The following is a 69,125-nucleotide window of genomic DNA, read 5'->3' as shown; positions in this document are numbered from 1 at the left end:
AACATATTTCCCACTAAAGGAAACCAACTTCCTTGGAGAAATGGTTGAGGAGGGAGGCAGGGAGAAAGGGAACTGAAACCCAGACCTATTGTCTAGAGACTTCTTTAAAGGTTTAAAATTAACCTGTTCAAAATTAACAACCAGGCTCAGGAAACACTTTTGCTTAAGTAATGGAAAAAGCTATCCTAAAGGAACAGAAAGCCCTGACCTGATCTAATCTGTATGACCACAATGTTTGAGGGTCCAGGTTGCTTAATCTTGCTTTTTTCAAACTGTTTGTTTCACAGAGCAGAACTAACTGGAGGAATAAGCACAAAAAGGGGCAGTCAATGAGAAGGAGACAAGAAACCACAAGAAGATGAATAAAAGGACCCAGTTGAGACCCCAAAAGTGGGATTTCTTATGTTAAGCTACTTGGCTTATGGCTGCCTCACTCAAGTGCCTTCTCTCCCTCTGAGCAATAAAGCAGCTTTTCACTTTGTCCTTCTGCTCTGCTGGGAAATCTTTCAAAGTCCACAGCAAGAATCCACTCTTTTGTGGGCTTCCCCTATTCTGGAAAGGGGGAGGTCTTTCTATCCACTAACAGTTGATTCCAGGTCTATGTAAGGAGTTAACTAGATAAGCCTGGACTGAACTCTCACACTAGAAAGCATGTCAAAGACTCATAAGCCAACTAAAATAGGCTCCACTGGCCAAAGATAGAACAATTTGAGTGTCAAATAAAATAATGAGTGCAATGAATTAAAACATCAAATGTAGGAAAAGCTGGAGTTCATGATGATATTCTAAAAGAAAAAACAAAACCCAACAAATCCAACTCTTAATCACCTTTGGAAGGAAGCAATTAATTATTTTGAAATGTGGAAATATTACCAAAGACTTGTCAGGGAAGAAGTGTTGGCTGAAAAAAAAATGTACAACCTAAAAGTTGAGAATTATGTTTAATTTGGCAGACTTTCTGAGGACTTCCAGCCCAGGAGGCAGCCTCTCAGATAGTGCTGAGGGACTGCTCCGAAGAGGTAAGGGAGCAGCCAGGATATATAGAGTTTTGCAAGAAAAAATGGGTAGTTGGAACATCAAAAGATGACTTAATTACAGAAAACCAGACATCTCAAGTTAATAAATTTAACACTTTTCTGTGTGGGGGAAGATGCAAGAGTCTGGGCTTACCTAAATCCTTCTTTTGATATGCACTTAGCTATCTAGGGCCAGTATCCTGTTCTTTCCCATCCTGAGTCCTCTCAGGGTGCATATTAGGGGTGGCTTCAGTGGCTGGGGCCTGGCAGTGGGCAGCCCCTTTGTCTCCATACTGAGTTCCCTCGGGCTCACCATCAGGCGCTGCAGTAGTGGATAGCAGGCAATACTTTTCATTCATAGAAAAAAATTTCCTTTACCCTTCCAGGTTCCTCTGACTGGTCTAAGAATTAAATTGACATGAGACAGATTAACAGAAGAAAATCAAACAAAATTTTATAACATGTACACAAGGAAGAAACCCAGGAAAACTGAGTAAATGAGTAAATGAGTAAACTCACCAAAATGGCTGAAAGCCTCATCTTAAACACATCTTCAGCTAAAGACTAAAGAGGATTTTGGGGGTAGTGGTTTGGGATTTCAAAGAGAAAGAAGGCAATTCACATGGAGATGGAAAAGCGAATGTTTGGTAAAGAAATGTTTTCTGGGCTATGCAGAGACCATGAGACACAGAGAGGACTCTGATCTCTAGGGCCTGCGTAGACTTTCCCCCACCACATCTAGCCCATCCTCTTTCCAGACATCTCGGGTGATAGCTCTATTTTGGAAACAGGCACTTTATCTAAATTCTTTGGCAGCTAAGGGGGACATAAAAAGTAAGACTTCCCAAGCCTTCTGTTTCCTAAAAATAATCAGCCTCAAATAATCCTCAAGCCAAAGAGGCACATTTTGGGGGGGGCAACTTTTGCTCCCCTAAAGAAATAAACATTCATCCTATCCTTCCTGTGCAAACCATACCTCAGTGGAACTTAATAGCTGATATGGAGAAGTTCCTTTAATAGAAGAATTCCAGGAAATAAATGCAGAAGAAAATGTACAGTTTTAACATCATCCCTTTGAAACTTTTAACTGAAAAAAAACGTACAATGTAAGAGTTGTGAGTTGAATTTTATTCAGTTTATTCAGAGTCTTACTGAGGACGATAACCTGGGAGATAGACTCTCCTCAGCTCTGAGGAACTGCTCTGAAAAGGTAGGGAGAGAGGCCAGTATATGTATGATTTTGGCTAAGGAATACATGTAGTCCTGTACAAATCTCGGTAGAAGGTCACTGCTAGTCACAAGGAACAGGTATCTCAGTTGATGATTTCAGTGCTTTTCTATTGATGAAGTAAAATTTATATTTTAAGGCTGGGCAAGGAAACTTAAGCATAACATTCTCTTTGTGTGCCTGTTTGGACCTCCTGCCTCCCCCTTTAGTGTGCAAGGTGCATGTGCATTACATATTAACCAGGCCTCCTCAAATGTGGAAATGCCTGTTTGACTGTAAAGATTCTTCTGACATTAACAGTGTAATTTCTTTAAAAATTAGCCTTCTTTCCCAACTCTGTAAGGGGTCATGGTGACTTGCTGCTCTATTTGTACATGCTTATCTGGATTATGTACCTTTGGTAAACTCTACATAAAAATGTCAATATGTCATTTTGATGTACAATCCTTTGTCTCAAAAATGTTTAACTGTGCCTTTGACTTTGAGCAAGCAGAACAGCTCTCAGAGCTTGAGAGTCTGTCACCAGGGTTATAATCCTCAGTTTAGCATGAATAAAATTCTCTTTTTTTTCTTGATTGTTAATTGAATTTTTGTCAACACCATGTATGGGAATATGCAAGAATCCCAAGATCATAAAAGTTTTTTCCTGAAATATACCTAACTTTCTAAAGGGCCTGTTTCCAAAGCACAGAGTGCCTCATCCTGTTCTTAGTCCTGAATTCCTTTCAGGGATATACTGTAGATCTGCAACTGTAGTAGCTAATGACTTAGTTTTTGTAGAACTGGATGGTGAGCAACATTCCCTGATTTACACAAACTCTAATGAAATGAAGATCTAGGCAATCATCTGCAGAGGCTGCAAAAAACATGAGGTGAAAAGCATAGGTGAAATTTTATAAAGGATGGATCAGGCTGACAACACCTGAACCTGTGAAAGAAAAAAACAAATTGGTATCAGTATTGCCAAGAGAGCTCTCTAAAATGGAGCCGGGAGGACACTGAGGAAGTGTGATGTATGCACATCTCAGCCTGAATGGAATCTGACCTTTTGACCATTTGTTGGGCTGCACCCCACAAACCTTGTAGTTGCCCAGCTGTAAGACAAGAAAGAGCCCAGAGTCAGTGACAGAGACAGCAATGGTTTTTTTGAATACGGAACCTTACATGTCTGAAGCAAGGTCCTAGAGCAACACCCCACTGCAGGTGGCAGATGGCAGGCAGGACATGGCAGTAGTCTTCACTACGGGGAAGTGGTGGGGACATTACTGTGGAGTTTGAGGACAAGAAAGAGGCCCCATAGGGAGCCAAAGTGGGCGCCAGTCACAAGACGTCTGCCTGCACCCCACTCACATCATGAAGACATAAACCAGAAAACACAAAGAACATTCCTGTCCCAACATGTAAAGTAATAGCTTGGGAACTAGCTTCTGTGGGGTCCATAGACATCTGTCAGATCCCTGCTCCAAGGCCCCTCAGGTGCCCAGCTGCTGGCCTTTAAAGATAATAAAGACTTAGCAGAGAGAATGATCATCTATACAATGCCTGGAAGCCTGGAAGCCTGACCTCCAGAACTGGTCTAAATGCTCTACCAAAATCCCTAGCCCTACCCTTTCACAACATCCTCCTTGCCTGTTACCACAAAATCAATCAATCAGAGAATTGTGCACAACTGATCACATACCCTGCGACTCCCTTTGAGCCTGATGTCACATAAGCACAAGGAGTTAAAGTGTAATAGAAAAGACCAAATCTAACTCCATATTAGATCTGTTTCTTTGGCTTTAACCCTGTGCTCTGTTTCCTAGGCTTAGTCTTGCTGGTTCTGCATCTTTTGTAAAAGAATGTTGCCTATAGCCGGAAATATACAAGATAGTCTATTCTTAAGGCCCTAACCTTTAAGGATATTAACACTTTTCCATTCATATAAAGATAGCAAGATGCAGAATAGAAAATAATGCTTGTTCTGTTGGTTTACAGGGACACCATGATCTGACGCACATGGACAGCTGCAAGAACAAAGGATTCCAAGAACAAAGAATTTCTATACCAAGAAGTTTGCAGCAACCAAGCATACCCCCTCCTCCCCTTTTTAGTATAAAAGGAGCCTGAATTCCAGGATATTAGTCTGCCATCTTCTTGGTCTGCCAGCTTTCCGAATAAAGTCATTATTCCTTGCCCCAACACCTTGTCTCCCGGTTTATTGGCCTGTTGTGTGGTGAGCAGAACAAGTTTGGACTTGGTAACAAAAGTTTACCCTCCCTTACAAAAGACTTCAGCAATCAACCCTCGATGCACAGACACCTCTCGTCTGTCTGCCCGCTGTTGCCTGTAGCAGCATATCTAACCTTTTCTTTTCTTTTAAACTTTTCTTTCAGTTTTCCTTGTTTCTGTTAAATTCTTTTACTGCCCGCAGTACCAGCCTGCCTTGTCCCATGACAGTTACCAGTTTTAGAGGTAACTGACATCAGGTTGTCTCATTGCTTACCAGGGAAACCAGCAGAGAGGCAAGTTCATCATAGCCCCTTGGGCTAACAACCTTCATAGGGTAGATATATTCCCTTTGATAAACTATCTTAGTGGAGTAGTTCTGATCTAAAGATTAGAACAATCACTAGCTGGGGCCAGGGGCAAGTAGTAGGCATTTACTGATTAGGCTCTACGATTAACAGGGAAGGTCAGTCTTGTGAGTGGGGTGAGGGGGAGCAGGCGATGTACAGAGAGCAAGACAACAGCTTTCTTGGGTGGTCTGATTATGTACCAATTATTGTCCTAGGGAAGGCATCCAGAATATCTGCCAGAAACTAAAGATACTTATCAGACCTGTACCCTAAAACAACTTGTGACGGCCATCCCTTGAGGACAAATATTTCCTTTCTTGTGTCAGAGTACAGCCTCACGGCTTTTGCCTTTATAAGTCCCTGACTTTTTCTCTTCCCTGGAAGACTATTTCAGTTTTACCCCAGTCTTTATATCCCAAATTACAATTCTTAAGATCCCAAATAAATTATTTTCTTATTTGCAGACTTCTGCATTTTTTTTTGGTTGACAAACCCAGTGATCAATCTTACTGTCACAAGAGGAGAGACAATCGAATATAATGAGCCTCCTGGTGTAAGGCTTTAAAGAGTAAACAACATCACATCTGAGGTACTCTTGCCAAAAATCTGAATTGGATCTAAATCTAATCATCAGTGTAATAGAAATGGGGAGAGGGGGAACAGAAGAACATTAACAACACAATAAGGATACAATCAGCAGATTTTGGTACCAAAAGTGTTTCTAAAGGAAGAGAAATTTAAGGATGAGTATTCTGAATTGATTCTGGGGTTTCTGGAATTGGCTGTCTAATCTGCTAAGATTTAAAGGTACTATGGACTGTATTTCCAGGAGTTTAAGAAAGCTCTGATAGTCCATGGTGTGATCTGGGAATAGATATGACACAAATGTCACTACTGGGTACTCCTAATCAACCACTTATAAGAAGAAAGGATGTGAATGACTGTGTATATGATACTTTAGAACATTTTTGCAAAATAACAAATATAGTGAAATTGGCTGATTGCTCCTATTATCTCAAGATGAAATGGAGAAAGAAAAGGATGAGCTCAGGGAATGGAATTCCCAGCTCAAACACCTCACAAGTGATCTGTAAGCTTCTATTTGTGCCCAGAAGAAGATCATTATTTCCTGTAGCCACAGGGCAGAGACTGCTAAAACTCAAATGCAAAACCTCATCCTGCGAAAAGACAAGCCACTGACCGGAAGAAAATATTTACAAATCACATGTTTGATAAAGGCCTTATATACAGACTCTCTCAAAAGTCAATAAGAAGAAAGCAGACACTCTCATAGATAAATTGACAAAGATTTCAAGAATACTTCATAAGCCAGAAAGAGAAAGAAAAATACCATGTGATATCACTCATATGTGGAATCCTAAGGGAAAAAAGACACAAATGAACTTATTTACAAAACAGAAACAGACTCATAGACATAGAAAACAAACTTATGGTTACCATGGAGGAAAGGGGGTGGGAAGGGGTAAGTTAAGAGTTTGAGATTTCCAGATACTACTGTATATAAAATAGATAAACAGCAAGTTTCTTCTGTACAGCACAAGGAACTGTAGTCAATATCTTGTAGTAACCTATAATGAAAAATAATGTGAAAAGGAATATATGTATGTATATGTGTGACTGAAGTATCGTGCTGTACACCAGAAATTGACACAACATTGTAAGCTGACCATACTTCAAAAAAAAAGAATACTTCATAAAAAACATAGAAATGGCAAAGAAGCACAGGAAAATCTGCTCATTATTATCGTCAGTAAGGAAATGTAACTGAAAACTACAATGAGGTACAACAACACCTTAGGGAAAATGATCACAATGAAAAAGGAATGACCAAAACAAGTTTCGGCAAGGCTGTAGTGGATGGAACTCTCACACACTAATGGTAGCAAATGAAAACGGTGCAACCACCTTACAAAATATTTTGTGCGTTTCTTACAATATTAACCTTACATCCACCATATGATCCTGCTGTTGCACTGGTAAGGATGTATTCTAGAGAAAGGGGGCATATGTTCATTCCAAGTCTTATACACCAATGTTCATAGCAGCTTTATTTAGGAGAAATGCAACTCAGAAACAACCCAAATGTCCCTCAAGAGGTGAATGAATAAAGCAAATTGGTACACCCATATACCGGATTACTACTCAGCAATTTTAAAAAAAGAACTATTGACACATGCAACAAAACAGATAAATCCAAAAATAAATAGGTGTTCAGTTTCTGGTCTGGCATGTAAGGAGCTTAGAAGTCAGTACTGCATCCTACCTACAAGTAAAAAGCCAAACAAACTGAAAAAAACAACTCATCTTAGATCTAGCAGAGAAGTGAGGACACAAGGCAAATTGCTGCCCCCCAAATTGGAGAGATAGTCAGGCAAATGCACAGAATCACAACTTTTCAGAGCAGAAACCCATCAGCAGGAGCCAGTATCAGGGTAGGAAAACCCGAAATGTAAGTGATCTGTTTTTGGAGGCTCAGTGTGGACAGGCCTGAGAGCTAAAAACTCCTGAGAAATAGTCATCAGGGGTCCCTTTTGTGAGTTTTACCTCCTGGATTTCTACTAGGTTCTCACAGTGAATATTGGAGAAAATCCTCTTGTGCCTCCAGCGGGAGGCAAAAAGGAACCATTCTGAAATATGCCAGATTGTTCTTTTCTTAACAAGCAAGGTCGGCCATCTGGAGAAACTATTTCACCTTAGCCTGTAAGCTGAGGTTTTATCAGATCCTAACTGATTTGGGGAAAGGGAAATACCCAACTCCAATTGGTTCAAGCTATCCTGTTTCACCAAAGGGGAAGATAAAAATCTGAGAAGTAATACATGTGTAGTACACAGTCCAGAGACCCAGACTCACCATAAGACTCAAACCTAACCATGGGACTAGAAAATGCTTACCCTCCCCCCATACCTTACCTCTACAGGACTAATTACCTATTTACACTAGTTTCATTTATCCAGTATATCATGTACAAAAGCATACTAAAAGGTTAAAAAAAACACAGTTGAAAGAGACATAGGAAGCATGAGAATCGGACTCAGATATGGCAGGGATGTTCAAATTATCAGACTGGGAATTTAAAGCAACTACGATTACTATGCGAAGGGCATCACTGGGTAAAGTAGACAGCAAGCAGAAACAGATGGGCAATGTAAGCAGAGAGATGGACATTTGAAGACAGACCCAAAAAGAAATGCTAGAGATCAAAAACATTGTAACAGAAATGAAGATGCTTCTGAAGGACTTTATTAGTAGAGCCAAATCTTTGGTGAAAAAAAAAATCTCTGGGATTGAAGATATCACAATGGAAACTTCCAAAACTGAAAAGAAAAGAGATAAAAGACTAAAAAAAAAAAACCCAGAGCAGAATATGTAAAAACTACATAACTACAAAAACTACCCAACTACAAAAGGGGTAACATACACATATGGGTGCACCACAGGAAGAAAGAAACAGATAAATATTTGAAACAATGACTAAGAATTTCCCCAACTTCATGAAAAACAGCTAACCACAGATCTAGAAAGCTCAGTGAACACCAAACTGGATATAAACCCCCAGCCCTACCCCCAAAATTACACCTTGGCACATAATTTTCAAACTAAAAAAAATCAGAGACAAAGAAAAAATCCTGAAAGAAGCAAGAGGGAAAAAACACGTTACCTATAAAGGAGTAAAGGTAACAATTACATCCAACTCTCCTCAGACCGTGCAAGCAAGAAGAGAGTGGAGTGAAATGGTTGAAATGTTGAGAGAAAAAACCCTACCAACCTAGAAATCTGCACCCTGCAAAATTATCCATCAAAAGTGAAGGAGAGATAAAGATTTTCTCAGAAAAACAAAAATTAAGGGAATATATTGCCAGTGGACTTGCCTTGCAGGAAATGTTAGTAGAAGTTCTTTAGAGAGAAGGAAAATGATCTGGTTAGAAATTCAGATCTAAAGACAGGAAGAGCACTGAAAAAGGAATAAATGAAAGTAAAATAAATTTTTTAAAATTCTTAATTGAGCTAACAGATAATAGCTTGTCAAAATTATAATAGCAACAAGGTATTTAATTGTATATGCTTTTACATAAATATATATGCTTATATATACTTATGTATATGCGAAGTGAATGACAGTAATGATATGGAATGGAATAGAAGGAAGGAAATAGATTTTTTTTGATATTATAAGGTACTTGCACTGCCTGTGAAGCAGGCATAGCATTATTTGAAGGTGGACTTGGTTTAGTAAGTGTATATTGCAGTCTATAGGGCAGTCATTAAAAAGAAAAAAAGTATAATTAATAGTTAAGAAAGAAGGAAAACCAGAATCATATAAAATGTTCAATTAAATTATAAATAGCAGAGAAAGAGTAGAGGACAAAATAAAAATAGAGAATGAGGACAATAAATAGAAAACAATTTAAAATAAGAAATATTATAAATATTAATCCCACTATATCAATAATCACTTTAACATCTATGGTCTAAATACACTAGAGTCAGAGATGTCAGAGTGGATCAAAAAATAAGACCCAACTATATGTTGTCTACAAGAAACATATATGAAGAAATATCTAGATTAAAAGTAAATGTATGGAGAAAGATATACTATGCTAACACTAATCAAAGGAAAGTGGGAGTAGGTATATTAATTTCAAATAGAGCAGACTTTAAAATAAGGAAAGTTATCCGGGAGAAAGATGGGCATTACATAATGATAAAGGAGTCAATTCTCCAAGAAGACATAAAACCCTGAATGTGTATGCACCTAACAGAGGACCATCAAAATACATGAGGCAAAATCTGATAGAACTGCAAAGAGAAATAGATGAAACCACTAAGCCATAGATTGATGTTTGTGGTCCTCCAAAATTCACATGTTGAAATGAATCCACAATGTGATGGCAGAACCTTTGGGAGGTGATTAGGTTATAAGAATGGAACTCTCATAAATGGGATTAAAAACCCCTATAAAAGAAGCCCTTATATGTGTGGGTGGGGAGGGCTATGTGGGAACTCTGCATTTTCTGCTCAATTCTGCTATAAACCTGAGACTGCTCTAAAAAATAAAGCCTATTAAAAAACAAAAAAAATAAAATAAAATAAAATAAGCCCTTACATCATCAGTCTCACCTGTATATGTAGGAAGGCAGGGTCTATCAATTAGCAACCGCTGAACTCTGATCTCTGTCCTAGAAATTAACCTATTGGAGATGAAACCCATTAGTGGGCTGTAACATCAATTCAGTAGGCATTACCAGCATTTTTTAAAACGTGAACTAAATGAGAGTTTAAAGATAAATAGAATAAAATATATACTGTGACACAGGTATTTTTATTGCTTTTGGCTAAAAAATATATGTATATTTGTACTTCATCAGTATATAAAATATATTTTTGTAAATTCTGATCCAAAAAAGAAGACTGACAAAAACTAATCTATAAGAGGTAGTAAGAGTCTCTTCTACAGCTGATTGACATTACACAGGTATACAACAATTGTGATGTAGCATAAATGTTTTAACATTTATTAGCCCACATACATGCAAGAAATTATATCTATAGATAGGTGTTATATGAAATGACTATAAAATAAATTTCTGAAATTAATAACATTCATCTGATTATTATGTTCCTACTATTCTATTTTGAGTGTTAAATGTGTAAGTAGGAAATAAAAACAATGCATTTCTGTGCTTTGGTTTTTATCATCATTAAAGCTCAAAATTTTTAATTATAGCTGGAAAAAATACTAATATTTTTATTGTCCCTTCTTGGGACCATTTAATAACTCTAATTTTTTATACTAATTTATTAATTATTTACCATAACCCTAAATCTGAAGATAAAACTCTGGAGATTTTTCTACTTCAGTGTATATGAAATGGATAATCTGAAGATCACAAAAGAACTGGTAATCTATATGTTTCCCAAATACAACTAATCTTCTGGGAGATATTAGATATTAAATATTCAAGAAAGTATCTTCCAGTGTTCATAAATATATTTCATATATTCATGTCAAAGAAAAGATAAGTTTAAAACTATGGATAAACAATAAAAAACTGACTGAATGAAATAAGCCAGATGAAAATAAAATGCAACCTGTATGATTCCATTTACATAAATTTTAGGAAATTAAAACTGTTCCATTGACAGATGATCACTGGTTTCTTGGGGACAGGGTCTGGTGAGGGAGAGGATGGTCTGTGATTAGAGAAGTGAAAAGGTGATGTCCTGACATTATAATCATAATATATTTAAGAATATCTGGTTATTATAAAGGGACATTACTAGGTGTCATTATAATAGGGCAAACACATAGGTAATTATTAACTTATAAAATTCTACATTCTTACAACTGAATTTTTATTTAATACTTGGACATTTTCAGGTCTTAAAAATTCATTACAGAAATGATAAAAACATGGTTAGTAGGCAAGAATCCATGCTATAATTTCAAATCGCTAGAAAGACCTAACGAACTGTATTTTCACATCCAACTGAGAGAAACAAGATTCACCAATTATTATCTATACAGTCAGAAACATATATGTGTGTTTATTCCAAATGCATGTTAAAGGCCAAGTTCCTTGTCAAGCTACACAATTCATTGCTTTCAGCAAAAAGAGGACATCTCTAATATGGGCTTCAGGGCTACTATAAAACACATAGCTGCTGATGGAATGACATTCCACCTGCTAAACCTCGTTCCCATGATGAGATCAAGGTAGCTTCTCTACTTCTAGGCTAGTTTGTGAGCCTCACAGGAGCTATTCCACAACATAGTTTTGTTCAGATCTATGAACTCACTTAAGTCCGGAGTCATGCCACCAAAGATGTGAAGTGTTGGGGTCTCCTGGAAGCCACTGCCCTTGAACCTGGAGTAGGAGCTTCAGGAGCCATCAGGACACAGATCCTCAGAACCTGTCTCCTTCAGACACCTGATATGAGCTGAGCCACTGGCATGAGGAGCTGCACAGGGAGAGACATATCCAGCAATCACTATGCTTTACTGCTGTAACTGTGTGCCTGGCACCATGCTAGGCACTGGGTTAGTGACAATGACACTGATTGGTTAGTGATCCTAACAACCAGATATTACAACGGGCTTCTCATCAGAGCCTTTTTTTTCTCGTTTCCTTGTCCATCCCCTAACAACACAGTTGAAAATGAATAAGCAATGGCCTGAATTCATATAAACATTCATGATCCTGCAATAACCACAGGGCCATGGACTTACTCCTGTGTTATCACTGAATGTTCACAGTGATCCTGTGGGTAAAGCATTCTTAGCCCCATTTTACAGAGGGGTAAGCTGAGGCTCAGAAAGACTTGTCACCGGTCTCACCTCCTGCTCCCCTGCCTTTAGAAGGAAAGTGGCTCCAGGACACCCCTGAGGCAGGACACCACACTCAGGGGGCCGGAAGGCACCCCAGATTTTACCTATGAGACAGCCGGGGCACCGAGCCCCACAGCGGGAAAAGAGGTGACTTGGATATGGATCCCTTTGTCTCCCCACACCCCAGGGCGGCCCAGCCCTCACCGCAGGAACCCATACCCTCGGCTCAGCCCCAAACACCTGAAGGCGGGTCCTTCTCTTTCCCTAGGGTTATGTTAGTCTGTATTAAAAAGTCCTCACTGTCGCCCCAATGACGTCAGGTTTCTATGGCAACCGCGATGCTCAGGCAAGGCCTTCACACCGGAAATGCCTCCTACCTGATATCATTTGCTGCCTCCTCTCAGCCTCCCAACAGCACAGGTTCTGTCATCTGCATAAAGAGCTCTGCACTGGGACATACAAATCCGTGAATAGTCAGCACAAGTTTGACATCCATCTATCCATTCTTCCAGTTAACAGGCATTAAAACCAAACTCTACCCCATCCCTTTTGTTAAGTTTCAGGCTTCTCCAGAATGGAAATAAGGAATTAACATGTGGAAAGTCTGGTGTCCTAAATTCAGATATTAAATCTAAGAAGAAATGGCTCCTTCCCATTAAGATTCCAACCTGCTCAAGTTTTCTTATAATAAATGATTTTAAAATATGCTTTGCTTTAAGCTCTAAGCCTCTCTTCTCATCTCTAGTTACTGTCCTCTGTATATATTGTCTCCCCTTTCACCAAAGTTCTACAAAGAATTCTCCACACTCAGTTCACATCTCCCTGCACCTCCTCTCCAGCTCTGTCTCTATCCCTCATTAATGGGGCTGGGTTCCCCCAACACTTCCACTGAAATTACACTTGCCAACTCAACAACCACCTCTTTGTCACTTCTACTATACATCAAGAATGTTGAAATGATTGTTTAAATACAGGCAAACAGGTATTTCCCCAAGAGGAAAGGATTATCTTCCCCCCAAGAATTCGATTGTTTGGATATAGACAAGATCATACTAGAGTGTGATCAGTCACTGAAAAGCTCAGGTTGTGAAATACCTTCCATGGAGACAGAGCCAGATAATGTGAAGGCAGTGCTCTGAATAATGGGCTTTCAAATGAAGCACACTTTTTCTCTGACATAGCTCATACTTTTGCTTTACTGAAACGGATTTTGTAAATATTTTTAGTGCAAGTTAGCAATAATTATTTGTGGTCACTTCAATAAGAAAACCAACTTATCTGGTCTTCATTTCTTTCTCAAGGGATTGCCATGTATGAAATAAAATAGCCTTAAATTATATTGCTGTTCCAACTCTGCCATGATTAAATATATTTTCTAAAAGCATTATCTATTATGTCATATTCAGACAATATAATTGTGGTAATAAGGAACTCTTCTGCAGTTTCCTGACTGTTAAGTCAAAACTCTTTTATCACAGCACAGAAATCATGATGCTGGACTTTCTTCTGTATGCATTAAGTGAAATAAAAGAACAAACCCACAACATAAGTATACATGAATCCATACTGATTAAATAAAATTTTGAATTAACAAAAGAAATTGGTGACAGCAAACTGTGTTTATCAAATAATTCCAAAAAATCTATATATATACCTTCCTTCCATGAGGTGAACCTTCCCCCTCCTACTGCTGAGGTCAGGGCAGACTTAGTTACTCATTTCTAAAGAACAGAGGAAGCAAATGGAAAACAGTTACTGTACACTGGAGAAACTCAACAAACACCACATTAACCCAGTGATGAAGGTCAACATCTCCAGTGACCCAGTGATTTCACCAGAGTGTCATGACCTCCCATATATGATGTGACGAGGACACTTACTCTGTGGTATCCTTTCTCAAAGCCAATAACCACAGTCTAATCACGAGTAAACTAATTGCGTATACTCCTCAAGGCTGTCAGGGTCATGAAAACAGTGTGGCAGTTCCTCAGTTTAACAGAGTTATCAGATGATTCAGCAATTCCACACCTAGGTACACAGCCAAGAGAAATGACAACATACAGTTACATAAAAACTTGTACACAAATGTACGTAGCATCATTCACAATAGCCAAAAGCAAAAACCACCCAAATATCCACCAACTACCGAATGGATAATGAAAATGTGGTAAGCTATTTGGCAATAGGAAGGAATGAATTACTGATGCATACTACAACACAGATGAACATTGAAAACAATATGCCAATGGAAAGAAGCCGAATATGCAAAATACCACGAATTGTATGATTCCATTTATATGAAATGTCCAGAAAGAGGCCATCAGTATAGCTGTACCCAAGGAATTCCACCCTTTACACCCAGACTTTCAAAAAGCTCTGTGGTGTTGGGTTTTTGTCACAGCCCCTCCCTCCCACTCTCCTTTTCTGCAATGTTCAAGCTGCAGTTCAGGTTTCGGTCACGAGGTGGCGCGAACATATCGCCATTTTAAAATTTCTTCGGGGAGGGGTATAGCTCAGTGGAAGAGCGCCTGCTTAGCATGCACAAGGTCCTGCGTTCTATCCCCAGTACCTTCATTAAAAATAAATAAATAAATCTAATTCCCCACCCCAAGAAATAAAAAATAAAAAATAAAATTTCTTACGAACAATTTAATTCAACAAAACTACGGTACCCTCCCTTAAAATCCAGCCTATGGATCTATGTACAGAATGATTCTAATTCTATCTGAAAAAATCTGACAGGTGTAAAAGAAGACTGTAAACACATATACTCCACAGCTTGATGAAATGCCAAGTGGCAGCAGCGCACCTTGGCAGTCAGTGGGCAGGTGAAGGGCAGGAAGGAGGCGACTGAGAGAGTGTGAGGTCTGGGATCGTGGTGTGGGCAGCCTGTACAGTAGTGTTTTGTGTCTTGACAGGTGATGACACCGTGTGTGAGAGGAAGGCTCGGCAGCCTATACAAAAGCAGGGTATTCCATCACTTTTCTAGGATATAAAGAAACACATTTTCTAGGATATCTAAACATGAGGCTGGAAGTCCATCTTAGGTATTAACTAAGGGTAAAGCTTCAACTGCGGGCATGTATTTGAGGTGGTAGAGCCAGAAGGGACATAGAAACACACACACACACACACACACAGTCAATTCAATTTTTTTATCTACTTCATTTCCCCATGAAATACAATACAATGAATACAAATTACTTTGGCCAATCTGTTTGCAATTATTTTGTTTTCAAAGTTTTACCAAAGTACTGTTTTTCCTGAGTACAGTATTTCTAAACATTGTATGCAAGTATACTTACAAATTGAAATTGTCCTGCGTCTCTCAAGTCTTACTCCTATTCCCTGACCCAAAGGGGCCTGTTGTCATAGAACAGTGCCTCTTATCCAGACATGTCCCTGTAGGTGAGGGCACACAAACATAGACACCTGCACAGGCTCCTGGCCTTTTCCAAGAGATTTCACATTTTCTTCCTTCTTTCATATCTTGTCTTGTCTTGACTTAATATTAATTCTCAGGATCTTTGAAATATTTTCATGATATTAGCTCTTGTGATTTTTGGCATATTTTAACATGTTGATTGTTCCTGTATATTTTAATGTGAATTCTTAGTTTAAATTACTTGTCAATTTCTCTGTTTGATAGTAAGGATGCTACACAAATTGTGGATATGAACCCAGTATCTGAGGGGTCATTTATCTAGAGAGGTGACTGAGGCTCTGACTTGGGCATCTATGATGTGGGACTCATGATACCTGTGTCACAGTGTCCTGAGGGGTGAATGAGAAAGCCTGCCCAGAGTATATGACACCTGGTGGGATTTCAAGGGCCCTTTAAATGTTGAGGTACAGCTGTACAAGTTGGCTGAGCCATGGGTGCTAAGACAGGCACTGTGAAAAGTCATTTCTCATAGTTTCTCCTAATGAGACAGATATCTTTATGAAGGAAGCAAATATCGTTTTGATAAGCCTTTAGTTCAAAGTTTTAAAGACAGAAGGAGCTCTAGGTTCTTGGGGGATTCAGAAGCTAATAAGAGCTGCCAACATCATGCCTGTGTGCTGATCCTAATCCAGTTCCCCACGCTGGGAAGACAGGCTTGCCTTTGACTCACCTGGTGAGCTCAGTGAGAGATGGCACCAGGGCAGCAAGCTGTGGTGTTTACCTAACTGCTGCTCCTGGACTGCTCCATATGTTAACATATTTATAGGAAAATTCTAGACCCATCTCAGTCACCTGTGCAGGGGTCCTCAGATCATGCATCATCTAGCCACATCACACCAGGATTTGAGCCATTTGCTGCCTCCCTGAGAAGCAAAATTCCACTAGCATTTCTTTGACACACAATTATTCATTCTTCTATTCACTCATGGCTAAATATATATTGAGCTCAAAGACTCATACTGTTCATTGGAGGCATCTCATTAACTCTAAAGTGGAAATAAGAGGGAAGTATGGGAAAATTCAAAGGTTAAACCTGAGATGACATGGCTCCTGCACATCAACTTTTATACTTTTAAGGAACTGAAGATGTTAAAAAAAATTCGTCTTTCCACCCTTTTTCCCCATTTGGTCACAGGCCTTCTCTCTCTCTCTCTCTCTCTCTCTCTCTCCTTTTCTCTCCCTTTCTCCCCCATCCAACAAAATCAAAGTTCCAGAAAGCATTTGCAGCATTCCCTGTTAACATTCTTCACTTCCCACTGACCTCTTATCTCAATGCACTATTTGAACCTGTCCCTGTGATTGCAAGGAACGTGCTCTCACCAAGGTCACTAGGTCCAGCTATTTGTATAAATATGTAATATATGAATATTGCTTCATGACCTCCTAAATTATGCATGCCTTTGCCAGCTGCTTCTGTCACTACACAACAAATCTTTGACAGTTTCTCAGGCTCTGGAACATGAGGTGCTGGGTACAAACCTAAACTGTCCCGTTCCCTGACTGTGCACTCCTGGGCCAAGTTCTGTGTGTCCCTCAGCTTTTTGTCTACAAAATGGGGATGAACAACAGTATCTATCTTATGGAGTGCTGGGAACATTAAATGAATCAATACAGGAAAATCACTAGGACTTAAGAATTTAGCCTATTTATTTTTCTTAGATATCTTTTTTTTTTAATTGAAGTATAGTCGATTTACAATACTGTGTTACTTTCTGGTGTACAGCATAGTGATTCAGCTGCATATATATATATACACACACACACATACACATATATATGTATACATACATATATGTGTATATATATATATACATATGCTGTACACATATATATTCTTTTCACTATAGGCTATGGCAAGGTATTGAATATAGCTCCCTGTGCTATACAGAAAGACCTTCTTGTTTATCTGGTTTTGTGAAGATTTTCCTTTAGATCCACTTGTACAAGATCTTCTGTCCGAGTTCAGTAGGTACTGTGACAGCTGTTCCACATGTAGATGTATTTTTGATGTATTTGTGGGGGAGGGTGAGCTCCACGCCCTTCGATTCTGCCATCTTGAAGCCCCTATTTCTCTTATATAGTTTTATTGGTATTCCTATCTTCACAGGCATTAAAAAATAGGATACAGAGTGATGTTTATTCACAATCAGTGACATTTGAGGTGTATGGTTAGTGAGTACGTTAGTTTCCTAGGGCTGTCTTTATTAATTAACAAGAACTTTGTGGCTCAGAACAACAGAAATTCATTATATTATAGGTTTGGAGCTCAGAAATTTGAAATCAAGGCGTTGGTAGGGCCAAGCTTCCTCTGAAGCTTCTAGAGGAGACTCCTTCCTTTCCTCTTCCAACTACTGGTAGCTCTTGGCTTTCTTGGCTTTTGGCAACGTAACTCCAGTCTCTGCCTCTATTTTCAAATGACCTACTTCCCTGTGTGTGTGAAAGCTCCATCTCCTTTCTATTATAAGGACACTGGTCACTGGGTTTAGGGACCATCCTAAATTCAAGATGATCTCCTCTCAAGATCTTTAACTTAATTGTATCTACAAAGACACTGTTTCCAAATAAGACATGGGAGTGTCATGATTTGGAAACAATTCAACCCACAACAGTGAGATAAGCAAGTTACAAAATTAAATGTAAAATGAGATCCTATGTTTTGTGTGTAAACATATAAATGTATGCATCCCTGTATAAATATATGATATCTGCATAAGAATCACTCTGGAGGAATATAATCCAGATGAAAACATTAGAAGGGCTTTTCTTTGGGTGGTGGGCATTGAGGTATTCTTTATTTCTCTTTGTATGTCATCTATTTTTAACTAAATAAATTCCTATTGTACTTGCAATTATACAAAATATTAAAAAGGCTGGAGAAACATAGGCATTTTCTGACCCAAGCACAGGAAAGCTATCCACTTTAGAATGGCAATATCCCAGAGGCACAGGAAGTGGGACAGAATGTTGGAGGAGCCCCTTTTACAATGTAATAGGACATAGGTTCCCAAATTCCAAACCACACTGATTAAGATCAGTTGTTTAAACTTTTACCTAGTTAACTGAGAAAGGAAAACATGGGATCTCAGTTTGGTTTGTTTGCTGTGCCCTGATGAACAGTAAGGTTGAGGGTCTTACCAGATGAGAAGCACTAGCAGACACTAGTTATACGTGGGGCTCAGTAGCCACCCAGAATCTGTTCATCTCTTAGTCTTGTGACTTGCCTGCCCTGCCCTCACTGTGCCCCAGTTCCCTGATGCTTAAAGTCAGGCAACCATAGCTCCTCCTCATTGGATGTGGTGAGGATTAAATAAGCAAGTATAGGTTTAGCACTTACAACACTGTAGGGACAGAGGAAGTCAAAAAATAACCATTCTTATCATTATCATACCTAAATTGACCATGAGTGTTTATAAGGCCATTTTATTATTATGTGGGATTATACTGATTTGCTTGTTCTGACCTCCATAATATTTTGTTTGTAGAAAAAAAAAGCAGTTTACAAAACTGTATGTTGGGTATCATCTCATTGTTCATCTTAAATATGCAGGTTGTATTTGCATAACAAAATTTCTGAAAACAAATATACACTCAACTCTAAGAGTACTTAACCATAAATAGTAGACTTTTAAGGGTTTCTAATGATTTTTTTCTATCTTGAATTTTGATCTTTTAAGGATTCCAAAATAACACGAGGTTACAGATAATTTAAAAGGACATTTGACTAAATAGGATCACAGATCATTATGGAACAATATCTAATTATCTATTGAACCTAAGTGACAATGAAAGATTTTAAAGGCAAATATAAAAGTTTACATAGTTGTGAGCAAAATTTAGCTCTTTTAATTAAAAATTGAAAAGACTCAATTTTCTTATGTAATCAATGACCTGATAAAAACAAGGAAGCACAGGAAATTATTTTAGAAAGACAAAAAATATCACCTTTCTAGGCAAATACTTTAAAAGGCACAGAAAAATTTTTCCCAATCTCTTCTCAAGAACAGACCAACAGTGAAACTTTGACCTTTCAGCTGATAAAAGAAAATTAAGTTTTAGTTTAACATAAACATACTATTTATATTAAAGCATATTATTTAAACCTTTATAATAAATTCATTCCATTTTAGTCAGTTAGACCATACAAGGTAAAATCCTCTCTCTCTCCCCTCTGCTTTTTATAACTATTTAGAGTGTCCTGTATTCTCTTCTTTCTCATTCTGAAAAAGTCATTCTACTTTAGGGCAAAATTACCTTTTTCCTCTACCAAAAATACATCTCCATATCTCATACCTTTTCTTACCTACAGAGATGAAATAATTTCCCATAGTATATTTAGTAGTTTAAATTATATGTATTAATTAGAATTCTTAATGCTTACAAACCATAGTCTACAGTGAAAACTAGGAGGTAAGCAATTGTGAACTGTCTGTTCTATCCCTACATTCTGTAAATTGGTGGATTTATGAATCCATTTGATAATTTCTAAAAGTATATCCTTCCTTATAGTACAATCTTTCAGTGTGGCACAAAACATTTTTACTAACAAACCCAAATATCTTCTGTTCCTTTTTAACAAGAGGATAAAAGTAGGTAAACCTAGACTTGTGTTTAACAATTAATGTTTCAGTACCTTAACTTATTTTGAAATGATATCAATATTCCAAGAGTATCCAACATTTAAATTAACTTTGCAAAATTCTAAGGTTGGAAGTTACTAAAAATATTTGGGAAACTATTTTTAAGATGACATTATAAAACATAATTATGGTTTGAAAGTTATTTTATAAACTTTTGTCTTATGTACATTTTTTTAATTCACTTGCTTTTAACAATTATATTTAGATCACTCATGAAGTTTTAACAGACATTAAACAGCTATCCATAATCTTCTTACTTTTCTTGCTAACAAATATTTTAAGAGGTAATATGAACTTATGACTAGTACATTTAGACAGAATGAAAGTTGTATCTGCATTATATTTAATGTTGATAACTCTGAAGCCATATGTATGTCTTAATTAATCCAACAAACTTAAACTAGCTTTTACATACTGAAGATTATCTCAGATCATGTGAAATTGAAAAACATTTCGGTTAGTTTCTATCTTATTTCTGAGAGTTTAGGAACACAATTTATTTAAGCACTTATTTTTCTTTAAGCCAATTAAATAGAGATCTTTTACAAATCTCTTACCATCTGGAGGTAGAGAAATATCACACATCTCTAACATATGCATTAGACATACAGACAAATAGAGAAATTATAACGTTCATTTTAAAGTATTAGCAATGATATAGGTAAAATAGTTTTAAAAACTCACTAATTTATAAAAGAATGGTTGGATCCAAATTTTGTTTCTGGCAGATGGAAAAAGTTAAGGTTATCTGCTCAGATGGCTAAAGCTTTTTACTAATATTTGTAGAGAAGACTTTTAAGATTTTTTTATTTGTCTAGTTTCCAAATAGTTCTTTTTTTATTTATTTAACTTCTGACAAGAACCATATCCTTGAAGTCTGCATTTAAAAGAGATGGCTCTCAGGCCCTAGAAAAGACAGGGTTGAAAGTTTATATCTCAAAGGCACTGATAAATGATGTAAACTTTCTCCAAGAATGAGTTTTGGAGCATATTTGCTTATTATTAAAGTCCTAGGATAATTACTTCTTAAATTTTCCTTTTTTCCCTTAAATGCAGGACAGTTCTGACTCTAATGTTCCAATCTTTTACGATATTTGTAAGTGTTTTAAGATGACTAGCAGAGGTCTGAATATCAGTAAGGATATGTGGGCTTTGAATTACTTCTAGATTTCTGTTCTTGTAAAGATTCAATTTGCAGGAAAGGGATAGTTGTCTTTTAATTTCTCAAAGAACTGGGTTGAAAGTGATCAAGGGGCTGACCTGCCCATCCAACTACATTATCTTCAATTTGCTTCTTTACATCAGGGAGATTTCCAACCAAGATGGAAATCAAAAGATTCCCATGTTCTAGATTTAGGGCTGTGTGTGTGGAATGTTTTAGCAAATCACTCCACAAAGGTTTCAGCATATTTCTTTTTCTCTGGGTACACAGCTCTATTTCAGCTTAGGAGAGATGTCCATAAAAAGTTCCTATTAGGTATTTAACATCAGTGTCCAATTTGGCCAACTTCTGACCATAGAGCTCCTTTTAAAAAGAAATCCTTTCAAATATCTTATTACCAGGTTTCAGTCAAGACAAACATTTGTATGCATAAGTGTGTCTCAGTTTGGGTTTCTGTGGCTGAAACTTGATAATTAATCTGTGTGCTTTTGTGTCTCAAGTTCTATCCCCCTAAATATTTATGAGCTCTGGAGCCATGCTATTTAGGTTTAAATCCATGATGTGTCATTTTCTAAGTGTACAAGCTTAAGCAAAGTATCTAACCTCCCAGTTCTTTATTACCTTTATATGTAAAATAAGGATGAAAAATGTCACAGTGCAATTCTGAAAATAAATGTTACTTGACCCAAAACAAATGTTAACTAATTTTAAAACTTTCCTATTTTTATGGGTCATTAGTATTCTTGTAAGCATGGAAATTATGATGCAGATGGCTGTTTATTGATATTGAATGACATTCAATTTGTGTTGCTAGTGAAGAAAGGCAGGGTATAACATTGTGAGGAAGATGACATTTTATTTTTAGACAGAAATATGACTGTACTTGCAGAGGAAAAGGAACAGGATGGTAAATATCTAGGTAAATATAATAGACTGTTGTTGAGTTCTGCTAAAAGATAAACTGAAGCATATTAAGAATTTTGAGGGTTTAGGTGAGCAAAGATTGATTCTGACTGAGCACCAAATAGGAAGTGATTAGGAGCGCTCCACTGACAGGAGCTCAGAGAGTGACTTACTTAAGGAAGGTACGGAAGCAAAGAGAAGAAATTATATGGCTAGCAATGGCTTAAAGCCCACTTGGCTGTTTGTGGTTGGTTGTCCTTACTTTATAATTTTGTGACCTTGAGTCATTTACAGGCTTAGATTTTGGTTTGCTTACATAGGCCACTGCGGTATTAGGGCCACCTCAGTCTAATGATCTCCTTGTTTAATTACTTAAACAAGTCCACCTTTTGGTAATTGTGCCACTCTCAGCTGCCATTAAAGTTGTTCCTGTCTCACCATGAAAACTTGTAGATTATGATATCAGGTCTATAGAAGAATTACTTTTGCTATTTATCTCATTGTTCATCTTGTTCCTGTTTCTTCAAGCACAGTGAGACCATCTGATGGCTGTGAACATGCATTTAAAACCTTTGAAAGAACACAGAGCACCAAGGAGACTACAGTGATGACTATCAGGAGGATAATACTAAGAGAGTAACATGTACTCTTTAGCTAATGCCCTCATCAACCAAGCCAGTTGGCATCGAATAAATCAAAGAATGTACCTGAAAAGGCATTATCCGTTCTAGATAAGTATCTTGTTTGTTAAGTCCTTTAATTTGCTACAATACCAGAGGTGTTGATTCACTTACAGCAATATTTACTATGGCACAGGCTCCTTGTTCAGCCAGTAAGTAATCTAAAACAATTCTGTTATTTAAAACTACCACAGCAAGAAAGCCTAGGGACTTTTGTTGTGTAGCTATAGTCTTTTTTCAGATTCAGCAATAGTTGCTAGAGTTAAGGGGCACCATCTTCCATGCATTAACAGAAGGAAAAGCAAGTACCAAAAAGGCAAAACGAAAAAAAGTTTCATATTAGAGATAAAGATCTTGATCCACGACCTTGGGAGAACTGACCACCTCAAGATGCTGTCTGCTTCTACAGAGCAATCTCCCTAGTCAAGTTTAATTTTAGATCTCCAGCTAGGATGCAGTTCTAAGAGTCTAGAAGTGATCTTTAATTGGGAGACGTGGACTCAAGATTGAAGTGTCTGAAGCTTGGCTTCCATCTGGGTAGTGAGGAGGACCTGGTATGGTCCCTTTTGAGGAGGCTCAAGGGAAGTCTTTGTTCTTACTGATTTTAGATCAGAAGGGTGGGAGAAAATTGGAAGTGTTTGTTTGCATAGTTGTAGCCAGTGTCCGAAGAAACTTGCATTCAGTATCCAGTCCAGTTCACAGGTAGACAACAAAACCTCAAAGATGATGAACAGGACTAGAATCTAATATCCACAAGGATGTGTTATAGTTTTTTACTAAACATCTTTTTCTCTCTAAAACCACTCTCACTTCTATCAAAGATAAATTACAGTTAGACTATTTGTTTGCAAAATAAGTCTAGTCCCATTAAACTTGGCCTGTTATTTACATAACTGTAGCAAGAGTAGTGGCTGACCATAGAGGCTCTTAAAATATGCTTTGCTGGAGCTTTTCATAAGGAATCTTAACTGGACCTTTAAAAGCTTCTTGAGGCTAGGACTTGCCATCAAACTTTACCTACAATGCCTATAGATTTAGGTTAATTCCTTTTTTCTTGAGGTCCCTTGAGGTTTCTGGGTCTGCAGGAAGAGATATTCCTCACTTACCTGGGAAAGCTGCTGGGAATACTGCAAGCAAGGCAACAGACTTCTGGTTTTCCAAGGGGCTTTATTGGCTCCATAAAGTCAGCCTCAGTTCCTTAAAGCTGTGTGGTCTATCTCTGATTCTATGCATATTCTGAAATATAATATTTCAGTCAAAGTCAGAATAAGAGAAAGAGTGACGGTTGGTGGAAGGGGTTGCAGCTGGTCCTACTAGATATTAAAACAGAATATAAAGCTTGTACAATATAAGCGTGTGGTATTGGCCCAGGAATTGACAGAATGACTAATGCAGCAGAATAGAAAATACTGCCATATGTTAAATTATATTTGGAAAGTTAGAATATGATTAAGGTAGCATTTCAAATCATTGGAGAAAGGATGGATGATTTAATAAGTGGTATTGCAATAGGTTGATAACTATAGGGTTAAAAAGGTTTAAAAACAGATCCATTTTTATGTCTTAAATCAGAATAAATTCCAAATGTCTCAGATTTAAGTGTAAAAACATAAAACCATTCAAGTATTATAAGAATCTGGAAGTCAGAAGAGGGATGGAACAGATTCTCCCCTTGAAGCTCCAAAGGGAGCACAGCCCTGCTAACACCTATAATAGAAGTGGAGAAAGATTTCCTAACTATGATCAAAATTCAAGAGCATAATTTGAAAAACTGATAAATTTGACTACATAAAAAATAACAATTTTGCATGGCAAAAAAAAAAACATGATCGTCAATAAACACACACTGAGAAAAATATCCACAACTAACATCTCTAAAAAAGTACTAATTTCCCATCTATATACAAGCTTATAAATTGAGAGGTAGAAAAGAACCAATGACCCTAATACAGACATGTAAAAACAATAAACAGTTAAAGGGAAAAAATGTAACTTGTCTTTAAATATGCAAAAAGAGGTTCAAAATTGCTTGTAAAGTAGAACTGCAATTAAAACTACAATGAGACACCATTTCTAAATTATTAGACTGGCAAAGTTCCAAAGGTTTGTCAATACACTCAGTTGGTAAGGATGCAAAACAACATGTGCTTTCATACACTGCTCATGCGGATTCAAAGTGGTATGATCACTGTAATAAGCTTAATAATGGTCCCCAAAGACACCAGGTCCCAATCCCTGGAACATAAATCTTACCTTAAATGGAAAAAGGGGCTTTGCAGATGTGATTAAGGATCTTGAAACAGGGCGTTCATTTTAGATAATCTGGGTGGGCCCTATGTGCAGTCACAAGTACCCTTGAGAGAGGGAGGCAGAAGAAAAGCTGACACACACAGAAAAGGAGGAAACAGTATGACTGTGCAGGCAGCAATTGGAGTGATGTAGTCACAAACCAAGGAATGCTGGCTGCCACCAGAAACTGGAAGAGGCAAGATACAGATTCTCCTGCAGAGCCTCCAAAGAGAACATGGCTCTGCCAACACTTTTTATTTTGGCCCAGTGAAACTAATTTCAGACTTGTGGCTTCTAGAATATGAGGAAATAAATTTCTCTTGTTTTAAACAACTAAGTTTGTGCTAACTTGTTATAGTAGCCATAGGAAACTAACATACCCACTATGGAGGGGAATTTGAAAATATCGAGCAAAATTTCCATATCTTGGCTACTGTAAATAATACTGCAATGAACATGGGAATGCATATATCTTTTCGAATTAGTGTTTGCATTTTCTCTGCATAAATATCTAGAAGTCGAGTTGCTGGATCATATGGTAGTTCTACATTTAATTTTTTGAGGAACCTCCATACTGTTTCCCATAGTTGCTGCACTAATTTACATTCCTACCAACAGTGTACAAGGATCCCCCTTTCTCCACATCCTTGACAACAACTGTTATTTCTTGTCTTTTTTTATAGTAGTCATTCTAACAAGTGTGAGGTGGTATCTCATTGTGGTTTTGATTTGCATTTCCCTAATGATTAATAATGTAATGTTGAGCATCTTTTCATGTACCTGTTGGCCATCTGTATGTCTTCTTTGGGAAAATGTCTATTCAGATCTTCTGCTCATTTTTAAATCAGATTGTTTGGTTTTTTGTTTTGTTTTGCTTCGATTTTGAGCTAAATGAGTTCTTTGTATATTTTGAATATTAGCTCCTTTTCAGATATTTGCAATTACTTTCTCCCATTCAGTAGGTTGTCTTTTAATTTTGTTGATGGTTTCCTTGCTGTGCAGAAGCTTTTAAGTTTGATGTAGTCCCACTTGTTTATCTTTGTTTTTGTTGCATATTTTTTGGCATCAGATTTTAAAAATCATTGCCAAGACCTATGACAGGAAGGCATACTGCTTGTTTTCTTCTAGGAGTTTTATGTTTTCAAGTCTTATGTTCAAGTCTTTAATTCCATTTTGAGTTGATTTTTGTGTGTGGTGTAAGATAGCCATCAAGTTTCATTCTTTTGCATACAGCTGTCCAACTTTCCCAACACCATTTATTGAAGAGACTGTCCTTTCCCCACTGTATATTCTTGGATCCTTTTGTCATAAATTAATTGACCATACATGTGTCTAAACCTGTATTTTTAAGAAGCTAGGTGAACCCAAAACAGAGTAAACCCCAAGAAATTCAGGAAACCCAAAGAAATTCATCACAGTCAAAGCTCAGAAAAGTAAAGACAAAAAAGAAATCTTGAAATCAGGAAGAAAGACACAATGTACAACCTACAGGAGAAAAACGGTATAAAGGACAGCATATTTCTCAACAGAAATCAAGTAGTCCACAGCATTTTCCAAGTGCCAAAATAAAGGAAGTATCAACCTCAAATTCTATATCCAGCTTAATTATCCTTCAGTAATTAATGAGGATTATCAAAAGACATTTTCAAAAGACATTAGAAAAACTAAGAAAATTTTTCACCAGCAGATACATCCTAAAGAATGACTAGAAGAAACAGAAAGGAATTGATAAAAGAAGAACTCTAGGAACATCTGGAAGGAAAAAAGAACAGCAGCACAAAAAATATGGTTAAATATTTTCCTTTTCCCCTTGAAATTTCCAAATTCTGTTTGATATTTGAAACAAAAAGTATAAAACTGACTGATGTGGTTCTCAGTGTATGCAGAGGAAATTTTTAAGTCTATTCTTCCACAGATGGTGGATGGTAAAAGGACTTTATAGACCACACCAACAGAGGGAGCTGGGCATGCAGGCACTCACTGCTGTTTTGGGCACCTATTATTTATGAATATATGAATCAATGAATGAATGAGAGATATCCTGAGATAAGGGCATATATTTACCACATATTCTAAATAGACAGGAATTGAGTATCACCTCCTTAGCCATTTGGTTACTTTGGCTTCAATGATCTTCTCTCCTTCTTAAAAAATTATCTCTATTGGAATGTAACGCTTTCCAGATGTTCTAAACTGTACTAACAATCCTTATCTCATTTTGCCAGATCAATTCCCTAGTCATTAAATACTTCTTCTGTAAGGTCAAAGGATTCAGGGAAGCCTAGGAATTATCCTTTGCATCTTTGTTAATCCCAACCTTCAGGAAGTTAGCAGAGAGATGAATTTAGAGACAAATGAAAGGGGTGTTATGGGCTCACCTGTTTTGGTAGCATTAAAGCCACGAAAGTGATAGGGCCAAATGTGTATGTGGTAACATGTTCAGATAACACAGCTGAAATCCAGAAATAAAGCGTCACATCCCAGAGGAAATCGTATGTACAGATTCTACTAAACACAGTCAAAAAGGTCAGTTAGTGTGTTGTGTTTAAGTTGTGTTTTTAGTTTTAAAGAGTAAAAAAAGCAAAAGCCAGTCCCACTTGGCTGGTTTGAATCATAGATTATTTCCTTCCTAGCTGTGACCGCCTTTCGGTCTAGAAAGTTGTCTTCCTCATAATATCCTTGTTTTACATTAACTGAAAGAGTATATCTTTGATCACTAGTTTGTCAGTATTGGATTGTTCCCATTGTGAGGTTCTTAAACTTTTTCACTTCAAAATATTAAAGTAACTCATGCTAGAGACCCTTTCAACATGAAAGGTTTGTAGTTGAGACATTACATATATTTTACTGTTTATAATAAAAGTCATCTATAGAAAAGTCATGGGCATTAATTTTAATGTTTGCATAAGATCTGTTTTCAATGATATGCTAACACAAACAATTTCACCAATTGTTGATGGTATTTTCTATTAAGAGTTAAGATTCCGGAGCCAAAGGAGCCATGTGTTCTTTTTGTTCATTTTCATTGTGATTCCCCTGAAGCAAGAGACTTTGGACAGCCTTCAGTGCAAAGAATTCAGATCAATCTTTGTTATTATACTTGGCTGCCTCTTGGCTATGTAACTTCTGAGTGCAAATCATTGAACTCTTTAAAGAAGCTTATTATAGGGAATAAATCATAATGAGTGAAAAAGAAAGCAGTGTGGTGTGATACACCTCACTAAGCTGATGAAAGGAGTTGAGGTAACACAGAAGAAAAACCTGAGTGATCTCTGGGGCAATGCTGAGATGAAACAAATGAGAGGGTAGAGAGAGCGAACATGTGGACAGAGTGTCCTGCCTAAGAATGTGACTCCAGGAGGGAGAGAGAACCTCACTGACTAGAGTCCCCGGGGCCTGGGGTCAGAGAGAAACTAAAGAGGGTGTATGGTTTCCAGACGGTGTGGGGGATCCATTAGTCATAAGTCCTTCCCCTTGATGTCTGCTTCCTACTTTAAGGGAGGTTGAGGGAACCGAGCATCAACTCAGCTTTACGACTGTCAGTGCTCCTGGTTCTGAACCTGCTCCCGTGGACCAGAGACAGACGAGCAGGGCACTGTCCTTCTTCCCATCGTTTGTGCCATTTCAGTGTATCCAGAGGATACTATGCAGCGTCCCACGGAAGCAAATGTGTTCCTTCCCCAATCAGTCCTACATCTGGATGGCCTCATGCCCCTGGAGTGTCCCACCTCTGAGCCCTGTCTGCTTCCCTGGGAGTCCCCACTTTTCACTCCAGCCAGGATGGACTCCCCGTGCCCTCCCTCCCATCCAGCCCCATGAATCCTGCCCAATGTCCCAGGCCCAGCTCCTCTTTGAGGAGTCTCTGATCATGTCCTCCTCTTTATAAATTAAGGGGGATCTACAGAGGTGACCACAACTTCCACAAGGACCTGGACTGCGTGAAACCATAACTGTGATCTCTGTAGTCCCTGGGTCACTGGAGGTGTGAAGAGTGATGGATGCTGAGTAAAGACCCGTGTGACAGTGCAAGTCACAGCAGGAGAAGGAACTCACCCTGGAATGGCTTAGGCTCTGGGACCTAGAAAGAGCTCCTAATTCTTGCTCCAGTGTCCCTTCCTGTCAACCCCCCACCAGTCACCTCTTCCTAGAACTTCAAGTGGGTTCCAGACTCTCAGGTCATGTGTATGCCTAATGTGAACACAGAGGGCACCAACAAAGGAGAGGAAGAGCTCGATAACTCCATGGGAAGGGTGAGTAGTTTCCCTTAGCCCAGCTCCATTACACTGCATATCACAGAGATGGCAATGCAACTCCTATGTTACATAAAGGAGTGTGTGTGGTTCCCGTCTTCTGATATTCCCAAATACTCACTAAAATTCTACTGAGATTAAGAAACAACCTCCCAGTTAAAAGACTGGAAGAGTTAGGATGGGAAGGCTGGAAACGTTCGCATTGTGGATGATGTGCCCAATACTGTACTGGGATCTTGATGAAGTTTTGCCTTTAAACTCCTCACAAGGACCAGGTGATGTATATAACATACAATTTATTTAACATTATATATATAATTATGTATAAAATTAGATCCTATATATAATATACTATAAAATATCATATATTTAAATAAATCAGCAAGCTGGAGGATAACTATATGTGTATATAGTGAAAATGTGCAAAACAATACTACATTTTGTTTAGAAAAGCCAAAAGACCAGAGCTTAAACGTTCTTGTCACAAAACAGAAAGATTTATAACTGTGTGGTGATAGATGCTAACTAGACTTATTGTGGTGATCATTTTGCAATATATACAGATATAGAATCATCATGTTGTAACCTGAAACTATTATACTGTTATATGTCAATTATACCTCAATTAAAAAAAGAGACACTGCACATAAAAAAACAATATAAATCCCCCACCAATACCTGGAAACACACCAAAGCAAATAAATAAAATGAAAAAAATCATATTTAGTCTGTCAAGTAAATCATAAAATAAAATGTAGAATACAGTCTCATTATGCAGAAAAATATATATCAACATAGGTTTATATATATATATGTGTGTGTTTGTAATTAAATATAAGTTAATGTGTCACACAGGAAAAAAAATCTGGAGAATAGGTATCAATAAATTCACAAAGACTGTCTTTGTATTATGAAGGGGGATATAGCAAAGACAAAAAGGACAGACAGAACAATTTTAATTTCTAATATACATTTTGATATTGTCTGATATGTCTTAAACAACAAAATAATTGGTAATGTGACAAAACTGAAAGGTAGGGGCATGCCTGAGCGCCATTGGCACACATGCTTAAGCAAAACAAAGGAATATTCACTGAATCTGAAATAGAGAGAAATACTCCCACACAAGGTGACAAGCCTGGCCCAGGCTGTGTGGGCTCTCTGCCTCTTCATAAGGAAGTGTACCAGGCCCAAGGCCCACACTTATGTGCTTCAGTGGGGTTTTGAAAGACTGTACACATGAGGCTTCTCTTCCCAACAGTCAGGAAAACAGCTGGACACCACCAGCATGTAGGGAATTTCAGAAAGCTTTGGCCTATACAATAGAATCCGTTCACTTCCCTTACTCCTTCTCATCACCACCCCCTTTGCTAAGCCCCCTTGATGAGACTTTCACATCTGCAAGTCTGACTGAGATCACCAGGGAGCATCCTTCTCCATTTTCTACAGGTTATTTTTTTTCCCAATGAAAAGACATAATTTTTATAAACAGATTTTAAACTCTATAGGAGAAAAGATCCAGTTTCTTCAGCAAACAAATTAGAAGGTTAAAAAAATGAGGATAGGCCTTCTTTACATTCAAAGAGACTTAACACTTCAGGAGTTAAAGAGAAATTAAAACAAAGAAACTAAAATTAAAACCACAGCAAGATACCATTCCATGCCCTCCAGAACAACAAAAATGAAAAAGATGGAAAACACCAAGTGCTGACAAGGATTTGGAGCAGGTAGGGCTCGCTCACACTTTGGTGGGAACGTAGATCAGAACAACCACTTGAAAAACTGCTTAGCGTATATAGTCTACGACTTAGAAATGACACTTTTTGGTGTATGTCCAAGAGAAATGAAAATAAATGTCCATCAAAAAGATACGTAAGCGAACATTCATAGTACAATAACTCATAAGTAAAAATTTTAAACATGGAAATCCCCAAAACAGATACATATATTGTAAAATATCCACACAGTGTCATATTATACTATACACTAATGAGAATGAATGACCTGCAACTGTGGACAATAATTTAAATCACACACACACACACACACACACCATGTTGACTGAAAGGAGCCATACTCAAGAGTACATGCTGCATGATTCTAGGAATTTTTCCACTGGCCTCACCTATCAAAGGGGGTCAGACCATCCCTCCAAACCACTGAAGCCTAAAGCACAGGGTACTGTGATTCCCATCTGAAAAGCACTTTGAGTTAGTTCATAAAAGGGAAAATAATTCATCGTGGAAGTCCAAGGAATTATTTTAACAACCAAGTTGTCTAATGCATAGGAACTATAATAATTATTCCCTTTTATTGTTTGTGGGTTTTTTTTAATAAATATTGCCCTTGACAAAGATTCTCTCCTTGACCACACTCTAGTCAGACTCCTCCCAGCTCTCTTTCCAACCAGGCTTCAACCTGGCCAATAGTCTTGTACAAAATACTAACGTAGTTTCTAAGAGCTCAAGGCCTCATCCCTAACATGATCCTAAATTCCTTTAAAGTGATCGCCTGAGAACACTCAAGGCTGTCAGCACAATTTACTGCTGAAGAGAGGACCGCGTCTCCCAGCCTCTGTGGGAGGTAGAAATCTAACTTGAATAAGTGCCAGGTAGCAAACCCAGATGGCTTTCACATGGATGAACACCCTCTTCCTGCTTTTTGTTCTTTTTCCTTCCCTGACTGTATGGAGCTCCTACTCAGCCCCCTCCCTTTTCCCTCATACTCCCTTTAAAAAGCCTAGTCACCTCTGTACAAATGGAAGTTGAGGTCAGTTCATGCTAGACTCTTTTTCCTGTCACAACAGTATATTACTGATTAAAAATCTGTCCTTACCACTTTAACTAAGGTCTGGTTTGTTCATCTTTAACACGCTTTTTTTTCCTATAATCATTACCCTTGTCCTTTTATTAAATAAATACCATCTGGTACATGGCAAAATGCCTAATGATGCATAGTTTCCACCCAAAGAGATACGGATGGCTCTAACCTAACATCATCCATCGTGGCCTGATATAGTTATGTTTTATTTTCTTCTTCCTAAGTGTATTGGCTAGAAGTGTGGGTTCTGGAGATAGACCAGGTGCAAACCATTGTTCTGTCATTTATAAACTGTATGAGTATATAAAATTGGGATTAAGCAGTATTTACTGTAAAAGACAAACCATTTTAAAACAAATAATATTCCATGCTTTGGTCTTAACAAAGATAACTGGTCCTAAACACCAATATTTTTAAAATTCTACTGGCTCTCTGTGATCTTAGGAGACTGAAAGAACCATTCTGTTTCATTTACATCTTCTGTAAAATGGGGAAAACAACCATTCCTATGTCATGGGATGTTGTTTTGAGAATTGAGTTAATACATGAAAACCCTTAGAACAGTGCTAGGCACACAATAACAGCTCAATAAACACTACATGCTTTAAACAAATACTTATAATATATTTTTATAGTTTTATAGTTTGCATGTATGTTCAATAAAGTTAATTAGTCTTATAACTGAATGCTACTCATCAAATGATAGATTGTGTACATCATTAACTTTCACTGTAACCACTGCTGAATGACCTAATTATCTTGAGAACTTCTCAAAAGCACTTGGAACAACTGACTTCAGGAAACACATCACCATTTCTACACGTGACCAAAGGTAAAGCCAAGGGGTCATCCTGGATCCTGTCTGATCCTCACACACCCACCCCCTACAGCCACTGCAGGTCCCACCTGTCCTACCTCCTACACCCGCTGTCCAGGCCACCCCGCCCTCTGCACACTGCTGCAGCTCAGGGCCAATCCACTCTCGTCCCTCCTCTGGACTCTGCAAGCTTCTCCTAAGGGTTATCCCCACAGCTATCCCATCCCTGTCCAGTCCACTCCCCACACAGCGGCCAGAGTCACCTTGTGAGCACGTGAATCAGAGCCTGTCACCCCCACACGCTAACCCTCTGCCCTAAGAATGAACTCCAAACTCCTGACACGGCCCGGACCATGTGGCTCCTGTCTGCCCTCATCTCCCACCACCTTCACCTCGTCTGCCAGGCCCCACCCACACGAGCTAGTGGTCGTCCGCTCCTGCAACCACCAGAGCCACACAAATCACAGGGCGAATGACCCAAAGGCCTGCCCAGGCCAGGTGTCCTCTTGTCATTCAGGATTCAGCTCTAATGCTGCTTCCTGAGAAAGAGCTTCACTGACAGCCTCATCTATAATAATCCCTGTTCCCGTCATTTTGTATTCTTTTTATGTGTTTGTTTTCATCAAAGTGCAAATCCCCATATGAAATTGCCCCATTTATTGATTCACCTCTTTACGGCCAGTTTTCCCAAACTGGAATGAAAGTTTCAGGGACCCTGCCTGTCTTGTTCTCTGTGCTGTGTCCCCAGTGTCTCATTCAATGCCACACATATAAATCACTGAATAAATATTACTTAAATTAAGGAACTGTTAACCTATTTGACATGCAGGAGCAGAGACAGATATTTAAGGCTGAGGTTGGAAAAGAAATTAGATACTAAAGGATTCAAAATTTTAAGACGTGTTTGTCCACAGCAGAGGTGTTTAAACTTGAATAAGTATCAGAAACACTGGAGATATTACTCAAAATGTAGATACCTCTCATTCCACATCCCTGCTTTAGATTCGGTAGACGTAGAGTGGGCCCAGGGATCTGGAATGTTAACAAGCACCCCCACGTGAGTTTAATAAAGTCCTCTGAGGCTTCCACTTGGAGAAATCTTGGCCCAAACAGCTGACATTTGTGTAGCATTAATTTAATGCCTGCCAAGCAGAATTCTATGATATCTGGGGTGTGTCTGTTAATGTAATTACTGGAAAGTGCACTGGTTCTTCTCTCCCACCTATGAGCACAGATTGCTTTCTCACATGGGATCATACCTAAACTCCACAATATTCCTGGGTGGTCCAGAGCACTGGGTACTGTTAACCTGCTGTAAAGAAGACAATGGCGGAAAGGGTAGTGACTTAACTAAAGTGTCCCAATGATAGGCCGACCCCTTCTTCAATCCTGCTCCAGGAACCTGTCTAGCAGGCTCAACATCATACTTGGTTCTTCTCTATCAGCTCTTGTTTCTGGGGCTTAGGGTCTTCACCCTCCTCAGATGTTCCACTAAAAGGGAGAGACAGGGGATCAGACAGCACATGGAATACAGAGAAAAGTGAGAGGATGGTAAAGCACATGAAATGCAGGGGAAGGGGTGAGGATGTTCTGCCCGTCCCCACTCAGTTCACTGGAAGCTGTGCAGTGATGCTCTGCCCCTCCCCCAGCTCCACCACACCACCCCCTCCACACACAGCAGTGACACTGAAGCTGTCACATCATGGACATGTGGGCTTATCCCTGCTTCTGTCACATGCCCAAGTGTTCTCCCTGGAGGTCATGCTATTATGGTAACGTCAGAGGCATCACAGTGACAGGATGAAGTGGGCAAACTGGATTGGGAAATGAACATTGCTGTGGGCCTACTAGATGCCACAGGTTGAAGGTTGTAATTATCAGACTTCTTATCTTCAGTTCCTCAAAGCGATGCTCTGAGGTGGGCATCATAATTTTCTTTCTAGAGATTAGGAGATACTCAGGCTCAAAGAGCAAAGTATATGCTCAAAGAATTCTAAGGACACAGAAGCCAGCTTAAAGGGGCTTCTATTGGCCAGTTCTGGAACAATTTAGACAACAAAATAATTATACAATCAGACAGTAGCCCTTTGAGCAAAATAGGAATCTATGAGCCATACTGATATAAATTAAAAAATAAATAAACAGGGAGAAGAGAAAACTCTATCTCTAGGCAAATTTCAATGAATAAACCTGAAAGGAATGAGCAAATCAGAAAAGCAACACTTGACAACTATCACAGTCATAAATTCAGGTTAGAATTATAACATGATTCTCAATCAGCACCAAATCCCACAGCAGTCACTGAGTCACCATGGTAACCATGCTAGCCAAATGAAGCTGGAAAAAAACAAATAGCAACCACTGTGATTCGGCTCCTGTTATGAGGCAGGAAGTGAACAGGGCTGACATGACCACAGTATTAACCTCAAGTATTCCTTACAATAAAGATTCCTTGCAGCTTCCTCAACATACATATACATACAGACATATGTGCTCGCATACACACATGCTCTCTCCTTCTATCTGTCTCACCCCCTAAGAACCCAGGAATTCATTGAGATGGACTTCCTGGGAGATGTCCTGTAGAATGATCTCTGTGATATCTCCTCCCTAGTTTCAGTAGAGTGCCAATAATGTCTAAAAGCTGATATAGAAACACAGTCAAAGCACGTTATGCATCAAGTAGCTTTTCCATCCTAAAGTAGCCTGTGCGTTCCACCAAAAATTTCCTGCAATGGCTATTATTAAACATCTGCTTGCTGATAGTTCAGTGAAAATATAATAATTGGGAATTGTATTTACAAAACAATGCTTTTTACAATTGCACCAAAAGGTATGAAATATTTATGGATAATCTGTCCACAAACATGCAAGGCCTATTCATTGAACACTACAAAACATTGTTCAGAAAAATTAAAGACTTAAATAAGCAGAGAGAGAGCTGTCTTTATGGATCAGAAGATTCAGTATTGTTAAGATGTTGTTAAGATGTCCCTTCTCCCCAAGTTGATCCTATATACTCAGTGCAATCCCAACAAACATCTTAGGAAATATTTTTTTAAAGAAAATTATGGGCCAATTATGAAGTTTATGTGGAAATGCAGAGGCCATGGACTATAAAAAAACAACTTCGAAAAAGAAGAATAAGGCTGGAGGATGAACACTCTCAGATCTGAAGACTCACTATAAACCTACAGTAATCAAGACAGGGTGTATGGTATTGGAATCAAGGTAGACAAGTAAATTGAAGGAAAAGAATAAGGAGTCCAGAAATACATGCACACATATATGGAGAACTGATTTTTGAAAAAGAGGCAATGCAATTCAGTGGAGAAGTGATAGTCTTATCAACAAAGTGCTGGGAAAAGTGGATATCATATATACAGATATAAACTGTGATTCACATATCACATTATACACAAAAGCCCACTCAAAATGGATCACAGACCTGAATACAACCTAAAGCCATCAACTTTCTAGAAGAAACACAGGAGAAAATCCTTGTGACCTTGGATTAGGTGAATATTTCATAGATGAGACATCAACACTACAATCCATAAGTAAACTAATACATAAATTCGACTTCTTCTAAGCTAAAAACTGCCCTCCCTAAGACACTGATGAGAGAATGAAGTCAAGGCACTGAGTAGGAGAAAATACTTGCCAGTTACATATTTGACAAAGGATCTGTATCCAGAATACAGAAAATCTATGAAAAGTCAATTAGGCAGAAAAAGACACTACAATAAATAAATGTGGGAAAATTCTAAATAGACATTTCACCAAAGAAGACATAGAAACAGCAAATAAGCACATGAAAATGTGCTCAATAACATCATTAGGGAATTTTAAATTAAAACTACAATTTGATACCATTGCATCCACATGAGAATGGCTGAAATTAAAAAGACTCACCATACCAAGCATTGGCAAGATTGTGGATGATGGAACTTTGGTACAGTGCTGAAGAAAATGAAAAATGGTGCAACCAGTTTGGCAATTTCTTAACAACGTTAATCTTACATCTACCATATGATCCAGCCATTGCACTCTTAAGTATTTACCTTAGAGAAAGAAAGCATATGTCTGTGCAAAAATTTAAACACAAATGTTCACTGGAGCTTTAATTAAAAAACAACAAATTTCAAACAAATTGCAATATATCTATTTATAGATACTACTCATCAATAAAAAAGAATGAATTATTGATACATGCAACAAAATGGATAAATCTAAAATAAATAGGCTGAATGAAAGAAGTCAGACCAAAACCAACCAACCAGAAATCCCTTTATGATTCTATTTAAATAAAATTCTAGGACATGAAAACTAATCTGTAGTGAGAGAAGATCAGTGGTTGCCTGAGTACACTGCAGGGGGAGGGGTAGAAGGGCCAGGTAATAAAGAGCTGAAACTGTTATGTACTGGGAAAGTAAACAGAACTATATTTAAGAGTATTTAGTTATTTTAAAAGATTAATAAAACAGTCTAAAGTAATTATTTTTAAAAATATATAAACTCTTAAAACATTTTAAACTAACATTTGGAAATGTTCTGGCTTCTTAAAATTTTTCATTATAGAATGGATAAAAACGTGGCTACCAGGGAAGAAACTATACTACAGTGTCAAATTGCTGGAAAGACTTTCTAACCAAATGCATATTTCAACAACCACCCTGAAAGAAACATGGGAATCACTGAATAATATTTACCCAGTGAGAACAATTTAGGTATATTTATTCCAAATGCATGTTAAAGATCAAGTTCCTTCATCAGGCTGGACAATTCATTGCTTTCAAACAAAAAAAGCATCTCTGATGGGCCTCAAGGGCTACTACAAAGCAGGTAACTGCTGATGGAGTGAAATTCCATTCTGCTACACCTCTTCTCCCATGTTGAGGTCAAACAGCTTCTCTACTTCTAGGCTAGTTTGTGAGCCTCACAGGAGCTATTCCACAACATGCTTTTGTTCAGATCTATGAACTCACTTGAGCCAGGAGTCATGCCACCAAAAATGTGAAGTGTTTGCGGTCTCCTGGAAGCTGCTGCCCTTGAACCTGGAGTAGGAGCTTCAGAAGTCATCAGAACACAAATCCTCAGAACCTGCCTCCTTCAGACACCTGATATGAGCTGGGCCACCGGCATGAAATGCTGCACAGGGAGAGACAGATCCAGCAATCGCTGTGCTTTACTGCTGTATGTAACTGTGTGCCTGGCACCATGCTAGGCACTGGGTTAGTGACAATGACACTGATAAAATTGGTTAGTGATCCTAACAACCAGATGTTACAACGGGTTTCTCATCAGGGTTTTTTTTTCCCCCTCTGTTTAAAAAAAAAGTTGAAAAGGAATAAGGAGTGTCCTGAATTCATACAGACATTCATGATCCCGCAATAACCAGAGCCATCAACTTACTCCTGTGTTACCACTGAACGTTCACAGCGATCCTGTGGGTACAGCATTCTTATCCCCATTTACAGAAGGGAAAGTTGAGGCTCAGAGAGAATCGTCACCGGTCTCACCTCCCGCGCCCCTGCCTTTAGAAGGAAAGTGGCTCCAGGACACCCCTGCAGCAGGACACCGCACTCAGGGGGCCGGGAGGACCCCAATGTCTTTACCTATGAGACAGCCGGGGCACCGAGGCCCAAAGCGGGAAAGAACCGACTTGGATGTGGGTCTCTTTGTCTCCCAACACCCCAGGGCGGCCCAGCCCCCACCGCGGGGACCCACACCCTCAGCTCAGCCCCAAACACCTGAAGGCGGGACTTGCTGTTCTCTCCAGGCAGCGTCCATCTTCATTAAAAATACGCCACGGTCGCCCAAATGACGTCAGGTTTCTATGGCAACCGCGATGCGCGGGCAAGTTCTCCACACCGGAAATGCCTCCTTACTGCGATCCACCCCCTGGATTTCGCTGAAAGCCGAGCATCTTTGCCCTTCAGGCTGCCACCGGAGAAACAGAGGCACTAGACTGGGACCCGGGCGGTTGGTGGAACTCTGCCCACGTTGTTGTAATAAGGCATGTGCTTGTCCTCAGGAATTGTGTTTTCTTTAAAGTGAGGCAGGAGGGAAGTATCAGTATAAAGAAATCAAAGGAGGTATCTTAGGGTCCTTGGACATGAACTAGCTCTCAGAGAATGAACATTTAAAATCACAGCCCATGCTAAGTATTTAGACACCCGTGCAGAAAACTAAGAGACTGTAATCAAGTGACTGGATGATCTAGGAACACACAAGATAAATATTATTTAAGCAATTTTGGATAATTATTTCAAGGAAGCAGGCCTAGAATATTATAGTTATTTAGTAGGCAGAAACTTAAGTCAGTTGGGTCATACAATGGTTTGTCCTGGGGAATTCTGATCATCCATTCCTGTTAATTTCTTCCATATGAAGGGGCATCCATGACCAAAACACTCCTAGCCTCTCTATACACTCACTTCTCAGTCACAGGAACGACTCACCTGATTAGTGAGGCTGGAAGAAGAAACTAATTACACAGCCCAGGACTGCTCACTTCAAGATTCTTGGTGGTAAATTGCCCCTATGGAGCACACGTCCTGCTCTGCCTGCAGAGATGGGTCTTACAGTTGGCCCATAGTCTTCCCTTTCTGTGTCTTGCTGGCTCCCAATTATTCCCTATGGTCTTGCTCCAAAATGCTTAGGCTTTAAAGGGCTCCCCGACCCCTAATACATCCCTGCTTCACATCTGAGCTCTAAACCAATTAAGAAATACGAAAAAAGAATACAGAGAACAATGTATCAACTTTATTCCTTATAAAAGTCATATTGGAGAAAAGTGGCTTAGATCTGTAGGCAAGGCATTTCCTATTAATGAACCCCAGAATTGGATAGACTTATCTACCCAATAGTGCTACAATGGAATAGTCACAAAGGCCAAGGACTGCAATGCATATCTATTAGCTGTCTGGTGGAGGAGCCCTGTCTACATGTGCCCAACAAAAGAAGTTCCCTTACAAAGCTGTCCCTGTAGCAAAAGAAAGGGTTTCAGGACAACTTCTTTGAGGAATACTTCTCAAAGTGAATAAATTCCCCTTGTTCTGTTTGAATACTCACCAAGTAACCTTCTGAGGATATAGCTTTCCATGTGGCTCATTGAACAGTTTTTAGCAACAGCCTTTTATTACTTAACAGGCATGAGTGGCATGGAGACATCTTATGGAGGAAAGTTGGAATTAGATTAAATTCCAAGAATAGGGTGAAAATCACATATTAAGAAAATTTCCCTTGGAGATTTCTTCAAGAAGAATCTGAGGAAATGTTTGAAAATCTGTATACACACATAAACTTAAACATGGACCATAGCCAAATTTTTAACAAAGTCCTATTGAGCCTGGAAGGATAATAAAAGAATCCCTATCATATCCAATGATAACAGACCACAGAAAAAGAGGGAGAGTTAACAAAGCCACATGTTTTGTATATCCATTTCTGTTAAACAAAACACCTTAAAACAATACCCATTTTTTCTCTCTCGGAATTTTCTGGGTTGACTGGGCTCAGCTGGGTGTTTTTCTGCTCCACGTGCTGTCTGTCACCCAGGACTGCCGTCAGCTGGAGGCTCCACTTGGCTGGGACATCCAGGAGCCCTCACTCACATGAGTGAGTGTTGGTGCTGGCATCTGCTAGTTCAGCTGGTGCTGTTGTCTGGAGCACCTTGGTTCTACCCTCCATGTGTAGGGTTGCCAGATTGAATTTAACCCAGTTAAATTTGAATTTCAGATAAACAATACTCTTTTAGTGTAAATATGAGTGATGATGTATGGGCCTCCCCTGACTGCATCAGTGTTACTGAACCGAACTCGGGTTCACTCGTCCATGCACAATAAAACCAATCTACTGACACCAGGTTGTGGTCAAGGAAAGTGCAGCATTATTGCAGGGCGCCAAACAAGAAGTATGGGAAGCTAATGCTCAAAAGGCCTGAACTCCCCGAAGGCTTTCAGGGAAAGATTTCTAAAGACAGGGTGAGGGAAAGGATTGCAGGGTGCATGATCAGCTCATGGACATTCTTCTGATTGGTTGGTGGTGAGGTAATCAGGAGTCTGGTTCCACGCAATCTGGGGACTGTGTGCTTATGGGCAACATACGGTTAACTTCTTCCACCTGGTGGGGTTTCAGTATCTGCAAAACAGCTCAAAGGATATGGCTCAGAATATTATCTATAGCCTTTAAGGAGGAACTAAAGTTCCTTGAATTTGATGGCTAAACTATTATCATTTTGTCTTGCTTGACCATTTTCCTTTGTTTCTGCATTTTCTCACTTCTTTGAATAAATTTATTCTTTGGAACCCGGGGAAGGCCTAGAAGGCTGAAGTTTTTCTACAAACAAGAGGCAGGCAGAGGACATGGTGGGGGTGGGTTCTGTCCCGGGAAGACCCCATAGAATCCTGCTTGGTTACATCAGGAGGATAAATTCCCACAAGTGGGAAGGCTTTGTTAAAGAGCATGATCATCTAATATTTTAAAATATTTACTGTCTTGTCGAACTTTGAAATCTCATTACTAATGGGTATCCCAACCCACTTCAAGATGAGAGATCCTGTTTTCCAAGATTCATGCAAACAATGGATTTCATGATGTTTTTAATATTTACCACTATGATCTTGTTAGAATGTTAGAGTACATCTTATTTTTCTCTATTATATTTCCCTATAACTGGTACATTTCACATGCCTATTTCTTAATGTTCAGCTTTATGCTTCAGAATATATCTTGAAGTAATTCTTGAGTTTGAAAAGAAAACCTGACTATTGAGTTTGTATCTATGTTGCATCCTATTTACATTGAAATTGTAGAGCCACGAAAACTCCAAATACTGCTGGGAGAGGACAAACTGGTACAATCTCTTTGCAGAGACATTTGGCAACATCTATGAGAAAGAGAAGTGAGGTCCTGTCAGCTGTTGCACTCTTAGGTCTGGCCTGTAGATTCTCGCACATATGTGCAAGCATGCTCATGGTATCAAAACAGTCCCAAAGTCACCTTATTAGAGAAATCTTAAGATCACGATTTTCAGAGAAAAAAATGTCAATATGTGATACATGAATATATTACTTATATAGTTAGAGCTAAAAATGTGTAAAGCGATGACATGTTTCATTTATGGATGAATTTGTGAGTAAATGACAAATTTTGGATAGTGGTTCCCTCTGAGGGTGAGGCAATCAGTGAGTTACATAGGGGCACCTACTTTCTGTAATGTTTTACTTCATAACCTTGGTTGTGTCCATGTTTGCGTTTTATAGTACTTACTATACTTTTTAAAAAGTCTGAGTTATAACATATTTGACATGAATAAAGCTCTAGTGGGCTTTATCTCTTAATTAGCAAGTAACCCATTGTCCATTTAGAAAATGTGTGAAGTCCATGCAAATACCAGTATTCCTTGTTATAACACATTCCCCCCAAAGCACATTCTGCTAAGGTTCATAGAGGTTAAATACATTTCCCAAGAACACATGCCTGGTAAGAGGCAGCGTGGTTATTCTAATCCAGGGTTGTTGGATTCTAAAGTTGGATTCTACCCTCGAATCTGTGCACACAGGATGGATAGTAATGTTTACCTTGCTCTAGAGCAAGTTTTTCAACCTCAACACTGTTGACATTTTGGGTCAGGGAGCTCTTTGTTGTGAGGGATGTTCTGTTAAGTTCCAGCAGTTTTAAATGTGGAGAGATTTAGTCATAGAGCAAGGTCGTTCATGGAGTAGATTCTTTTAAAAGAATTAATTTAGCCCCCCCACCCCCAGCAAAATGAGGGGTGCTGCCTCCAGTGAGGGTCAGGCAAAGTGCTTCTGAGAAATGACCTCCACTCCCTGAGACTAATTGAGGAGGAGGGTGAAAAGAGAACCCCTGGATGAGGTCTTTCCTTGAGGGCCCTGGGGAAAGAACCCCATGTCCAGCATAATCTACCCAAAACAAGAGTAAGCCCAGAAGGAGATGACCGTATGTGACAAAGCAGTGACTGGACACTTGGTGATGCTGCAGCATTTCTGCCCCCGCCCCCCAATACATTGGCAGAAAAGAATCACAAGTCATTTTTTCAATACAAAATGGGAAACACTAAATAAATTAGCCAGGGAATAAAGTTTCTAAGAAAACTAGGGATAGCTCCTCTACACAAGGCTGAACTGGAAGCCAAGACTCTGATGAGCAGCCCTGAATGCTAGGGTAATAAAGGATGTTTCAGGGAGGAGAAAAACAGGCAGGTAATAATGAAGCCTGCCTGTTGCCAGGTCAACAGATATTGCACCCCAGTGGCCAGACTCCCTTTAAGCCTCTTGCCCAAGTCACACATCCCCATGAACTTAGAGTGAGTGAAAGAGGACAACCCAGAGAATTTGTGTCGTGGGAAGGCTCACTTCCTACACTTCAAAATTATGGACTTGTGCTGTTGGCAGAGAGAAGAGGGCCTTCTTTGAGTGAGAAATCTGTCTGTCACAATGGCTGGTTGGTCAGACACAATTCCCTACCACTGTTTCATGTTGCAGCTGATCCTCTCTCTTCTGCTCCTCATCACATTAGTGTCCCGCATGGCCTTTCAAATTTGGAAACAACGTCGGACAACTTAATGCCAGGTGATGCAGCCTCCCTGAGATGAAAGAGTCTCAGACTCCGTTGGCGTCAGCAGCTCTCAGAAGAAAAGAACAAATAACAGAATACACTAAAAGAGAAGATGGTGGAGTCCTTTACTATTGCCTTTGGTACTGAATAGCTGGCTCTGGCTTTGCTCAACGAACCACGGGTCTCCACGCCATGTGACATAAGAGCAGGACATATAAGGCTCAGCAAACTTCCTTGTCTCTGCCTCTGCATATTTTTGTCATTATCTACCGAAAAGTTTCTCATTTTGTACAGATTTTGTAAGTAACCTTTACCGTAAATACCCTGTACTACGTGACAGGGATTGTGCTAAGTGCTCTACTTGCGTCATCTAATTCTCAGCACCAGGCTATGAGGTAGCTACCACTATTATATTTGCTTTACCAAAGAGGAAGTGGAGGCTGAAGGGATTTGTCTGCAGCACCAGCTAATTAAAAGTGACAAGGCTGGGACTCAAACCCCTTGAGCCTATATGACCACTAGACTCTCACTCTCAACCCCTATGATGTTCCCTGGTGGGCAGAGAGTGACAAGTCTTCTGTGGTCCTGGGTGTACAACTTGGTGAGATGGGATGATTTCTCCTGGTCACTTCAATTTTCCCTTAGCTTAACATGAACTCCTTTTAGACTGTAGCCTGGTGGAGAGTCAGGAGAGCCAAGCCTACCAGCATTTCATAAGTAGTCTGATGTCACAATGGTAGAGAGTAGAGAGACTCTACACATCAGCAAATAATGCTCTTATTTTATTTTTTAAGATATTCTTTGAAACACATTTCTTTGCAAGTTCATGTGGGAGTTATTTAGAAGATAAAATGTAGGTTTTTTTGGATCTTCTACCTAGGCAATCATGTCATCTGTATACAGGAACAGTTTTATTTCTTCCTTTATTTCTTCTTTCCCAATTTGTATGCCTTTCATTCAATTTCTTGCCTTCCTGCAATCGCTAGGACTCCCAGAACTACGTTTAACAAGAGAGGAGAGAGCAGACATTCTTGTCTTGCTCCTATCTTAGGGGGAAACCATTCACTCTTTCACCATTGAGTACAGTAGTTCAACACAGCTCACACACTCTTTACCTATCTTGGTTCTCACAGCAGCCCTGGAAATTACCTCCATTTTACCAATGAACAGAGTAAAATGAACTAAGGCATTGTCATGACAATAACCACTGTTTATATTACTAGCTAAATGATTCAAAAATAATCTGAAATTCATTATTCTTGTTTGTTTTTGCTTTTTTAACAAGTTTCCATCAAGTTTTTCACTGTCTTTAAGTTAATTGACCCATTTAGTTTGCATCCTCTTTTAAAAACTCAAACTTTAATATAATTAGTGATTAAGTAATACTTATTAATTTAGGAAAAACAGGTAAAAACTTAAAATTAGTCTACACTCATGTGATCTCAGTAAAGGAAACAGGGTGTTGAAAGTAAGATTCAAAATTTTTCTTCTTAATACATTTTCTCTTCTGTTCCAAAGCAACAGCAACAACAAAACCACTTTGGGATGGCTATTTTACAATCAGAAACACCAGCTCTTTTCATTTATGGGAAAATGATTTTTTTAATTGGCATTGATCTGAAGATTTCTCTCTTCATATAAAATTCACCAAAGTTTATTTTTACTAAATAGAAAATATTTCCATCAACTACAAGAGAAAGAGTAAATTTCTAAACAGGCTAATTGTAACTTTTTAAACAATGTTTGGGGGGAAATAAAAAATACAAATAAATGTTAAGATTTTTTTAATTTATAGGGATGACTTACTTATTTGGTTATGTATATTTATGTTACTTAGAAAGCATTCCGACTGTACACGAGATAGCAACTACATTACATGCAATATGCTTGAAATTTTTTAAATGGGATCTTTCTAAACAAAATCAGCATGTTTATTACATGAAATATGTGATCTCATGGAAGAAGACAAATAGACATATAATTTAGCCCATTTTATTACCATTTCCAGCCCTTTTTCTACTTAATGTGACAACTTTTAAGCTTCATAAATAGTTCTTTTCTAGTAAGTAAATGTATTCACTTAATGTTCCCACATTTGACAACTGGGAGTGGACCTGCTGAAATGTGATGACTCTTATTTTCACAGTTTTGAAAAACTGGACTTAAATGAAAGTTGGTCAAATGTGATCCAATTAGCTTTAAGGAGTGGATAAGAGAGAGAAAAAATAAACAAGCTAAACATGTCTCCTTGGCAGGGGCTTTGAAAGAGGCAGTATTCCTCTTAAGAGGCTCTGAGCCTCGTTTAATCATGACTAAATATGGGATGATGATAAAAATTTTATGAGTGCTTTCTTTGGATGATTATGGTTTGTTTATATTTTTCATTATATTTTCTGCATAATCCAAGTACGTCTAATGATCTTGTGTTACATAATTATAAAAAATATTTCATTTAAAAATGTTCCTCATAGAAACTTTAAAAACATGAGTGCAAAGAAATAAACCACCCACAAAGACTCAATATTAACTGTTGTTATATATTATTTTAGATAAATTACAATGCTAAAATCTTTAATAATAATTAAATGCATTATTGTTATTAAATATCTACCGTATCAGAGACTGCTAGAAACTGAGCTCCAGGGTGATTAAGACAAAAATCATTGCTGTAAAAGGGCACAGGCTTGCATAGAAATGAGAATGCCTAATGCATTTAATAATTTTATAATTTTTATAAATTTATTAGTAATAATAAATTCATAATAATGCATTAATTTAACAGGATATTTGGGAAGATTAAAAAACAGTAGTCGTTTAAAGATAGACATACATTGATTGTTTAATGCAATCCAATTTTAGATATATCAAATTTCAGGAAGGTATATTCATTGCAAAATCAAGTATGTAAGGTAATTTAGATCACAATGTTTGTAAAATGGTGTGATCACCATCAGCTTTTCTCCACGCCTATGCTGGCAAAACTCAAATGCATCAGAATCACCTGAGGGACTGTCAAAACGGTAATTCCTAATCAGGTGATTCAAGGGATGACAAGGGGAGGTGGGATTGGGAAAGGCACCCAAGTGTCGGCATTGTTAACATTTCCTCTAGGTAGTTAAGATGCAAGCAAGGGGTCTATGTTTATGTAAACACTGGCACATACGAAGTTTTTTTAAAAAGATTACAGATTTTAGGTTAGAGATTTTTTTTGCTATGGTCCTTTGGAAATTAAAAGTCATGCTTTCCAGGTAAAGTTACTTGCTTGAGCCACTTAATTAAGAACAGTATTGAACTCCATTACAGTTAATTATATCAATCAAAATAATTAATATCTAATATGTCAGACACTAACTAGAAACTGAGCTCCAGGATTATTAAAACAAAATCACTGTCTTGAGGGGGGCACACAATCATATAAACATGACAATGCCAAATACTTAATGAAGTTTTTAAGAACTCACAAAGCAATTTCACGTTTCAGGTATAGAAGGGATAGAAATGGGAAAGAAGTGTGTTTCAGCTTTAAAATGTGTTCCTCTAATGTAATTTACATGTCTTTTGGCTGTGTTAAACTGGTTGGGCAGGCCGGCCCAGACTCTTTTAAGAGAAAACCCCCCACATAGGGTACAAACACAGGCAAAACAAATCTTCAGCCTGTTTGTGTTTTGGAGGTTTGCAGTAGTGCAATTATGGGCACACCATGCTAAGACATCGAGATGTGTCTCCTGAGCTAGGACCCAGTGCTTTCATATCTGAGTTCTTTCAAAAGGAGGGGCATAAAAATAAAACCAAAAAGCACTATTCTGTTCAGAACCATTGTAGGGGCAAGAACCATGGGAATGGTACTCACTTGGGTAAATGTAACTCCAAAGCGGGGATAAAGGCATTCCGCATATTTCTATAGAAGTCAAAGGTGGAGGGAGGATTTAGCTCACCAGGGATTGCAAAGCGGATCAGTGGATTTCTGTTACCTTGTGGACTCCAGCACATCAGCAACAGGAACAGAAACAGCACCCAGCAGAAGGGAAAGTATGCCCAACTGACAAGGCAGTAATCAGGGGAGCAGGGGTACTGCAAATATGAGAGGAATGACAAGGTGGAACCCACCTATTTTGCCCTCTGGACTTGTGAGCCTACATGAAAACTCCCTTTAGTACTTCCCAAGTACCTGATGAGGGCCAGGGTCCTGTCAAATGCTGGGGATTTGCATAGGAGGCAGCCCAACAGTTCCACAGCTCATTATTCCACTCAGCAGCCTTGTAAGGCAAGCATTACTCCCAATTTCACAGAAGAGAAGACTGACTCTTTAAACGCATGTATCTACTAAAGGGAGGGTTTATTCTTCCAGTTAAGACTGGAAAACATGTGAAGTTCACTCTTCTTTAAGGTTGTTGAACCAGTAATTATGTACATTCACAGACTTATTGAAAAATTGTTTTCATTGCCTCTGAAACTCCAAATAAAAAAAGGGAAAAAAAGTCACATATTATCCAACCACAGAAACAGGTGACCCAATTAACATCCTAGGGTATTTGATTTCAGATATTTGGAGGGTTCGTATACTATATATGTATATTTTAATAAGACAATAATAAATGTATAGATTGCTTTTTAATTGCTTTATTAACTTAACATTTTTCCATGCAAATGGGTGAAACTACTGTTGACAGAAACTTAGACTGGGTGCCAAGGCAATCTCCAATTAGAAGCTGGTAACACAGAACCCACCTGACACATGGAAATTACATAAGGTTCACAGCAAACGGATCAGTAAAGGCATATCAGGAAAATGCAAGGGAAAAGAACAATAGTGGGGAATCACAGTATCAATCTCACGGAAAATGGCAGGAGTCAAGGCATAAGGCAAAATTCATCATGATGGTCATGGTGATTAGACAGCTCCCCCATAAGGATACGCAGACAATTCCTCAACTGCAGCTCCCTAAGTTTTCTCCTGATTTCTCTCATCTCCTCCATGAACATTTCCATATCATCTCCATCTCCACCCATCCCATCATTGACCTGCCTATTGGGTATGGCCCATCGGAAATTAGGGGCAAGTCGGCGAGCTTGTCCCCGTCTATTATTTCCTGCTGGCTGGTGGCCTTCGCCCCCTCCCAAAGGGCGGTCTTCCTCTCCATTCTGCACGGGCTGCTCCATTTCTTCGTTTTCCTGGTGGATATTGGCCATGATGAGATTTTTTTTTCCTGGTTGTTTTTCTTTGAACAACAAGCAAGACAAAGGCAAGGAGACAGACTGAATGCTTGGTGCACTGACCAGCAGGATTCAGAGCTCTGATATCAAAGATTTTTAAAATTTATTTTTTTTCCCACTTCAGGAGCTTCGGGCGCCCTCTAGGTAGCTTCCAGTTCGAGCCCCTTCCCCAGCTCTCTCCTTTTACCTCCCTCCCCCACACCCAAAGCCCACCATTTTTCCCTGCCCAGGATTCTTTCCCAGAGAGCAGCAGGCACCAAAATGGAGGACCGGGGATGGAGCCTGGGGGCGTTAGGAGGGGTCTCAGACTGGGCTTTACACCCGCCCCACCCCCGCTGTCCCCCGCACCGACCTGGGCCTATCCTTGCTGTCTCCTGCTTCTCCCGATGCTCGCCACGAGTGCGCCGCCGCGACACTTAGACCCGCAGACCTGCAGAGGGCCGGGGTCGGGGGGTAGGGCAGGGGGCTGCCGCAGCCGGGAGCTCGGCCCCCTCCCGGCCGTGCGCCCCCAACCCGGGCCGGCCCCGGCCCTGCGTCCCCCGCCCCCACCCTCCACCGCCCCCCTCCCGGGTTCACCATTTCCCTGCAGGAACTCGGGGATGATTTCCCATCGCTCTTAGTTGCTCTGCTGCCCTCCCTGAAACCGTATGGCCCCTGCACCCCACCCCAGGGGGTGCCGTATTTGTGCCCCGGAGAATGCTGGGGTGTGGAGAGAGGTGGCCGGGACTCGCTGCGCTGATCCCCTGAGCCGGCCTCTGGCGTTCCCGGGCCGCTGCCTCCCTGGCGTCGGCGCACGGGCCCCAGGGCCCTTACCTGCTCCGCTTTCCCTGGGCCCGATGCCAGCCCGCCGCGCGCAGGGCAGTGGGGAGCTGGTACCCAGACAGGAGTGACGACTGCACCGAAGGCTGCGTCGCTCTGCAGCTCCCGGTCACGTGAGGGCCTCGCGTCACCGCCGAGCTCGCCCCCAACTCCTGCGGTCGGTGCAGCAGGAGCGCCCCCCTCCCGCCTAGTGCACACGCACAAACCCCTCCTCCTGTTTGTGCGCGGGGCCCCAGCTCACACCGCCCTGTCACTCATCTCGCTCCTCTCCAATCTGAGGGCCTACAAGTGGCATCACCTCCCTGTGGTTGGAGTTTTCCTTTCTCTGGTTACCAGGGAGGGTCTGCAACACCCTCCACCCCTCCCACTCCCGCTCCAGGCCTTGGCTTTGGCTTTTCCTGCTTTTTTTCCTATTCTCCGCTGGCCGTGACCCCCCCCCCCGTCACCACACACACCCTGCATGTGCACAGTCACCAATGTCCACCACTTTCCCTGAATTCATACCCTTCTGGGAAATTTAGATTGAGGGGTGGAGTGAGGAGAGAGCAAGGGACTTAACAGAAAGAGAAGCAACAGAATGGAGTAGGCTGTACATGTCTTTCCTGATAATTTCCCTTTATTTCCTGTTTTAAAAAAATCAACATACCATTAAAATTTTTTAAATTACCAGGTTTCATTTTTGAAGGAAATATTTCATCCTGCGGAATGGAAAAGCCTTATAGTTTATGTTCACCTGTACCACCGAGAAAATATTTTTTCTGGGCTCCACACGATATCAACATCACTTTTGAAACATACTAGCTTACTTCAAAAAATTTTTTTTTAAAAATAGAGGCATCTTCCTGAATACAGTTGGTGTTTTGAAAATGATCTGTAAAGTAAATCTTCAGGAAGAAGTCCAGTTGTCAGCTCTTGGACATTTTATGTAAATTTATGTGATGTTTTTGATGACACAGTCTTTGGAGAAAAAAGATATTAGAAATAAACAGGGGGTATGTTAAGCAACTAAACTTGAAACTCATCTTTAGTGTAACTTTTCCTTTCTTTAACTTGAAGTAACTAAAAAAATCCTATCTCAGCTAGAAAATAGAGATGTCTTTAGGAAAGTGGCATTATTATTAAAAAAAAAATTTAGTAAGTGTTGGTTGTGATAAAGGAACCAAGAGTTATTTGTACTGAGGCAAGGCAGGCTAGGCAAATGCTTATTGCCTCTAGTTTTGACTTCAAACTCCTATGTAATCTCCTACCCTGCTAAACTAGCTGAAATATTGAACAGAAGAAAAGTATATGCCTAGTGCATATGTAGTTTGAAATATATAAAATTAAATGTATACACATATGTGTATGTATGTATATATACACATGCTTTTAGAGATACATAGAGATATTGATATATAGCTCCAAAAGCTCAAATTACAAAATAATTGTCTTTTAAAAGAATGCTGGTAATTCCTGGATTCTGTCTCACAGTTAATAACTCTTCATACAGGTATCTCTATTAGTGATATAGACTCGAAGGATGCTGATTAGCATCATGAGCTGTGGCATCAGAAATGTCTGGGGTTAAATCCTGTTTCTACTACTTACTTGATGTGTGACTTTGGGTTGATTACTTAGCAAAGTCACTGTGCTTCCTCTGTGAAACAGGGGTTGTTAGAAGAAGTAAATCACATATATCAACTACTTACCACAGAGACCGAGGAATCGTCAATGAAGGTTGATTCATTAATTTTGTACTATTATTAGATGGTTTCTAACAAGATTTGAAGAGTAGGCAGAACATAGTTCTGTCCTTAGCTAGATCCACTCGTCTTTAAAATCTGTGAGGACCCAAAACATATCTGTTGTCTTCTATTTTGCAAACCCAGTGACTTATAGAATTCCTTGTACCCAGTAGCTGATTAGTGAATACTTGTTGGCTGAATGCATCCACTACTGAGGCTAATAGGTTGCTTTTCATTCGGAGGTCTGTATTTAGAGCAATGTGGAAAAGCTTTTATGAAAATTAGGAATTATCTAGAAAGAACCCCCTGAAAGTAAAGAAACTGCTGTGACATAACAAATCATTGAATACGAAGTTTAAGAAGTGGAGTTTTTAGTCCTCTTTTTGACTCATCTTGAATAAGTATTTTGTTTGAAACTACAAAATGTTAGATGAAAAAATACATTTGTGTATTTTTCCAGATTAGATGTCATGCTAAAACGAGGTTGGTGTTGTTTAAAGTGATCTTTAAAACAAAGTGATGTTTTAAAGATAGGTGAAAATTGTCCTAGAAATGTTACCTTCACTAAAATGTTATGAGGTGTTGATTGAGAACTTCTCTTGTCCTTGGAGTTTTCTGAGGAGTTGAAGATAGATAACAAACTGTTGAGCAGAAAAAATTTTAAATTTCTAAGGCTGAGTTAGGACACAAGAGTCTTAGTTTGGGACTCGTGTGCCCTGAGGGGACAGAGAGAGGGTGAACTGGTTTGATGGCTCTTACCCTGAAATAATAGAAGAGTAGACTCAGTCTCTGCATTCATTTTCTCACCTTTTTTCACATTTATCCAACTCTGTTGGGCTGACTTGATAACACACTGGCTTCATGACTATTGTATGCCTATGGCTAGCACCTTCAGCATGACACATCAACTCTTCCATTTACCTGTTGATAGGTAACAAACCATCCCAAAATTCACTGGTGTAAACTATAACTGATACTATGTTCACAGATTCTGTGAGTCAGAGGTTCAGAAAGTACACAGCAGGGACTACTTTTCTCTGCTCCAGGATATCTGGGGCTTCAGCTGGCATGGCTTGGATGACCGGGGGTAACTTGAAAGGCTGTAGATGACTCAAACAGCTGAGTCCTGCACGAGCTGAGACTGAAATGGCTGAAGAACAGACTCAAGTAGGGCCATCAGCCAGAGTTCCCACGTGTAGCCTGTCCAACATGGCCATCTCAGAGCTTTAAAAGCAAGTGTTCCCTATGTGGAATCTTAAAAAAAAAAAAAGACGAATGAGCTTATATCAAAAGCAGACTCACAGACATGGAATACAGACTTGTGGTAACCAGTGGGGAGAGGGGTGGGAAGGGATAAACTCAGAGTTGGAGATTTGTAGATACTGACTGGTATATATAAAATAGATAAACAAGTTTATACTGTACAGCACCAGGAAATATATTCGATATCTTGTAGTAGCTCATGGTGAAAAAGAATATGAAAATGAATATATATATATATATATATATATATATATATTCATGTATGACTGAAGAATTGTGATGTACACCAGAAATTGACACGACATTGTAAATTGACTGTAACTCAATAAAATAGAAAGAAAAAAAAAAAGCAAATGTTCCCTGTGAACAAGGTGGAAGTTATATGGCCTTTTACGACCTAACCTTAGAAGTCACATAAGATAAGTTCTGCCATACTCCATTGGTTGAAACAGTTACTAGTCCTATGCCAAGATTCAAGGAGAGGGACAATAGACTCCAACTTTTGATGGAAGGAATGCCAAATAATCTGGAGCCGAATTTTAAAACCATCACACACCTTACTGGTATGTACCTCTTACAATTTCTTTCCCTCCAGCTAGATAAGGCAGTCAATATGTTAGTGACCCTTGTTTGGTTACAATTGTTAAGTACAAAATAACTTTAGAATAGGACCTAAAATGGAAGTCCCCCAGCCTTGTTCCACTCATATTTTTCCTATCTTAAGGATTTCTAAGAAATTAATTTTTACTGAAAAATGTTTAGCATATTTGAATATTTGTCTACACACAGTTATCTGTCTGTGTACTGATTGGGTACTGATATGCAAAGGCACCAGAAAGAATTGGAAATAGGAGAACAAAATAAATGGTGAGGCTAAAAGAATGGATTAGCAGGGTTATAGAACATTGGATTTTACAGTCATGTGTTCTGTGCCTTTGCTTAATTTTGGATTTATAGGGTATGATTTATGATCTCACTGGCAGTCCTAAGCTCTCACAGATCATGTATTGTCAAAACTGGAACACCCTAGAATTATTTTAATCCAAGAGCCTATTTTACAAATTGGGAAACTGAGACAGAAAAATTAAGAGGCTTGGCTAGGTTACCAAACAAGACAGTGGCAGAACTATAAATAGAGCTACCTATACTTTCTTAGCTAATACTGTTTTTTTTAATGTATTTACTCATTAATTAATTAGCCTTGTAGGTTTATACATATTGTACATAAAATCAAAGGAAATACAGTAACATTTCATTTATAATTGCTTTTGGCTCTTGTGATGATGGGAGATAGGCCAAAATCATAAATCCAATGTATGATTTTCCACATTTTCTAAATATTCTGTGATAAATTAGGTAGATATGAGAATATGCAAGAAATTGTTTTTAAAGACTAGTAAAACTGATAATTTTTATGTGTTTTTAGTGCAGATGATTTTTATCTATCTCTAACTAAAGAGTAAACTCTCCTTCTTTCCCCCCAACCAGGGCACACAGACACACATACATTCTTCCCTTCCTCCCTTCCTCCTCTTCTCTTTTATGCCTCTACCCCAGCTTCAGAGTCAGGGTCTACCTTTCCCACCAGGAATCTGAGACTCAGGCATTAGCAGCATGATAGTATCTTGGGCCATATTTTACACTTAGGTGTCTCCCTGTACCTCCCTCATCCTCTCCCATATAGTTGACCTCATCTTTGAGATTAAAGATGCATTTCTAATACTGGACATCAGATGGTAATTAACCCTATCTTCTAAATTGTCTCCAAGGAAAATGTATCCTTTTTGCAAGTAGAAGGAAAAAAATCATTAATTATTATTTTTTAAAATTCAAGTTATAAGATAGTATGTACAGAATTATCCTAGTTTTCTTAAATATACAGTGATAAAATATAATAGCACCTATATAAATGCTGTATATGTCAAGCATTTTTGTGTATGTATATTCATTATTACATTTTATCCTCCCCCAAACCTATGAGGTTGTTGCTTATATTATCCCCCATTTTACAAATAAGAGAATTGGAGGAAAACAAGACTGTGCAACAGATAGGAAGTGGTAGAGCAGGAATTCAAAACCATATAGTCTAGTTCCTAAGTTCATGCTCTTAGTGTCTACTCAGTTTCATTTATTAATAAATCCCAAATCTATATCTCATCTGTTGTTAGAGCTGTTTTTTGTGATAGGCACTGCCTGCCCATTCCACATCTGAATCTCAGTACTATATTTAGGAGTTCTGATTCCCAGGACATAGCACTTTCCACTTAATAAAAATATAAGAAGTACACTTTTTATTCAATCCATAATTTATTGAATATCTACTATGTGCTAGGCAAGCCCTGGAGATATAAAAGACAGTAAGACAGATAAAGCCTTCATATTCTTGTGGAGCTCATGGCTTAATGGGAGGAAACCAGAAGGAGAGTGTGGTAAGTAATGAAGGGGCAATTAGAGCACTGAGTAAGAGGACTTAACCCAGTTGCCAGTGAAGTCATCCAGGAAGAAGCAATGTCTAGGAGGTCAGCTTCTGTTATGACAGCATGAGGAGCTCTGTGGACCTGCTTTCCAGTGAAACTAGTGAAATTTATAAAAACAAAAATTTAAAGTCTTTAGAAATGGTCTTAAGGGCATATATTAAGTAGAAGAACATCTATTTGGGAAAATAGACAAGCTGGGCAGAAGATCAACCAGGAAACAGAAGATTTGAGAACACTATGCACCAACTAGACCTAATAGACATTGAATATGCCACCCAACAGCTGTAGAATGCACATTCTTCTCAAGTGCATGTGGAGCATTCTTCAAAGTAGACCATGTGATAGGCCATAAAACAAGCCTCAATAAAGTTAAAGAATTAGAAATAATATAAGATGCTTCTTTGACTACAGTGGAACAAAATTTCATATCAATAACAAAAAAATTAGGAAACTCACTAATATCTGGAAATTAAGCAAAACACTCTTAAATAGCCAATGCATCAAAGAACAAATCAAAATGGAAATCAGAAAATATTTTGAGAAGAATGAAAAATGAAACAAAACATACAGCATATGAGAACTTATGGCATGGAACTTTGGTATGTTGAAACACAATATACCAAAACCTATGGGGGTGAAGCTAAACTTATTCTTAGACGAAAATATATAGCTGTAAATACCTACATTAAAAAAGAAGAAAGATCTCAAATCAATATCCTAACTTTTTACCTTAAAACACTGGGGACAAGGAGTAAACTAAGAATAAAGCAAGCAGAAGAAAGGAAATAATAATGATTAGAGCAGAAATTAATGAAATGGAGAATGGAAAAAGAATAGAGAAAATTAGTGAAACCAAAGCTGGTTTTTTGAAAAGATCAACAATATTGACAAAGTTTTAGCTAGGTTGATATGAGAGAGAGAGAGGGAGAGAAAGAGAAGAAGAGGGAGGGAGAGAGAGGGAGAGAGAGGGAGGTGTGTCAAGTTACTAGAATCAGAAATGAAAGAGGGGCCAATATTACTGACCTTACAGATATGAAAAAGGATTATAAATGAAATAGCATGAAATATTGCATGCCATTATATTAGATAACAGATGAAATGGACAAATTCCTAGAAAAACATAAACTATCAATACCATCTCAGAAGTAAACAATCTGAATAGACCTATAACCACCTAGAAAGAAAACTCTAGGCCACATAGCTTTACTGCTGAATTCTATCAAACATTTCAAGAATCTTCCAAGAATTCTTCCAAAAAAATAGAAAAGGACAGAACACTTCTCCTCTTATTTTATGAGACCAGTATTGTCCTGATACTAAAACCAGACAAAGATACAAGAAAAAAAAACAGACCAGTATCTCTTATGAATATGGTTGCAAAAATCCCCAATAAAATACTAAGAAAACAAATCTAGCAACATATAAAAAACAATTATACATCATGACCAAGTGGGATTCATCCCAGAATGCAAGGTTGCTTTAACATCCCCAAACCAGGAACTCCTCAGTGTAATAAAAGGTATTACAAAAAACCCTCAGCTGACATTATACTTAATGTTAAAACACTGGATGCTTTGCCCCTAGTAACAGGAACAAGACAAAGATGTGTGCGCTCACCATTTTTATTCAACATTACACTGGATGCTCTATCCAGGACAATTAGGCTAGGAAAAGAAATAAAAGGCATCCATATCAGAAAATAATAAGTAGAACTATCTCTACAGATGATTTGATCTTATATATAGGAAGTCTTATGGAATCCACTGATAAACTAATAGAACTAACAAACAACTTCAGCATGGTTGCAGGATACAAGATCAATATACAAATATCAGTTGTATTTCTCTACATTTGCAATGAACAATCTGAAAAAAATTAAAAAACAATTCTATTTATAATAGTATCAAAAAGAACAAAATGTTTAGAAATAAATTTTATAAGGGAAGTACAAAACTTATACTCTGAAAACTGCAAACCATTATTGAAAGAAATGAAAGAAGATGTAATTAAATGGGAGAAAAATCCCATGTGTATGAACTGAAAATTTTAACGTTGTTAAAATGGCAATACTTCCCAAATTGATCTACAGATTCAGTGCAATCCCTTTCAGAATCTTGGCTGATTTCTTTGTAGAAATTGATAAGCTGATTCTAAAATTCATATGTGAGGGTGGGGATGTAAATAAAATTTGTGTGCATTGCAAGGGACCCTAAATAGCCAAAACAATCTTTGAAAAGAATAATGTAGGAGGACTCATATTTCCTGATTTCAAAATTGCTTCAAAGCAATGGCAATCAAGAAAGTATGATACTGGCACATGATAGACATATAGGTCAATAGGACTGAATTGAGAGTTCAGAAATAAAACCATGTGTCAGCTGATTTCCACAAAGATGCCAAGACCATTCAATGGGGAAAAAAGTAGTCCTTTCACATGTAGTTCTGGAACAACTAGACAGCCACTTGTAAACTAGATATCTACCTAAGAGAAATAAGAACATATGTCCTCACAAAACCTGTACACAAATGTTCATAGTAGCATTATTCATAATAAGCAAAAGATGAAAACAGCCCAAATATCCATCAACGGATTAATGGATAAACAAAACGTAGCATATCCATACAATATTGTTCAGCCATAAAAGGAAATGAAGAAATACATGCTACACAATGGTTGAACCTTGAAAACATATGCTAAGAAGGTAGTCACAAAAGACCACATTTTATATGAGCACATTCTTATGAAATGTTACAGATAAGGAAATCTGTAGAGACAGAAAGTAGATTAGTATTTACTTAGGGCTGGAGGGATAAAGGCATGGGGGAGGGGTCATAGCTAATGTATGGTGTTTCTTTTTGACTTGAAAATGTTCTAAAATTGACTGTGGTGATAGTTGCACATAACTGTGAATAAACTAAAAACCACTGAATTGAACAGTTTAGGTGGGTAAATTGTATGGTAGGTGAATTATATCTCAAAAAAGCTATTTTTAAAAAAAGAAGTAACATTAATTCTGGGATAAATGAGTAGAAGTTATCCAGGCTAAGTGGGTAAGGAGTGGTTAAGAGAATGTTTCAGGTAGGGAAAACTGTGGGAACAAAGATCAGGACTTGAAAGGGCATGGAGCTTTAAGGAATTGATAGGAGTCCATTTAGCACAAATGGTTGTTGGTTGTTGTTGTTACTATTTATTATATACCAACTGTTGCAGAGCAGAGATTAGAAGCAAGGGGCTTTGACCTTAGGCAGGCATTCCATTTAATAGCTGGGTGACCTTGGCCAAGACACTTAATCTCTCTAAGCCTTACTTCCTTTTCAATTAAATCGTAGGTTAATGACATAACATCTGGAAAAAGACTCAGAGCTCATGGAAGGGAAGAAGGGCTCTGCATAAGTCCAAGAAACTTTTTTGACAGTTGCAATTCAAGGATAATAAAATTACGTATTAGGAGAATTTTTTAAAAAAATAATTATTTCTTAAACAACCAGATGGCAGGAGGCCTCATCAGATATCAAAATGTCACTTTAAAAGACACAATCCCTCCCCTTTGTGAGCTAAAGGGCTTCATCTTAATATTTGTGTGTGTGTGTGTGTGTGTAATACTGTCCTTCATTTTTCTTTTACTGATGAATATGTAGTACATATGGATCTACCTCATTCTTTTAAACAGATTTTTTACCTACACTGTACTGAAAATATTAAGGGATTGTTTAGGCAAAATATTTGAATAGACATTTCTCAAAGTAAGATGTACAAATGGCCAATAAGCACATGAAGAGATGCTCCATACCCAATTAAATTATCCGGAAAATGATGCAGCTTTTTTGCAATGGCTCTTACAAAACGCTGGTGTCATAATATCAAATAATTGCTTTTGGATACCATTATATGTGAAAAGCCCCCTTCCCACAACCCTTACTCTACCTTATAGAGGGAACAGACCAGCCTTTCTCTTAGCTTTTGCCTTTTCCTTTTATAGAGGCAGTGGTGATTACACGTGTATGGGATCTGGGGCTGACCTTCAAACGTGCACACACTCCTGGCAGTTTCTCAGTGAAAAATTTTACATAAGATTACTCCTGTCCTTAGCATCCTGATAAATCCACTGGTTTTGCTCCTCTACTTCTTTAACTTTGTGTGTCATGGTAGCTATGTCTTACTGTAACTTCAAAGTTCCTCATAGATTATTTACTTTTATGTTCTTAGTTGACGTTCTTTTCATTCAGTTAATTAGGATTCATTCAAAATCCTATGTATTTAGTTTGGGGGGGATTAGGTTTATTTATTTATTTTTAGAGGAGGCACTGGGGATTGAACCTAGAACTTTGTGCATGCTAAACATGCACTCTGCCTCTTGAGCTATATCCTTCCCCCTTCCAAATTTTATGTATTTAAGTAAAAACTAGACAGAGTTATAAATTCCATTTACACTCTACAGTATAATGCATTATCAACTTTATTTAAATTTTAATTATAAAATCAAAATTTGTGATGTTAGGAAAGACTTGCCATGCACATTAAGGTTTATTGCCCGGAAAAAAACTGTTACTACTGGGAGAGGCAATCTACCTTGGGCTCTGAGCATCCCTGCACATTCTTATTGGGTATACCAAGAAGGTAGGGCCCTGACCACTCTTTACATAGACAGGCCATTTCTGAGGGCTGTGTCTGCAGCAAGCAACTTTGAGGGATGAGGTAACGTCTTTTCCAGGACACAGAGCAGGCTTGCTTCTGCTCATGAGTGAATTCTCCAAACTCAGAGTATCTTCCCTAGAATACAGTGCACTGGATATAACACACCCATAGTGGGCTGTGTCACCCTATGGGACTTAAGGATCATGAGGAACTGTACAAACCAATATGAAGTTGTGGTTACTGCTTTTGCCATGAGTAATAATGTCCTTCATTTCTGACCCAGGATTCTGATGTCTCCTGCCATAGCATGAGTTAAACAGTAGCAGGTTAACTTGTTAATTTGTAAGTAGGGTAAAATCTCAAGACTGTATGACAGGTGTTTCATGACATTATCACTAGATCAATTATGCTAGGGCAATGTTTCCCACTAGAATGATTTCTGCCATATCACTATGTACCACCTTTGCTATAAATATTATATTCTACTTCATGTTTGTCTTCCAACTGACTCATTAAATTTGAATACTTTTTGAAAAGGAAATATGGGTACTTTTTTGAAAAAGAAACTTTATAACACCACCTTAAATCTAAACTATCATCTTTTGTGTTAGAGAGTATTCATTTAACACATATTCAAATAAACACATGGACATTACAACTTAAAATATTTGTGGACTATCTAAAATCATCTCCACTTACCACCAGGCCCTTCTACTTTATTCCCAAGTTACCTGATTACATCCAGAGTAGTCATGGCTGGGACAAAGAGTATCACAACCAATATTTTTAGTTAGTGAATTTTGAAGTCTTATATTCTTCCCTTTTAAAAGTTCCCATCAAGCCCTTTTGTGAAGGAAAAAAGGAGGAAAGGAAGTCTAGTGCTCTGACTCGCAATGGGACAGTCATTGTCCTCCAGGTATGTATGGCCAGGACAGTCCAGCCATCAGCCTAGAAGAGTCTGGTGTCTGCTGCAGGCTGGAGCAGAGACGACAAAGTCAGACCACCCTGAAGAGAGGTGAGCCTGGGAGGGGAGACCTTCCACGTCCTGCCCCAGCTCCACACCTCAGAGGGCCAGGGGGCTGGATTCATCCCGTCCCATAAAACTGGCACAGGGAGTCTCTGGACCCTCATCTCGCTTCAGCCAGAATCCAGCCTGACCAGCATCCATCAGGCTGCCATAACCCTGAATAGTCTGGAGATTGTCCCAAAAAGAGCATCACAGAGGAAAAATAAGACACAACTGGCACAGCTGTCGGCCACACATACACATACAGAAACATACATAGTTATGAAGATTTGGATATAAATATAGATGAACAGTAAGTCTTACACAGCACTTCCATGTTTCCAGGTAAGAATGGATATATCTCCCAAATCTGACTTGAAACTCCCTTTAAAATTTACAGTCTAGGGGTATCTTTTGAACTGGTGAGGAGGGCCTGCCACCAGTCTTTTGGGAGATCACTCACCCTAAGGAAATAAGAGACAGAAGATAAAACCAATCTTTAGACTCAGAGAATCAATTCTGACTAAAGCATAGTGTCTGTTACTCAGACTTGTCTTCTGATCCAACCCCCAAACAGACCCACTGTGTCTGAGTCTTAAGGGGAAGAATGGATCTCTGATTAAAATCCCAAAGTTGCTCAAGTATCTATAAGATATCATGGCCCAAGTGGCCCTGCATAACCTAAACTGAAGAGATGGGCATTTTCCCCACTTCTGTAGAGGTCAGTCTGTGGGGGGGCGGTCAGCCCATTGTAGGGGGGCCCAAAAGAAACATGTTGAGCTTCATTATTTGAGATTTCTAGCATATCAGCAATGTTAGGTGCCTGAGAGGTACAGGACCTGGATGGAGGGACATATATACCCAATATACATGGTTATATCAAGGGGAAGAAGATGGAGGGTTGGGCAGGCACAGCAGGAGAGAAAACACAAGGGTGGTACCCACCTAAAAGTTGCCTGAATTTGTTCTTAAGCACAGGTGAGAACTACTTTCTCCAGCCTCCAAAGTATCTAAAACCTCTTGGGAGTTGGGATCCTGCATGGGCAGATGGGGACAAAAGCTGTCAAATAGAGCTCACACCCATTGCCTTATTTGGTCCCCACAAGATCCTTAAGAGATCATTATCTCTATTTTACAGATGAGAGAAGATGTAAAATTTATTCTTCTAGCTAAGCGGTCTGGTGGTAATTTGAATTTACATTTGCTTCTAAAATTCTGCCAATAAATATTATGTGTCCCAATGCCTTTAGAAATACACTAAGTGCTGTTGGTTACTTCTTTTTTGTTATAAAATTTTTATTATTTCTAACAATGTGTGTACATTCTAGGAATAAGGAAAAATACAAATAAGCTGAATTAAAAAATCACTCATAATCCTACCACTGATTGTACTTTTTGTCTTTCATCCTTCACATGTTCTTCTGTGCATATATGTAATATACAAATGTACTCTCCCCTTTCAAAAATATGATATTCACATATTACTTAGTAATCTTTTTTTCATTTTATATCTATTCAGGAACCTCTTTTTGTACAAATGAGTAGATTTCTCCTATGAAAAGGCAGAGATTTGTAGATTGGTTTGAAATACAAGAAACAATGAGACGCATCTAAAGCCACTAATAGCAACAAGTTAAAAGTAGAAAGATGGCCAAAGGTAAATCAAGAGGACGCAAATCAAAAGTAACGTTAACATCAGAAAAAAGAAAAATCAAGGTAAACTACATTAAATAGGGGTAAGGATGATTTCGATTAACCTTCCAACGCATCACGATAAGTTTGTTTCTTACTCTCCTTATCTCATCTATTTCATTCACTTCTCTAAACATATCTTCCTTGCTTAAATGCCTGTTGTGTATATCTTCTTTAAATTCCTGTAGAGACTGAATCAGCCTTTCTCTAAAAGTTCCTTCTGTTTTTTCCTCCTCCTCTGGCTTTTCCTCAGGCTTTGGCTCTTCCTCAAGCTTTGGTTCACTCTCATCTTCTGGTTTTCCTTCCATTTTTTGACAGGGTTTCATCTTGTCTGCCTCTCTTCCTTTCTTCCTTTCCCTCTTCCTTACTTTTTCTCCGCTTATTCCTCTTTGAAAACAATTATTTCTAGGGAACGAGAAGGAGACGTTAAGTCAAAGGTTTGGTGAATGGAACAGTGCTCCGGACATAGGTCTCAGTATTTGCTTTTATTGATTCAGAGGTATCATCAAATATTTTCCATCTGGGAAACTCAATCAGCCATCAGGGATTCACTGAGCCTGCAGCTCTTACCTTCACTTTCCACCTCCTCACCTCTCTCTTGTCCCTCCCACCAGCCTTTTCCAAGGCCCTCCTCAACCATTTCTCCTGCACTAGGCATAACACAAGAGCTTTCTAGACAGAGTAGGCTGGGAGAAGGGGTTAAGGGGGAGGCGCAGTGAGGCCGACAACCCCAGTCCCTCCCTCGCCCACCTCCACCCTGGGGGTCTTTTTAATATTTCCCTCACCTACCTGTACTGATCCAGTCACTTTCTTCCTTGCCTTTTCTAGCCTTGCGTACTGCTATGAACAACAGACCTGCAGACCTGCGGACAAACGGGAAACGGGAGGGGGAGGGGAGAGGAGGAGTGGGATGGGGTGGGGCGAGCGCTTGGTGGGCCGACCAGCACCCCACACTTTTTTCTCCATTAAGCTTCTCGGCTTTGGTAACTTTCCCACCTTCTGCTTCCCCCATTTCTCCCTCTCTCCACAATGCCAGATAGCTCGAATTTTCCATCAGACAGGGAGTAGGAAAAGCAGATTATTTCCAAACTATCTTTAAGACAGAGGTGGGGGGCTGGAAGGAGGGGAGGTGTTAGGAAAGCGGTCTGAGGTGGCGGAGGATGATTATTTTTAAACTATCACAGGTGTCCTTGTCCTTTTCCCGAGACCCCCCCTAGTCCGTTTCCCAAGGGTTATCATTCCCCGCAGACGTGGAGGTGGGAAGTGGAGAGATGGACTAGACCAGGACTCCCTCAAGTATCTGCTCTTGGCCACCCCCACCCTAGAAATCCCTGGGCAGCAGCTATTTTGCCACCAACCTGCAAAATTCCAGCAAACTGACTCCTCCTTCCCCTAGCCGCGGGCCCCGCTGTCTGCGCTGTTGAAGGAAGCTGGTACCCAGACGGGAATCAGGACCAGACTAGCAGGACTTCTGCACACGTCGACTCCTGGTCACGTGAGACCTACGTCACCAGTGAGCTCGGGTCCTCAATTTCCACTCCCACCAAAAGCGCGGCAGAAGTGGGCCGGCCCTATGCCCCCTCCCCCCTTATTCATTTGGCCCTGTCCGTCTTTTTTGCCTATCCCAGAGGGAAAATTGTTATTTGCCTTTCTCCGATTACTAGAGAGGGGCTGCATCTTTTTCTGGAGCTAAACTTTCTTACTTCTTTCAAGAATTGTCTTTTCCTACCTTCCGCTCCCAGGACTGAGAACTTCAACCTACATCCATCGCCCCTCCCCCAGCCTCCATTTCATCTGCAATCTGGTCCTTGCCTGCTGTGGAACAGGGTTGATTTGACAGCAGGTTGTTAAAAAAAAAAAGGAGCCTGGGACAAGAGTAAGGTTTTTTTTAATGTAGTTTTAGATTTTATACTTAATACTTTTATGTATTTTGTATTTTTAAACAGTAACAAATTTCAACTGAGTAAATGTGAAGCTCTAATTGGCTTTATTCGACAATTCCCGCAGCATCCCATCCATCTAGCCTCTAGAAGGGTGTTCCCAGGGGCTGTGCAAAATGAAAGGTTAGGAGAGTGGGGCAAGGGAGCTATTAGCAAAATAAAAGAAAGGATTATTTTTATCTTAGAACACCTTTTGCGGGGGGATGGGGAGGAAGGGATCAGCAAGGGTTTTATCATACAGATTGCTTCTTCCTCTAGGGGATGGAGAGGGCCTACGTGACAGATTACTTTACTGTTGCTTGACCAGAAAATTCCAGACTGGCTGATTTAAGATTACATTTCTGGGAGAGGCTGAAACTGCAGTTAGGTCAGGTATTAAGTCTAGGTTTGGTATCACAGGCTTTAGCACCAGAGATTGGGTTTTGGGCCTGTGGTTTTCTGTCTAACGAACTTACATCTTTTTATAGTCGGAAAAGAAAAAAATAAAATTAGTTAAATGAGTTAGTAGGTGTACAGTCCTGAGAATAGTGCCTGGCATATGGTAAGTGCTTTAAAAATGCAAGCTCTTATTATATTAGGATTTCATTTGGGGAAAAGGATTCAAAATGAAACTAAGTAATGTTTGACGCCGGAGTCTTGGTGGTGGTATTTGCCAGGAAGCTGTGCTGCCTGCAGCATCCTCAGTTGTCTGGTACACACTGTGAGCCAGTTTCCTCATCTGGGACAGGGGACTAATAACGAACACCTCACAGAATTGACTGTTGGGAATTCTTTTTTTTTTTTAATGGAGTTACTGGGGATTGAACTGAAGACCTCATGCATGCTAAGCACACACTCTACCACTGAGCTGTACCACCCTCCTCCCACCATTCTCCTACTCCCCACCATATCTGTTGGGAATTCTGGATAACACTTGGTTCAAAGCACTCAGATCATATACAGTTTTCAACAGACATTGGCTACCTTTCAACTTCCCCTCAGTCTTTGATAAAAGTCACAAATTTGCCAATAAAAACCACATAGTTCTGAGGGTAAAATTTGAAAAATAACAGGAAGAGGCATAAACATTTATTTTTGTTTTGTATAAGTTTTGGTGCCCCTTTGTGAGGCAGAATAAAGAGCTCAATGGATTATGTGGAAAGGAAAAAAACTCTCACCCCATGTTGTTTTATTTCACTTGCTCTTCTATCACCATGTTCTATCTTCTGGGAAGCATGTGTATCTGAGCACCAGAAAACCCAAGATATAATGATTTGGGTCTGCTGGACAGAACACTGGTGTGAAAGACAGGAGGTGGTGTTAGTCCCAGTGCCCGACCTAGAACTGACTCTGGGACACTTAGTAAGTTGCTCTCCCTGTCCTGGCTTTACCTCTAAAACAGGAGAGCTCGGGCCAGCTCTCAGGACCATAGAAAGAAGCATGTGATTAGAAAAACATTTGAATACATTGTCCTTAAAAAGGTTGAAGCATCCTGATTAGCAGTTGCTTTTCTCCAGCTTAATGGAAAGGGTTCCAGAAATGCTTAGAAGGTCCTGAAAAGGGAGAGGTGCTCTGCTGCCGTTATCTGATTGTATACTACCAACAACAACTGCAAGGAACTATTGTCATATCCATTTTATATATGAAAAAAGCTAAACAGAGGGTTTAAGCACCATGCACAAAGCAATTATCTCCTTAGATCTGAGCAGAAAAGTCCTCCACCCAAGGCCCCACTTTTAGAAGGGTCAGTGTTTGGTCCTCTGGATGCTCTCTCCCCAGGTACTGAGGGGTCAGTGAGGCAAGAAGATGTGCTGACTTGGAACTTTCACTTCCATCCTTCTGCACCACATTCTGGACTCCCAGGACCCTAGAACACCCTGCACAAAGGACCTGGGACCCCAATCCAAGGCTTGCTCCTGCCTCTTCTCCAGGTCTATCCTCCTGAGAGTGAGCCACATCCCCTGTGGGATTACCCTAGGATTGGAATAGATGATCTAGCTGGAGAGGAAGGGCCCCTTTCACATGAGGCCATCTGGAGAAAGAGCTAAAGGAAAGGGTGGACTGCCAGGCCAACGGGAGCTCAGAGGAGGCAAACGCCAGTTAGCCTGATGTAATCAGAGGAAGCCTCATGGAAGTAAAAGACCTTGACTTGGGCTTCAGAAGGTGGGCAGGACCTAGATGGAGGGTGGGAAGGAAAGAGGAGACCAGTCTGACTGACCCTAGGCCCTAGGTCTTCCTTACCATTACCTGGCCTGTCTCCTGTTGCCCTGGTGGGTCAAGTCCACTTGCTCCTCCTTACTGGTGTTTATGTCTATTGACGTGCTATTGTCTGAAAGCAGGTTCAGGGCAAACACTTTTTGACATGTTGTGCGCTACCCCCAAGGACTTTCTCACTTGTTTCCAGGTTATGGAATGTGAATTGGTCGACCTTTCTGGATAGTACTTAGGCAATTGCAAAGTATTTAAAATATGCATTCCCTTTTGAGCTTGTAAATCCATTCTTGGGTATTCACCCTGAGAAAATATTTAACAGTAGTTACAATGATTTACGACCACACGGTTTATTTGTAGACCTGAATTCCTGGCATCAGTTCTTTGACTAGGACCTAAATATACAAAGAGAAGCCACAGGTGAAAAGCAGCGATGAAGGAAAGAGAATTGTTCTAGGAAACAGCAGATGTGCAGCCAAGCATGTACACATTGCACCTACAATTCACACATGTGTGCACACATTCTCTCATAAAGCAACAATTCTCCCAGATGAGTTTGCTACAGGTGAGAGAAAGTAAACTTTGTAATTCTGTTAAAACAATTCAAAGTGCACCAATGGTATGTACCATTTAGAAGTGGAAAATGACTATTAGGATATTCAACACAATTCTTTATAATAGGAACAATTAAGAAGGAAATTAAATGTCTTACAATGAGGAACAAGTTAATTTAATTCTGTAACAACAATATCATAGAATTAAAGTAAGATCTGTTTTTTTATTTCTTTTGAAAATTTTTTTTTGGTGGTGGGAGGTAATTAGGTTTATTTATTGATTTATTTTTGAAGGAGCTACTGGGGATTGAGCCCAGGACCTTATGCATGCTAAGTGCTCTACCACTTGAGCTATACCCTCCCCCCTCAAAATGAAATCTACTGAGAACAGAAGTGAGAGTTAATTTTCCACCTATACAATTAGAAAAGATGAAAAATACTGATGATATTCAGAGTTGGTGAGGGTATGGAAAACAGGCATTCACATGCACTTTGAGAATGTAAAATAGTATACAAATGTGAACTAGACTTTTTGTGGTGATCATTTCACAGTATAGACAAATGTTGAATCACTATGTTGTACACCTGAAACTAGTGCAATGTTATATGTCATTTACACCTCAATTAAAAAATAAAATTACAAGCAAGATGCAAAAAAAAAATAAAAAATAGAGTAAAATACTGCATATCTGGAGGTCGCTTTGGCAGTATCAAACCTTAAAATATACATGCTTTTGAACACATCAATTTCTCTTCTAGTGATTTATCATACAGAAATACTCCCATGCTAAATATGGTCATTGTAGTAGTCGTGGTAATAGATTTTATTTTTTTAAAAAAAGAAAAAACTAAATATTCTTAAAAGGGGATTGGTTTAAGAAAGATTTGAGTGTTGAATAATGCAATACTATGCAGTGATGAGAAAATACTAATGTGGAGTTGTATTTACTCAGATGAAGAAATGTCCAACATATATCGTTAAAGAAAGAAGGCAAATTGACAGTTAACACATGTAGTAGTACATTTTTGTCACAGCATACATATATTTATTTTTGTGTATTTAAAACATAGTATATAATGAAATTCTACCATAGCATGATTAATATGATCTACAAAACTCATTCCTGTAAAATTCCGGGTTGTATTATTGAGAGATGAATGGAATTACTGATGTGAGCCTATTTGGTTAGCTCACTGCACAACCCAAATCCATTGGAGACTCAGCTGTGTTTCGATGCCACCTCATAACAGTTGTTTACTCAGCACCCGAGCTTAAACATCATCCTTACGTTTTCCCCTCTCCCCATGCCCATCACCAAACATGTTATCTCCAGTGTCAAGTTATTGTAGCATCTGACTGTACTTCTCTATCCTATTAGAAATTTGAATGATTATATACTAAACTATTCCCATAGGTTGTATTTGAAATGAGTTTTCAATATAAAGAGAACTTTTACTTTCTAAATGTTGCATTAATGTATTTAAAATTTATCTTTAATTAATAACATTCAGAAAAAATGATTGAACTAAAACTTTGAAAATATGCAGGAGAAATAAAATAGCTGACAAATAAAAGATATTCATATGTTTATTGAAATGAAAGTGTTTTTATAATATATTGGTAGATGAAAAAAGCAGGTTACAAATGGTAACCTGCAGAAGGTCCCATTAAAAATAATATATATGAGTAGATATTTATATTTATACATCCAAATATTAAAAGTAGGTATGATTGGGTGTTTGGTGCATTTATGGTTGATTTATATATTCTTTTATATACTTCTTTATAGATTCTTCCATATTTTCTCAGTGGGTATGCATAACTTCTACAATAAAGAATAGTCTGCAAACAGTATGATCTTTTTTTATGAC

The 69,125-nt window shown here is 38.9% G+C and overlaps 2 protein-coding genes and 3 long non-coding RNA genes across 6 annotated transcripts; 1 reads left to right on the top strand and 4 right to left on the bottom strand.

Annotated features, from left to right (window-relative positions):
- Positions 1–11,645: 11,645 nt before the first annotated feature.
- LOC140691982 (uncharacterized) lies at positions 11,646–13,872 on the bottom strand. Its single transcript, XR_012067586.1, has 3 exons — positions 13,806–13,872; positions 12,529–12,600; positions 11,646–11,784 (listed from the first exon to the last, which is right to left on the bottom strand). It is a non-coding gene; the product is annotated as an uncharacterized lncRNA (long non-coding RNA).
- A 216-nt stretch (positions 13,873–14,088) lies between these two features.
- LOC116279361 (uncharacterized) lies at positions 14,089–38,969 on the bottom strand. The gene is made up of 4 exons (XR_004188714.2): positions 38,908–38,969; positions 38,143–38,305; positions 24,085–24,214; positions 14,089–14,179 (listed from the first exon to the last, which is right to left on the bottom strand). It is a non-coding gene; the product is annotated as an uncharacterized lncRNA (long non-coding RNA).
- Positions 38,970–39,074: 105 nt separating this feature from the next.
- Positions 39,075–43,971, top strand: LOC140692064 (uncharacterized). The gene is made up of 2 exons (XR_012067646.1): positions 39,075–39,173; positions 43,700–43,971. It is a non-coding gene; the product is annotated as an uncharacterized lncRNA (long non-coding RNA).
- A 4,371-nt stretch (positions 43,972–48,342) lies between these two features.
- BEX3 (brain expressed X-linked 3) lies at positions 48,343–49,874 on the bottom strand. 2 transcript variants are annotated; one of them, XM_072956889.1, is made up of 3 exons: positions 49,766–49,874; positions 49,305–49,382; positions 48,343–48,910 (listed from the first exon to the last, which is right to left on the bottom strand). In XM_072956889.1, exon 3 carries the CDS (start codon positions 48,896–48,898, stop codon positions 48,590–48,592), a length of 309 nt encoding a protein of 102 aa, XP_072812990.1. In that variant the 5' UTR covers positions 48,899–48,910; positions 49,305–49,382; positions 49,766–49,874; the 3' UTR covers positions 48,343–48,589. The 2 variants fall into 2 exon arrangements, with proteins under 2 accessions (XP_072812990.1, XP_072812989.1); XM_072956888.1 differs by having other exon boundaries at positions 48,343–48,957; positions 49,766–49,840.
- Positions 49,875–62,152: 12,278 nt separating this feature from the next.
- TCEAL9 (transcription elongation factor A like 9) lies at positions 62,153–64,054 on the bottom strand. The gene is made up of 3 exons (XM_031675483.2): positions 63,928–64,054; positions 63,359–63,432; positions 62,153–62,974 (listed from the first exon to the last, which is right to left on the bottom strand). The coding sequence occupies exon 3, from the start codon at positions 62,893–62,895 to the stop codon at positions 62,599–62,601; it is 297 nt and encodes a 98-aa protein (XP_031531343.1). The 5' UTR covers positions 62,896–62,974; positions 63,359–63,432; positions 63,928–64,054; the 3' UTR covers positions 62,153–62,598.
- Positions 64,055–69,125: the final 5,071 nt, after the last annotated feature.

The sequence above is a fragment of the Vicugna pacos genome, chromosome X, assembly GCF_048564905.1.
Source record: "Vicugna pacos chromosome X, VicPac4, whole genome shotgun sequence".
Taxonomy (NCBI): domain Eukaryota; kingdom Metazoa; phylum Chordata; class Mammalia; order Artiodactyla; family Camelidae; genus Vicugna; species Vicugna pacos.
This window is presented reverse-complemented; position numbering and strand designations above follow the sequence as displayed.

What these genes read in the sequence shown, in the direction of transcription:
- BEX3 (XM_072956888.1), bottom strand. Translation starts at nt 48,928, where the DNA reads ATGGCCAATATCCACCAGGAAAACGAAGAAATGGAGCAGCCCGTGCAG.
- TCEAL9 (XM_031675483.2), bottom strand. Translation starts at nt 62,895, where the DNA reads ATGAAACCCTGTCAAAAAATGGAAGGAAAACCAGAAGATGAGAGTGAA.